The sequence below is a fragment of the Eutrema salsugineum genome, unplaced genomic scaffold (assembly GCF_000478725.1).
Source record: "Eutrema salsugineum unplaced genomic scaffold, Eutsalg1_0 scaffold_10, whole genome shotgun sequence".
Lineage (NCBI taxonomy): Eukaryota > Viridiplantae > Streptophyta > Magnoliopsida > Brassicales > Brassicaceae > Eutrema > Eutrema salsugineum.
The window spans coordinates 2,472,295-2,532,107 of NW_006256908.1; the positions used below are offsets into that span (position 1 = coordinate 2,472,295).

General features: G+C 39.4%; 6 protein-coding genes, 2 long non-coding RNA genes and 1 pseudogene across 10 annotated transcripts; 5 read left to right on the forward strand and 4 right to left on the reverse strand.

The window, feature by feature from the left end:
• Window positions 1-6,261: 6,261 nt before the first annotated feature.
• LOC18026640 lies at window positions 6,262-9,027 on the forward strand. Of its 2 annotated transcripts, XR_002896526.1 has the most exons (8): window positions 6,262-6,471; window positions 6,901-6,980; window positions 7,097-7,191; window positions 7,296-7,445; window positions 7,613-7,694; window positions 7,979-8,161; window positions 8,379-8,469; window positions 8,625-9,027. It is a non-coding gene; the product is annotated as an uncharacterized LOC18026640 (long non-coding RNA). The 2 variants fall into 2 exon arrangements; XR_002896525.1 differs by having other exon boundaries at window positions 6,262-6,980.
• A 328-nt stretch (window positions 9,028-9,355) lies between these two features.
• On the forward strand, window positions 9,356-17,339 carry LOC18026641. Of its 2 annotated transcripts, none has more exons than XM_006409702.2 (5): window positions 9,356-9,573; window positions 9,655-9,813; window positions 9,897-10,108; window positions 10,431-10,695; window positions 16,378-17,339. In XM_006409702.2, the coding sequence occupies exons 1-5, from the start codon at window positions 9,373-9,375 to the stop codon at window positions 16,693-16,695; spliced, it is 1,155 nt and encodes a 384-aa protein (XP_006409765.2). In that variant the 5' UTR covers window positions 9,356-9,372; the 3' UTR covers window positions 16,696-17,339. The 2 variants fall into 2 exon arrangements, with proteins under 2 accessions (XP_006409765.2, XP_024003995.1); XM_024148227.1 differs by having other exon boundaries at window positions 10,431-10,656.
• Window positions 17,340-26,016: 8,677 nt separating this feature from the next.
• LOC18026642 (60S ribosomal protein L10a-2) lies at window positions 26,017-27,661 on the forward strand. The gene is made up of 6 exons (XM_006409703.2): window positions 26,017-26,086; window positions 26,282-26,319; window positions 26,518-26,737; window positions 26,851-27,016; window positions 27,125-27,330; window positions 27,421-27,661. The coding sequence occupies exons 2-6, from the start codon at window positions 26,315-26,317 to the stop codon at window positions 27,472-27,474; spliced, it is 651 nt and encodes a 216-aa protein (XP_006409766.1). The 5' UTR covers window positions 26,017-26,086; window positions 26,282-26,314; the 3' UTR covers window positions 27,475-27,661.
• Window positions 27,662-29,457: 1,796 nt separating this feature from the next.
• Window positions 29,458-30,178, reverse strand: LOC112081635 (uncharacterized protein At1g43920, Chloroplastic-like). The gene is made up of 2 exons (XM_024148455.1): window positions 29,880-30,178; window positions 29,458-29,779 (listed from the first exon to the last, which is right to left on the reverse strand). The coding sequence occupies exons 1-2, from the start codon at window positions 30,039-30,041 to the stop codon at window positions 29,534-29,536; spliced, it is 408 nt and encodes a 135-aa protein (XP_024004223.1). The 5' UTR covers window positions 30,042-30,178; the 3' UTR covers window positions 29,458-29,533.
• Window positions 30,179-32,681: 2,503 nt separating this feature from the next.
• LOC18026643 (ferredoxin, root R-B2) lies at window positions 32,682-34,340 on the forward strand. Its single transcript, XM_006409704.2, has 2 exons — window positions 32,682-32,804; window positions 33,628-34,340. Exon 2 carries the CDS (start codon window positions 33,646-33,648, stop codon window positions 34,108-34,110), a length of 465 nt encoding a protein of 154 aa, XP_006409767.1. The 5' UTR covers window positions 32,682-32,804; window positions 33,628-33,645; the 3' UTR covers window positions 34,111-34,340.
• Window positions 34,341-43,275: 8,935 nt separating this feature from the next.
• LOC18026644 lies at window positions 43,276-44,142 on the reverse strand. The gene is made up of 3 exons (XR_002896559.1): window positions 44,030-44,142; window positions 43,535-43,912; window positions 43,276-43,455 (listed from the first exon to the last, which is right to left on the reverse strand). It is a non-coding gene; the product is annotated as an uncharacterized LOC18026644 (long non-coding RNA).
• A 1,477-nt stretch (window positions 44,143-45,619) lies between these two features.
• Window positions 45,620-49,309, reverse strand: LOC112081493. The gene is made up of 2 exons (XM_024148252.1): window positions 48,152-49,309; window positions 45,620-47,992 (listed from the first exon to the last, which is right to left on the reverse strand). Exons 1-2 carry the CDS (start codon window positions 49,307-49,309, stop codon window positions 45,620-45,622), a joined length of 3,531 nt encoding a protein of 1,176 aa, XP_024004020.1.
• A 481-nt stretch (window positions 49,310-49,790) lies between these two features.
• Window positions 49,791-52,034, forward strand: LOC112081494. The gene is made up of 4 exons (XM_024148253.1): window positions 49,791-50,322; window positions 50,395-50,601; window positions 50,687-51,234; window positions 51,309-52,034. The coding sequence occupies exons 1-4, from the start codon at window positions 49,791-49,793 to the stop codon at window positions 52,032-52,034; spliced, it is 2,013 nt and encodes a 670-aa protein (XP_024004021.1).
• Window positions 52,035-52,788: 754 nt separating this feature from the next.
• On the reverse strand, window positions 52,789-56,014 carry LOC112090213 (annotated as a pseudogene).
• Window positions 56,015-59,813: the final 3,799 nt, after the last annotated feature.

The window sequence follows — 59,813 nt, forward strand, 5'->3', positions numbered from 1 at the left end:
GAGCTTGCTATATTCGTGGCAAGGATAAACGAAAGGTCTCTTGGCACAAAGAAAAGAAATCCTAGTTGCAGAAGAAAAAAGACCGAATCGAGTCCGGAAAAGCGCAAATCAGATCAAGATGGTGACTAGAACGCGCAAGGGAGTGATTGGAGTGAGATCAAAGCCCAAGAAGATGCATGCAACAGGAGAAAGCTCGAAGCCACATCTGATTGATAAATCAAGTGGAGATGAAGCAAATCTAATGGTTCCACGCGTTGGAGAGGATATTGACGTTCCCGGCAGGGATAGGAGTGACAGCGAATCTTTTGCTATAGGGGATGAAGGGGAAGGGTCCTCGGTTAAGCCACCTAGTGGATCTGGGAACGTGATTTCGAATCAAGATGAGGCCCCAGTCGAGTCTACTGAGGTGCAAGGTGTCGATGGTGAAGATCCAAAAGAGACAGAGGAGGTTGAAATTCCAAAGGAAAATGCACGGCAGGAAGCTGAGAGCCCTCGAGTGAACCAAGGTGAATAGGCTCACGAAGCTAATTCGGGAACCAGCGGTCTACCCGAGGATGTATCTGTTTAGGAACAGTTTGAGCATCAGGAGAGGAAGAGGATCAGGAACTGAGAACTCTTCCATCAGCAAAGTGAGCTCGAAGAGAATCATCGAACCCATCTTCGAGATCTCCGAAGCCACCAGCAGACATCCCCAAAAGCTGCTGAGAGAGATCCTGAACCATCGAGCAAGAGCAAAAAGAATAAGAAGAGCAAGACTCAATCCAAGAAGGAGTCTCCTGCTCAGCAAAGGTACAACTCTTTCCTGTCTCGTCATATCTGGGCTGAGAGAGTTGTAGACATAGATGATACAGATGAGTGGGAATATAACACGGTGATCATTGAAAATGGGATGCGATCGACTGTGACAGAGTTAGAACCGTATGTGAGCAAGGTTGTCAATGAGTTCTATGCAGGTTTACCGTCTGAGATACCCAGTGATCTGTCTCAAAGTTGCTCAGTCAACATCAGAGGCGTGGAAATTCAGGTCTCGCTAGGACTAATCAATGAGTCTCTTTGACGTGAGCCACTCACTGAGACAGAGAAGAAACAAGAAGCAGCAGCTCGTCTAATTCCTTTGACAGAAATTGCGAGTTTCCTGTCAAAGGGAAGACAGACTGTCTGGAATGAGTTAACTTCGTGAGAATTTCCTCCTAAGATTACTGCTCTAATGGTGATTGCCTCTTATAACTGGATTTCATCCACTAACAAACACTATATCTCAGAGGAACGTGCCATATTGATCTACAAATTGACTCATGAAATCAAGGTGGATGTTGGCGTACTCATCTTTCAACAGATTCTGAGTCTGAGAAAGGTCATAAAAGGAGACCATCGTTGGTTGAAGTTTCCGTGTCTGATCAGCAAAGTCATCAAACGACAACATGTGCTACAACTGGAAGATGGAGAAGCCTGGGTATTCCCAACCAAGTACAAGAAGATCCTCGGAGTGGAGCAACTTTTCTGGAAAAGGAGGCAGCTGCTGCAGCAACTGAGAAAGCCAAGGGTAAGAAGAAGAAGGATACCAGGAGGAAGCCTCAGACAGGGTCTACTTCTCAGTCAGCTCGTGAACCTGAACATCACCCATCTGCTGCTTTTGAACCATCCGCATCAACTGGTCTATCTCTTGAAGTAAACCTTGGAATATTCCGTTGAACCAGAAGCTCCAGAAAGTGCATAGAGTCTTAGAACAGCACTCGAGGTTGTATCCACAGCACTGCAGAGTCTTGGAGTGATCACGACGATGCTTCACCAGGCAATTACAAGTAAGTGTGCCTAACTCTTTCAATCGACTATCTGTATGTGGATTGATGTTTTTTTTAATTAACATGTGTGCTCGCAACAGGAGGAAAAATCTGAATGTCGAAGGATGCAAGACTTATGGGGAGTAGTAGTTTTTTTAAGGGGATTCATGTCATTTCTTTTGATTCTGGGGGAGTAAAGAGAGAGTGTCAAAGGCTTTTTTGTTTTACTGTTTATCTCCTTGAACTCATTTTTTGCTTAAGACATGGTACTCCATTTTTAAGATTTTTTATCTGGAATTATTTCAGAATGCTTGGTGTTTGCGTATATTGGCTTGTTTGTGGTTGTGTCTTTGTTGCACTTGTGAGCAGGTACTTGTGAGGCACACATGCTAAAAAAAAGAGAGATTAAAGCTGCAAATAAAGCCGTATCAGCATGTGTACCAGTCAAGCTGGCTCAAGGGATAATACAGAGAAGACTTGCGGAGCAAAACATACATGGAAGGAAGCTTATAGTTGAGTTGGAGCTATTGGACACGCTAGATTCTTCAAGAGACAAGAAGCTGATTTGGACAAGGAGATTGGAGTATCTTGTAGACATGTTGAAGAATTGTAAAGTTTCTTTATTCTTAGGAGAAGATAAGGGAACAGAAGATTCACTCGAAGATTTGGAAAAATCGACAAGGGGAGTCATGACTAGGGTTAGTCGCAAGTCTTATTGAATATAAATAGGCGTGTTGAAGCTTCGTATGAGCTTAACACAACTGAGATTATTCTTAGCAAATGGTGAGCGATTATCTTGTAAGAGATTGTGAGCTAGAGTGCTAAAAGATTTGAATGACAGGATCTTGAATCACGTATAGATTCGAAAACAGGGCGAAGCTAGAACAGCAAATCAAGGTGTGTCATGAGTTTGTTTTATGTCGATTGACTAAAAAAACACAAGAGTTTATAAAACATGTGTCATCAATGATCAATCATAATCCTATGCATGATGCATCTAAGTCTTAATATAATGAGGTAAACTAGATCTTATAAAAAAAAAAAAAAAAAAAAAAAGAAAAGAGTAACTAGATACTAAATGATATTGTATTGAATATTGAGCTATTTTTCTCTGATTATTAAAGTAAGTGCATTGTGTAAATATCAGGACACACTAATCCAAAACATCTCCCATACTCGTAGATTTTTGAAAGTTTACGGAGATTCAAGGTAAATCCATAAATATTTATTCCTGACATTTGATCGTAGTACTCTTTGAACTACTTTGTCCTATACATAACCTGATTTAAAGCAAACTCATGTATTAGGATTATTAATCAAAACTATGATCTTTTTATATATTTACAAGATTATGATATGTTTCTGCTTACTGAAAGTCTGAAAGAGAGAATTAAGGAAAAAAAAATCATTTTCTAATGTTAATATTCTGATTTTTGTTTCTTAATTCAGAATATTAATAAACAAAGTAGGAATGTATATTAATAGTAAATCTGCATCAATAAAATAGTTATGTAAAATATCTTTTTGGAACAATCTTGAATATAAATTTAAAAGATCAATACCTGAAAATGAGTACTAGATTCTATTTTGTGCGTCCGCAAAGAAATTTTTTTTATCTATCAAATTTTGTAATATATTTTGTGTTTTTGTTTTTACTTAGATATAATTTTCTAATAAGTGAAAAAGATATTTTTTGTTTAGATATAAAATTTGTTTTTATTAATTTATTTTTTTTTAGTATTATATATGACTGTGATCAGAAAAATATTATTCTAATCCGTCTGTTCATATTAACCGAAAAATACCATGATTATAAAAACCTCATTATAACATGTCAATTTATATTAATCTGAAAAAACAGTGATTATTAAAAACATAATACTAATTCGTCGATTCCTATTAGTTATATATTTTAAATTTTTATTAAGTTTGAATATTTAAATTTTAGACGTATTTATGAAAATACATAATAATATATTATTTGCATCTCTGTCATTGTGAAATATTATTAAAATTTGAATATTTAAATTAAATCTAAATTAATATCTAATTTATTATTTTTGGAAAAATATAATAATAATTTATTTAATAATTTTTAATAAATAATATAACATATATTTAAAGAAATCTATAATAAATCTAAATTTAAATTTAAATTTTCAGATTTATATTAAAATATAAATTAAAATATATTATTTTATTAATATTAAACTAAATTGACTTGGTTAGTAGTATAAATAGGAATTATCTAAAAACAGAATAGCTTAAAATGTAAAACAATTATGTTTAGACACAAAAAAAAAAGTTTTTGTTTTAATAGAATAGAAGTTAAAATATCAAAACCAAATGAGTAAGTATTTATGATAAAATAAAGAATAACAAAATATTAAAATTTCATTTAAAAGTATATGAGAAAGTTAAAAATTTGAAGTGTTAGATCATAGAGTGGCACATTGCATTATAAACTCATCAAGTTATCACATTTTGACACACACTGGCTAATTTATTTGATTCGAGTTTATATGGTCACTACAAGAAAACAGTCGTTTTACGTCGGCCGAAATCGATGTAAAATCATCGCAAATAGGCAGTTGCATCGAATTACTGTCAATTTCTGGTTCTTTCGTAAATCAAGCATCATAAACCGAGGATCATTGTAAATTTAACGTAAAATTAGCAACGATTTAAAATCATCATAAATTCGACGCGTTATAATCATCGTAATTTTAATGCAATGTTTACGTCGAGTTTACGACGGTTATAACTCTATCAAAAAATTGATGTAATTTCGATGTAAATTTACATTGATTTTACATCGATATCTCAATAAATAAAAAAAAATAAAAATTTATAAAATTCATAAGGATGTAAGATTGTCGTAAAATATCGACGGGAATTGGATGCAAACAAAGATAACGTAAATTCAACGCAAATGATTCGACGCAAATGGTTCGACGTAAAACTGTCATAAATAATTCAATGTAAATTGGTTGATAAATTACGTCGATTTTACATCAATTTTCAAAAATATAATTAAAAAGTCACAAAGAATAAAATTATAAAAGTCAAATAAATTCAAAAATATTTACAAAAATATAAAATAAAAAAATTAGGTTTCATTTAAATTATTACTAATTCGTCTATACTAATATTCTCGTCAGCATTGACGGTAGACGGTGGCTGGTCCTCGCCGGTACCACTCTGTGGAGCCGAAGTGGACCCCTGATGCTATCGATGTGGCTCCTGCTCCTCCTGCTCCTACCACTCCTCCTACTGACGCCTTTCCTTCTCCTTCAATGCGGCTTCTAGCATCGGGTTGCTGGCCGTAATAATATCGAATAAGTTGTTCATCTTGAGGATCTACCGGCGTTTCACGACTTGCTCAGCCCGCAAAGTTGTGATCTCCGTGTTGGCGACCTCTAGCTGTTGCGACCGAATAATCCCGGATCCTCGTGAATCCGTCCAGAATATGCGTCTGAATAATCCCGGATTGAGTCCATCCCTAAAATCTGACCCGTTTTTCTCAGATCAACCTACAAATATTTGTAATTATAATGTTATAGAATTCAAAAACTTGAATAATAAAAAATATTAACGAAAAGTTAAAAAAAAAAAGAATCAATTACCTCTTTGAAGATCTGATCTTGTTCGAAGAATGTTATAGAAATATAAATCAACTTAAAATTTTGATGGAAATCGGTTGTTTTCTTGTAGTGGATATTTTTTTTTTAGATTTTAATATACAACAATAGGACCATAGGTGGTTAAACCAAATCCTTTAACTCCACCATATGGGAAAATATATAGTACCGTACCCATAGTAAGTGTTTTGACATTTGAAACATTAGTTTAGGGCCTAATTTAAAAAAAACATTTTGAAGAGTCTATTTTAACAAAACATATTAAATTGTAATTTAAAAAGCACATTTATATTTTTAAGCTTAGAAGACATATTTTTTGTTCAAATCCCTACGAAGTTTCTAAATTTTTTCTCACGTATCTAAAATTCACGGTGTAGTTTCAATAGGAAAATATTTGTTTTTATTAATTGTTGTCACATATTCATCCCCAGAAAAATTTTACAATTGCAATCCAAGAAAATGAGGGTAGTAATTGATTACACTCAGACGGGGTCGAAGAACTTAAAAAAAAAAAAAAAAAAAGAATTCTAACAAAGGAATATCCGGATATCCTAAATGAAAAACAAAAAGAACTGGGAAAATGTAAATCTTATATATAAAAATGAATTTTCTCTGACACGTCATCACCTGTGAAGATGACACGTGTCCTTTAGTTTTAATTAAAAAAAACTTAAACAGTTTTCCTTAATCTCCCTTTTATGTCGTGTCGTTTTATTAATCCTAAGTTTAAACTTCATCGGATTTCAAAATCAAAAATCGGACGACTCATTCTCCCCCAGCGGAAGAGTTACAAAATCCATGGCCTCAGTAAAACTTTGCATATTTCTCTTTCTCTTTCCATAAAATTTTTGTGCTTAGAAAAGGAAAAAAATAACAAACCTTCAAACCCTTGATTATCTCTTCTATCCGCTTCACTCCTTGAAAGCGATCATCAAAGTTTTTATCTGGGTATTACTAATTTACTATGCGCGGATCTGATCGGCGGAGACATCCCTCAGCTTCTCGACATTACACAATGGCTAAAGGAAAAAAGTGGAGACATCCTTCAGGTCTGATCTGATCGAATTGGAGACATATTTCAGCGATGGGATAAGATTAAGCCTCTGGTCTTTGACAAATTTAGGAATCTGAGAGCTTATTCTCCTTACTGTTTCTTCAAAAGTGATTTTCTTAAAAGCATTTTCACATTGTTTAATGGAAAATTCTGTGTTAGTTTCAGCTACTCCGTATTATGAGCAATGGGAATAAGATGGGGTAAAGCTCTTTCTGGGTTAACTGAAAGGCAAAAAATTTCCAAATAGATGGGCTGGGATTTGAAATTATCTTGCAAGAGGGAGAGGGTCTTGATTTTTAATTGATCATGCAATTGGTTTCTGCATTCTCCGTTAGGCCATCCAGCGAACTCAAGGGGTTTATACGTGTCGTATATCAGTTCATAATGTTAAGGCAAACAACATTTGACAATAATCAACTTTTAGGTATACACATCACTGGCTGATGTTGTCGGCTCCTATTCAAGATGGACCTCTGTTTTCCCAAGTAATGCCAGACCCTTGCTGTAAGTCTACTTTCGTCAGTACCAGTTCACCTCCGATTGGTATTTTTCAGTCTTCTGTTAGGATATGGGTATGCTTATAACATCAATTGGTCTAATAATCTGTATGGTGCTTTCAGGTTATTTCTTGAAGCCTCTGTGTAGACTTTGTGAAGATGCCCCAGCTGTATTCCAGGAATCATCAAATTTAGACATCTTAATGTGGATAGGAGAGGTATCAGCTTCATGCTCCCCTTTCGTAACTGTTAAAACAAGTTTCAAGTTACACTGATACATATATTTTATCTCCTGAATCATGATGCTTTTATCATTTCTTAGTGTTTGGAGCAGTAGAATTTGGCGTTGGAAGATGAAGAGGAAGTCATTAGCGCTATCACTGTGATCCTTCGCTCTGTTGCTAACATAGAGCTACAAAATAAATTAATAACGCAATTGCTTTCGTCAAGTTATGGAGTTCTCTCGAAACTTGTAAGTGTTTATATGCTCAAGAGTTATTCTTCAGAGTTCTTCATCATCCTTTTTTGTGTGCAAGTAACATGTTTGTTAATTCTCTGCATTTATGGAAAAGCAATCAGCTAATTCTTCACAGATAATTCCCTCTGAGTTTGACTAATACCTTTTATGGTTTTACGTAGATGATGACGTCGAGTCTTCTGGTAGACAGAGTCCAGGCACTTACACACGTATGTTGAGCTCTGTTACAAGAGGCCTCTACAGGTATACTTTTGTGACTGCTGTATTTACTATTTTTGTTTAGATGCCTTAGAATTTAGTAGCTTTTGATGAATTGTGGCGTTGGAACTTCAATTCATTAATGAAAGCATTGCCATAATTTTGCATTACATATATTTTTCTGATAACCTGCATTATTAAGTAGGGTTGAAAACTGCGTACCAAAATCTTTAGTAGCTTGCACTTTCTGGTAGTTTTCTTATAAGGTGAGAAAGCTGGGTAAGAGTATCATATTGACGATGTTTCTCTTCACTTATTCTATGATTCAGGATTGGAACTGTATTCAGCCACCTTTCGACGTTTCTGTCATCTGTCTATGTGGCAGATGGTCCAATTCTTTCTTTGTTGACTGTATTCTGTCCCATTTTGGAGAAGCTTTTTAGGTCTGAACACATGGAGAATGGCAGTTTAGCTGCAGCAGTATGCCGTACTCTTTCAGTGGCAGTTCAATGGTCAGGTTCCAAACTTCTTATCTCCTTATTTTATTCAGTTACATCCATAGAATACAAAGCTATACCTTTTAGAGACTGAAACACTTCTCTATTTTCAAGAATCATTTACCGTAAGACTCTGACTATGCATATGATTTTGGAGTATTATGGCTCCAAATTAAGCCTCTCGATCTTAGTTACTGGACACTTTCACACCATTTATTTGCTTTATTTACAGGTGATCACTTTATGCTACTACTACCCAGTGTACTGGACTGTATCAAAAAACTTTCTGTCATTTCAAAGCCAAGAATGTTACATAAGAACAGGTAAGACTTCCTAATTCAGGTACTAGCTGCACTGTTGGAAAAAACTTATTGAGATGATAGCTTTGATTCATTACCCGTGATTTTTACTGGCTAGCTTATATACATTATACCCAAGGTCAGTTATTGATCACCTTTCCACGCACTTTCAATTTCAGTTTGTGTAATTGCTGATGAATTTTGTCACAAGGAGGAATACTGGTCCTTGTTTACCACTACGTTTGAGAGATTTCCCCAGGCCTCATCACTGATGGGAATAAATTTGTCATATATGTGCGACCAAGAACCTGATTTGGTGGAAGCATATGTGAATTTTGCATCAGCATTAATCCGCGGTTGTCATATGTTGTAGGAGACTTGCTTTGTTTTTTAATATGTAGTTATCCTAAATAAAATTGGGTGACTCAGTGTGATTCAATGATTTCACACGACAAACATTAGAATGGTTTTGCTTGCTGGGTATACATATGTCTAGGAAACACGATTTCTGTTATTTTTAATACCATAATATATTTGTTAAGCAATACACGAGTGTCAAAATAACGTCTTCATCGATTGTTGTACATACCCTTGAATACAACGGTTAAAAATAGGTTTTCATGTTCCTATAATTCCATCACTTTTTCTTTTTTAAAATTGTCAAAAAAAAAATACTTACCAAAACCATTAAATACATAAAAATTTGATGGCATATATAAAGTTTTCATTCAGTAGGTTTCACCAAAATATAACACCTAAAATTTGTGAATAAAAACGAATAAAAAAACAAATTATTATAAAGAAAACCCGCGCGTATGCGCTGGTATTATCCTAGTCCAACTTAAAGCGTGCTGTTAAAAAAAAAAAAAAAAAACTTAAAGCTTGTTGGGATCAAATGAAATTTCAACTTTCACAAATCATACAAGAATGAGGCGTCTTGGATTGCACAACTTGAATCAACGAAGAACAAGGAGGATAATTACTTCTTCTTCTTCTTCAACACTTCTTCCTCATCTTGCATCATCACTTCAAGAAACCATTATCTCATCCCAAAGTCCAAAACCCAAAAGAGATCTTCCAACCAGTTTTAGCTTCCTCCGAGAATCAAAGTCATCGATGTCTTGCCCGGTACGTTTTCTTTCACTTCCTTCAGAAAACTGTTTTGGTCTACAAGTTTTTTTTTACAGTGTACTCATGTTGTGAAAACAGAGGAATCAACTTTCAGATTCAATGAACAGAATTAAGCTACGTGATGGGAGATTCCTAGCTTATAAAGAGAGAGGTGTTCCAAAGGATGAAGCCAAATACAAGATCATTCTTATTCATGGGTTTGGAAGCTCCAAAGAAATGAACTTCTCTGCTTCAAAAGTAGGTTATTTTGGTCTTTTGTGGGTTTTTAGGTTTTGGTGAAGCTGACTATCTTATCTCACCGGGATTTAGTTTCTTTTTAGGAGTTGATAGAGAAGCTAGGCGTATATTTTCTGCTCTACGACCCTGCTGGATATGGAGATTCAGATCCAAACCCGAAACGATCTTTGGAAAGCGAAGCACTGGACATAGACGAACTTGCTCATCAGTTGCAGATAGGACCCAAGTTTTACTTAATTGGAGTTTCCATGGGATCATATCCTACTTGGAGTTGCCTTAAACACATACCTCACAGGTAAAAATTATCCACCAACTCCCTCAAAAAGAAGATGCGCTTGAATCTTGATCATAACATTAATTAATAACATAAAACTTTGATCGTTTCAAAATTTAACTTATGTGTTTGATCTTGAAATTTGTTCACCTTTTTAAATAGTAAAACATTTAAATTTAAACGTATATGCAAATGGAATTAAAAAAAAAAACTTATTACAGAATTGTCTATCATATAATCGTCCATGTAACTGTTGTCAAAATTTGTTATAGATAATAACACAACAAAAAAAACATGTACACACAAACAAATTATCGAGGCTTAAGTACCAGATTTCTTCCAGGTTAGCGGGAGTGGCGTTTGTAGCTCCGGTAGTGAATTACCGATGGCCGTCACTTTCTAAGAAGCTTATAAAGAAAGATTACAGGAGAGAACTTATAAAATGGTGTTTTCGGATATCAAAATATGCACCTGGGCTGTTACATTGGTGGATCAGTCAGAAACTCTTCCCATCAACTAGTTCGGTCCTTGAAAGCAATCAACTCTATTTCAATAGCAATGACATTGAGGTACTCAAGAGAATTACAGGCTTTCCTATGCTTACTAAGGGGGAAGTTGGCTTTTTCAGGCTGGAACTTTCAGAAAATGTTAAATATATACTTAAACTTATACATGGTGCTTTAACATACTTCATCTATGTTAATATTTGAATTTCATTCTTAAACATTGTTTTAGTTTGAATTTCATCCTTAATCTTTGCTTGTTGTGCTAAAACCAATTTTCATCCTAATTCTGTTAACTCTCCGTCAGATGACGCTTACGTGGCCGCCACATAAGTAACATGTCGTATTTGGTTTTCGAAGATTTTGTAAAAAAAATCCAGACAACGCCGTTTTGTCTCATCTTTGTCTTCAACCCCTCGACGACATTAATCTGAGATGAATTAGGGATTTGAAAATCCAGTTCTTAAATCTCTTAATTCTTGTTAGAGCTTGATGTCTTCCTCTAGCAGTTCAGGTAAGTTCATACCAATTTTTCCTTTTATGTTTTGGGTGTTTAAATTTTTGAGGAATTGACAATTTTTTATATCTGATGACTAAGAAATCCTGTCTTTTAACACTGTATTTTGTGAAGGAATAACGTTAAAGCGGCAGGAGACTGAGCAAGGAAGAGGCATACCGAAGAAATGTCGATATGGTGCAGGATCAATTATCAGAACCTCAGAGACATATCAAAATCCTGGGAGACTCTTCTACTGTTGTCCGTATGGATCGAAGGAGGTATTTTATAGTCTCCTTTCATTAATTTGTGCGTTATTTTGATTGCAGTGACCCATATAAATCGATTTTTTGTACTGTTGTTAGGATAACAAACATTTGTTCAAGTGGACAGATGTTTCTATTGTAGAAGAGGTTGAAAAACTGCAAATGGATGTGAAGAGATTAGAGAAAGAGTTTCAAGATGTTCAAAGCAAGAAGAGTAGTTGTGAGGCGGTAGCAGACAGCTTTCTTTCTGAAATTGAAGCATTGAAAGTTAAAGCCACTGGATTTGAAAAAGAGATTGCAGAGCTTAAAGCTGATGTCAGTTGCTGCAAAAATGAGATTGAGAATCTTAATGCACGCCTTAGTTCGATGAAAAATGTGATGTTTTGTGGGTTGGTGATGCTTGTAATCGTGTTTTTCATTTACCATTAGGATTATATGTTGTGTTGTGTTGAGTTGGTTTAGTGGAAGTGGTCATCGTTTCATGTATAGTGTTTGGCATTTTCTTATTTCAGGTTCGATTATATTTTGGTGATGAGAATACAAGCCTTCATCATTTTTCAAGTTTGTTCAATTTTAATTTGTGGTCATTTTTGTTCAATTCACATAACGAACACTAAAACCAAAATCAGGGACAATGACAAACGTATATCAAACAATATCATGTATCATGTATGGTGTACATGTCGTATGTGTGTGTTGGCATGTCCTCTGTTTCGGTCATGTATGGTTTGGGTTCAGTTTTACCTTCAACGACAAAGTTCTCCTCACACGTCTAAGCTGGAAAAATCTACACAATTCCAATTTCTCTCTCTCTCTCTCTAGCTCTCTCTCTCTCTAGCTCTCTCTCTCTCTCTCTCTAGCTCTCTCTCTCTCTCGTATTGATATTATCTCTAAAATTGTCAATATCAAATTCCAGAGTAATCTAGTCTGTTTTAGACTCTCCACGCCCAGAAATAGAAACACAAAATCAAAAAAGAGTGAGAAAGATCTCATGATCTCTGTTTTTTGGTTGATCTTTTTGACCAAGTTGATCTCACATGATTATTCAATTGCTGTGTTTCCTCTTGTTCTTGTTTCTGCTTTTACAAGCCACCATGTCTAAACGCTCTTTCAAGAATTTCGTGGAACAAGAGCTCGGAATTCACATAACGAGAACTAAAACCAAAATCAGGGACAATGACAAACAATGTAGAACAAAGTACCAACCAATGTCATTATGAGAACCAGAGATTTGAAAACAAGAAGTAATAGCATGAGTCTCAAAATCCAAAAAACAAACACAGAAGCCATGAACATGGGCTTTTAAAAGCAATAGTCTGATCTCAGGATAAAAAACCAAACTCCATCTCGAAATATCAATGAAAAACACGACAGTTTCATAAAATCAAAGAAAACAGACTCCGTAACCCCACCACTCTTCTCCATGAACTCAATGCCACCTGATGAACATTTAACCCACTGCAAAATCATCGGAGAAAAAAAAACATGTTAAGCACCAAAACAAGTTTCAAAATACGTTTGTAAACAGAATTTAAACACCACCTTCACTCTCCATTTTGTGATGGCTGTGTTTGACTTGGTCCATCACCGCACTCAACGACATCTGGTTTGCGTGTCACCTTCGGCTTTGGAACATACACAGTGGTTGGACATTTTCTGATGTTATGTCCGACTGAACCACAACCTCGACAGTGAGAGATTCTTCCTTCTCTAGTAAGCTTCACAATCTTCTCTGGAGCCTCTTCCACAACTTCTTTTCCCTTGTTCTTTTTCTTTGGGGATTCATTCTTTCCTTTTATCCTCTTCTGCTTCTTATTAGGACCATGGGACTCTTCTCTTGGTGGTGGTTGGATCTTTGTCTCACCAGACTTCCTCCACAGATCGATGCCATTCACAGACCGGATCGGATTACTATACTGGTTTCTCCATTTTGAAGTCAAGTACCAATTCGAAACATAATCTTGGGGATCAAGCTTCCTATACAGAAGCACTCTAAGGACATGACGACAAGGGATGCCAGTCATATTCCACCGCCTACAAGCACAAGTTTTGGCAACCATGTCAACAGTATAACTCACGGTATGTTCCTTCACCTCATACTCACCATTTCCACTCGGGATAACTCTGCAATACATGCGTTGCTTCTCTTCAGCTTTTATAGTCGATGCCACTTTGGGACTGTATTTCCCTTGATGCTTCATTGCTTTCTTCCTTCTTACATCCATACGGATCATAGCCTGTCTTCTAATAGTCTCTAACATCTCTACTAGTGGCATCGATCTGGCCTTGTTAATTGAGTTGTTGTATGACTCAGAGAAGTTGTTGGAGACATCCTCACACACTGATGTGCAACTGAAGAAAGCACGACTGCAGTTACGGGGATTCCTCTTCATCATTTCTTCATAAATACCAAAATCAAACTCCTTGAACTCTTTGATTGCTTTGTCATACTCTCCAATATTGTAGCTCTTCGCAACAGCCCAAAACAAAGCTTTAGGCAACTCTTTGCCTGGATAGATTCTTCTCAGGTTGCCATAGATGTGGCGTGCACACATCCGATGCTCCACTTTAGGCAGTTCTTGATCCACAGCATTAATCAAACCCTTTAAAAAAAAGAATGTGAGAAACAGAGAAAACTGAGTTTATAAAAGACAAAGACGAATGTGAAGCTACTAACCTTCTGTCTGTCAGAGATAATAGTGAAACCAGAACCATCTTGTAGGTTTAAATCATTCTTCAACAGCTTTATAAACCAGAGCCAGCTGTCTGTGTTTTCCTTCTTCACAACACCCCAAGCGACAGGAAAAAACTGGTTATTTGCGTCGCGTCCGATAGCAGCAAGAAGTTGGCCTTCTACATTGTTTTTCAGGAAGCAACCGTCTAATCCAATAATTGGACGACAGTAAGTACGCCATGTCTTTCGGAGATTGGCAAAGCACACGTAGAAACAATCAAATATCTCTTTGCCCTCACCGTTTTTCACCGTTCGTACCTCTACGGTTGAATTCGAGTTGGAGCTGCATAAGAAAAAACAAATTTAAAAGTTAGATTGGGACACTTAGAAATCGAACACTGTACTGGTACGAATAAGAAACTTACTCAATCAAGGCGAGTCTATAGTCTTTAAGTCTCGCAAACTGTTCATCGTGTTCAGCTTGAATAATGTCTAAAGCTTTTCTCTTAGCTTTCCTACATTGGTCATTGGAGACAGCAATGTTGTATTTCTCCTCAAATGCATCTTGCATATCCGAAGGTCTGTAATCCGGATTTTTTTTTATGTCATTCAGGAACAATTTAGCGATGACACCATCTTTTATTACCTTGCTATGCCCATCTTTCATACATGTGTGCTCCTTGACAAAGGTTTTAATCATGTACCTCTCAATTGGTTTCTCAAAAGCACAGTAGATTACGAATGGACAATCTCCACCAAGTGCACACTTCACCCGAGACTGCTCTGATCCCCATTTTGTGTACTTGACGTTGTATCCTTCCTTGAGGACATAATCGACAACTGCTTCCTTGAACTCTGCAATACTGTCGAACACTTGAGCCAATTGAAGTTCTCCACTCCCTTTTTTGCAAGCCAGAAATCGTCTTTGAACACCACCATCCTCATCATCTGAATTCGGAGGAGTATCCTCAGAATTATCAGGCTGTTGCTCTTCTTCCTCAGTTATACCATCCTCATCAACCCTCTCATCGTCACCATTGTTTTCACCGGCTTCAGAATCTTCCTCGGACACAGATTCTTCCGCAGGGATTTCATCATGCAAAGCAGCTCTGTTTTCAGCACCATTGTCTTTGTTTTGATCCACAACAGCATCAACTCCTTCAAGAAAATCTTCACGTTCCAAGAAAACATCTGCAGCTTTCGTCCAAAACACAGCATCACACATTTTTTTAAAGTTTGCAGTCCCATCCTCGAGCACCTTCAGATCCGCAAGTTCTTCAAACGGAAGTTTGTACCAAATTCTTTGTCCACTCAAAGAAATGATCAATGATTCCATCAGATTAACAAACAGTGATGCCGGGTTGCTTATGAGTGTGTGGACTTCGCCTCCGACATATGATGTTCCGTTGTCAATGGAGATCTTAAATTTACCATTGTGATAAACTTGAAACACAGCCTCGTTCTCACTAAAACAACAGAGTTAGAACAAAGTAAGAATAGAACATCATATACAGGCCTTGTCCAAGTCAACTGAGATATTGACTTAGAACAAAAAACGTATCTACGTTGTGTAAACTCTTAAACCGATCTGATCGAAGCCAAATATAGAAAGAAAAAATCACTATTTGAAAGTTTACCTCATGTCTCCAAGCTGTAAGTGATGATAACCAAAAGCTTATACCACTTAAACACTGAACTCAATATTTAGGGTTTTTAAACACTTGATCGCTCTGTTACTTTAGCTTGACGAAGAAGACGAGCATATAAAAGGTTATATCGATGTTTAAGTATTTTCCAAGTAATATCTTTTTATCAATTTTTAAAGACTACACGACTACGTATTGGGTTTTATAAAAATCGATAACTTGATGGGTTAACCGATGTCGTTTGTGTATTCTAAAACTGAGAAAGAATAATATGATCTCCTCACTTACGTGGATGCCACATAGACCAAGGCTGACAGAATAATTAACAGAGTTAGGATAAAAATTGGTTTTAGCACAACAAGCAAAGATTAAGGATGAAATTCAAACTAAAACAATGTTTAAGGATGAAATTTAAATGTTAACATAGATGAAGTATGTTAAAGCACCATGTATAAGTTTAAGTATATATTTAACATTTTCTGAAAGTTCCAGCCTGAAAAAGCCAACTTCCCCTTACTATGGTAACAAATAACTTAATTATAATATAAACTTTTATTACATTAGGACTAATTAAGCCTGATTATGTTCTGCTTATTCGGTATAAGAACAAAGTTGGTTTGGCTTTTGTTGTAAGAAATTTTGGTTGGTTCGATTTAGTTTTCAGGTTTAGTAGTAACAATAATGTCTAACTTTTTGCCTATTTAGAATAAACTACGGGAAAGGAATGTGTTTGATACTCTAAGAGATGATTTCTTGGCGGGGTTTGGGCAATGGGACTTTGATCCGGCTGATGTAAGAATTACTGAAGAGAGCTCAGTTCATATATGGTACGGAAGGGAAGACAAAGTGGTTCCGTTTCAACTTCATAGATGCATCTTGAAGAAATTACCATGGATCAAATATCATGAGATACCACAAGGTGGACATTTAATCGTCCACTATGATGGTACTTGCGATGCGGTTCTAAGAGCGCTATTGGTCGGGGAAGATCAAAAGGTGTATCAACCCAAACACAATTTTTAGAACTTATCTCTTGTGTGTTTGAGTCTCTTACAGTTTTAAATTGTTAGCTAGCAATATTTCAAATAAGAACTATCATTTTTTTTTTGTTCAAACTTAGATTATATTAATTTAAACCGGGATTACGAAAGCCACAAACAGAATACTCTTTGCCAGGGAGTAGAAACCACTTGTTACAAAGTTGAAAGACAATACAATAAGGAGATAGGTTAGACAGGTTAAATCATAGATAAAAACCGGAAGCTTCTTCAAAAGGGCTTCTAATTTGATCGATCTTCAGTTCTTCTGCCGTTAAAGGCGAAGGAACAACACTTATAGCTCGTGATACCATCGGGCCTGAGCGTTTAAAGACGTTCTCTATAACAAAGAAGGTTGCTGGAAAAGTACCTCTCATAAAGAGGGAAATTGGTGGAAAGGTTCTGTCTTCCGAGGAAGATGAGGTGAAAATAGATCTCTCCTGGCCCAACAGGAGGAAATTTGGTTAGATTTACCCCACTTGGATAAACCTAAAGGACCAAAAGTAGATGATTTGAGCATCTTCATCAAAACTCAAGGATTTGTCAAAAAGAACTGGTTCTTCAAAGATGTGACCGAAAAAGTAGACACTGGATTTCGAGGTTCGCCGTACCGGACGGCTCGGAGCTGCTAGGACTGAGACTTAGCCGGAGGTGGAAGCAATCCTGTCTTCAAATCGCAGAAGAAAACAATTGCAATTTTGGACCTTGTTGTGGTGGGAAATGGGCCTAAGGCAACAAAGCATAATGGGCTACGGCCCACTAAAATCATATTAGGCCAGGCTTACATTGCAAAACAGCAGGTAGGGGACAAATTGATGAGAGATTGTAAGGTCGGCGGAGGAGGCTCGGAGAACCGGTAGGTTGCTCGCCAGAGCAGAGAGTTGAGCCGGCAGAGAGTAGAGGCGGATCTGGGAGACGGAGGCTGGCTAAGCCGCTAAGGCGGATGATACGAATTCCCAAAGAACGGCACACACTTGGTCGGTATCAGATTGATAAATCCTTGACTCCAGCTGGATCTCGGAGCAGATGCTAAGGCGTGAGAATAAATCCTGAATATCCTTAGGCCCAAACTCGCGGAGAATAACTTGGAACAAGGGGATGGAGCAAAGAGAAAGAAATCGCCGGTAAAAGGATGTTAGGGCGTGGGAAATGAGTTCCTGAAAATCCCTAAGCTCCGATTACTACAAACGGAAACTTAAACTTTGCAGGCGAAGGCTGCGTCAAGTTCTATGGATTGAACTTGATAAACCAAAATGATTCAAGAGGCTAACCACCTAAGGAGTTGAAAAGTTCAAAAGAACAAAGGAGAAAATCTCAGATTTATTTGATAAGTGAATGGCGAAAATGAGAAGGGGTACAAGCCTTTATATAGCAGGCGGAGTAGTCCAAGAGATAAACTCGAAAATGACAGAAAAATTAATAAAGTCTTTGACTGAAATAAATAAGCTATGGACTGACTCTTCGGCTGGTCTTTGACTGACTCTTGAATTGCCAAGCCGAAAAATGACTCTTGTGCTGCCGACCCATGAACCAGACCGCAAACAAACCTGGGTCGAGAGATGGGCAATGGACTTAACCTCATTAAAACCCCACCCGGTAAACCCATTGGGACAAACCCGGGTGTAAGGAAAATGAGTATTAAGCCATTACCCGGACCAGATTAGTTACAGCCGGCGTTCATGAGCACGGTCACAATCTTGGGTGATGCTGGGTCGCCTGTTCCGATCTTGATCCCATTAAGTACAGCCTGAACCGTCCCTGCCAGCTTCTTAGCTCTGAATCGCGTCATAGGTCCATCCGGTACGGCCAAATGTGCATCCGGAACCTCGATTCCCTTGTCTGGGTCGTCCTCCGGGTCCATGATGGTATCATCCTCCCCCTCTTGAAAAGGACTTGTCCTCAAGTCTGGTCCATCTGCGACAAAGGGAATAAGGTCAGAAATGTTGAAGCTGATACTGATTAAGTACTTATCTCGTAAATCAATCTTGTAGGCGTTGTCATTGATCCGCTCAAGGACCGTAAAAGGACCATCCACACGAGGCAATAACTTGGACTTTCTTTCCTCCGGAAACCTGTCCTTCCTCAAATAGACCCATACTAGATCGCCTGGTTCGAACACATTTTGGCTCTGGCCCTTGTTAGCATGCTTCTTGTAAAGCTCGGTCTTCCTTTCAATGTTCTGCTTGGCCTTCTAATGAATCTGCTTGACAAGCTCGGCCTTTTTCTTCCCATCCATACTTACACGCTCAGACAAAGGTAAAGGCGTAAGATCAAGAGGAGTAAGAGGGTTAAACCATAAACCATTTAAAACGGGGAGAACAATGTAATAGAATGAACCGCATGGTTATAAGCAAATTCTACATGTGGTAGACAATCTTCCCACGTCCTAAGGTTCTTTTTAATAACAGAACGAAGTAGTGCAGACAAGGTTCTATTAACGACCTCGGTTTGGCTGTCGGTCTGTGGGTGGCAAGTGGTGGAAAAGCATAACTTAGTACCTAGTTTTGACCAAAGCGTTTTCCAAAAATAACTGAGGAACTTAACATCGCGGTCAGAAACTATAGTCCTAGGCATTCCGTGCAACCTAACCACTTCTCTAAAGAACAAATCAGCCACATTAGACGCATCATCAGTCTTATGACAAGGTATAAAGTGCGCCATTTTTGAGAACCTATCGACCACAACAGATACAGAATCCCGACCTGTCCTAGTTCTTGGCAATCCTAACACAAAATCCATAGAAATGTCCGTCCAAGGAGAGCTAGGAATGGGTAAGGGAGTGTACATACCTGGGGACTGACTTTTGGATTTCGCATACTTACAGGTGATGCATCGGCCGCAAATTCTTTCCACATCTCTTTTCATATGCGGCCAGAAGAAATGATCCTGGACCACACTAAGAGTCTTGGCCACTCCAAAGTGTCCCATCAAACCGCCGCCATGAGCTTCCCTAACTAGCAGATCACGAAGGGAGACATTAGGTCTACAAAGGCGGTTTTCATAAAACAAGAAGTCATCACTCCGAAAATATTTTCCAGTGGCAAATTTAGAACAAGATTGATAAACTTCCTGGAAATCTGGATCGGAGGTGTAGGCTTCTTTGATCATTTCAAAACCGAGGACCTTGGCGTCTAAGGTCGAGATCAGGGTATATTTGCGGGACAAGGCGTCGGCCACAACGTTTCCCTTTCCCTGTTTGTACTGGATCACGTACGGAAACGTTTCAATAAACTCCACCCATCTGGCATGCCGCTTATTCAGTTTCTGCTGACCCTTGAGGTGTTTAAGAGATTGATGATCCGTATGAATCACAAACTCCTTTGGCCAGAGGTAGTGTTGCCAGGTTTGGAGTGCACGGACTAAGGCATAAAGCTCCTTGTCGTTAGGTGGGATAGTTCAAGGTCGCGCCACCAAGCTTCTCACTGAAGTAGGCAATAGGCCGTTTCTCCTGCATTAAGACCGCACCAATACCTACACCAGAGGCATCGCACTCAATTTCAAAGTTTTCATAAATCAGGCAAAGAAAGGAGAGGTGCATGAGTTAGCCTGTTTTTAAGGAGTTGGAATGCCTCTTCTTGTGTCGTGCCCCATTTAAAACCAACGTCCTTTTTGATTACTTCGGTGAGAGGCGCTACTATGGTGAAGTCCTTTACAAACCGTCGGTAGAAACCGGCCAGGCCGTGAAAGCTTCAGACCTCTCCAACCGTCTTGGGACTAGGCCAGTCTCTGATCGCCTTGATCTTCTCTTCGTCGACCTGGATCCCATTGGCACCTACAACAAAGCCTAGGAACACAACACTATCCGCGCAAAAAGTACACTTTTTCAAGTTCCCAAACAATTGCTCCTTCCTAAGCACTTCTAATACTAACTGCAAATGCTCTAAGTGCTCGGCCAAGTTCTTGCTATAGACTAAGATATCATCAAAGTACACAACGACAAAAACGCCTATGAACGACCGCAAGACATGGTTCATAAGTCTCATGAAAGTGCTAGGGGCGTTGGTTAAGCTAAACGGCATTACCAACCATTCATAAAGCCCATACTTTGTCTTAAAGGCTGTTTTTTATTCGTCCCCCTCTTTCATCCTTATTTGGTGATAGCCGCTTTTCAAATATATCTTAGAAAAAAGATAAGATCCGTGAAGTTCATCAAGCATATCATCCAAACGAGGAATGGGATGTCTGTATTTTACCGTGATATTGTTGATTGCATGAAAATCAACACACATACGCCAAGTGTCGTCCTTCTTTGGCACAAGTAAGACCGGGACCGCGCAAGGACTCATACTCTCTCGTATATGTCCTTTCTCCATCAGCTCTCCGACCTGCCGCTGTAGTTCCATTGTTTCAATAGGGTTGGTTCGATACGTGGGTCGGTTTGACAAGGACGCACCAGGAACAAAATCAATCTGATGTTCTATTTCCCGGATGGGAGGTAAACCACTTGGGCTTTCTTCTGGAAAGACGTCCTTGTATTCCTGCAAGAGAGGCAAAACGCTGCTTGGAAGATCCGGCTCACGGTCAGTAAGGCTAGCCAAAGCATTTTAAACATTAACAAGACAAAAGATTGTCTCGTAAGCACGGCGTGCTTAAGTTCACTTGGCCTCACAAAAAGAGTTTCTTTTCTCACGGGTAAACTCTCTAAGGCCGTTTCTGGGGTTTTTCTCAGACTCTCAGATTTAGTGGAAGTGTTTAGATGGTCACTCACAACGCTTTTTCCTTTGTGGCTTTGCTCGAGTTTGATCTGGTCTAGGTAGACCTCTTGCGGGGACAAAGACGCTAGGGTGATCTTGCGGCCTTGGTGTTCGAACATGTGTTTGTTGGAGAAGCCATCGTGAATGGCCTTGCGGTCATACTGCCAAGATCGGCCCAAAAGGATATGACCAGCTTCCATTGGTAACACATCACACATGATCTCATCCTCGTACCGTCCGATAGATAATGGAACCGAGACCTGCTTGGTGACCTTCAGCTGCCTTTGGTTGTTTAGCCACCTGAGACTATAAGGCTGCGGATGCTTGTGTGCGTCTCCAGGCCAAGTTTCTCCACCATTGTAGTGCTTGCCACGTTCGTACAGCTGCCTCCATTGATGATCAGGCTGCAGACCTTACCCTTTACCAAGCACCGGGTATGAAATAGGTTCTCGCGCTGATCTTCTTCTTTTACGGGTTCCTGAGCTAGTAGGACTCTCCGGGCAACGAGCAATTCACCTTCTGCTGCTCATTCCTCATCCTCCTCATCGTCATAAATCGGTCCAGTATCCTCTCCATCGGACACGATTTCATCTGAGTCAAGAAGCAACATGGTTTGTTGGTTCAGACATTTATTAGCATAATGACCTTTACCTCGACACTTAAAACATTCAATGTCGCGGTGTCTAGCCGGTGTAGCCTCGGCTTTTCCTTTGAAGTCGGGTGCAGAGGAGCTGGGTTTGGAATCCGACCTGGGCTTAGCGTCGGATCGAGATGGATAACTCGGCTTATATGTAGGTCGCGAACTGGAACCATATGCGGGTCGGTTGGTGCCTTTGCGTTTCAGCTGCTGTTCCACTAGTACCGCCTTGTGGTACATCTCACCAATGTCCCGATAGTCCTGCAGCTCTATATGGTCTTGTATATCACGGTTTAGGCCACTCAGGAACCGGGCCATTGTCGCATCCTCCGGTTCTACCGTATCGGCTTTCAGCATTAGCCGATCCATCTCTTAGTAATACTCCTCAACATTCTTGGATCCCTGGGTTAAACGTCTGAGTCGAGTGTGTAACTCCCGCTGGTAGTGGCTTGGTACGAATCTGCGTCTCATCATTCGTGCCATCTCGTCTCACGTTTCGACCGGTCGGTCACCGTTCCTTCTCCGGTTGGTAACAACTTGGTCCCACCAGTCTACCGCGTACCCATGGAACTTGGTGGCGGCCAGGTTGATCTTCTTTCTTTCTGAGAAGTTCTGACAACCAAACAAAATGTCGATCTTCTTTTCCCACTCAAGGAACGCATCTGGATCGGTTGTACCATAGAAAGATGGGACCCTTAGCTTCATGCCTCCAAGGTCATTGTCGTTTTGGGCTTGGACTGGTTCAGGTTCGTATTGTCCCCGGCCTTGATCATTACGGTCTCATCGAGCCTCGTCCCGGTTACGGCCGCGGGTTGGATCTGGGTTATATCGCTCACGACCGTGACCACGTCTATCTTCTCGGCCGCGTCTGGGTCGTACCTGAATACCACCCGAGGTATGACCGTCAGTGTAAAATGGGTTGTCTACGACAAACTCATTCCAGTTATGATTTCTCTCCCTCCGGGTTGGGTCCTCCTGGTCACTGCGATCAGTTCCTCTGTCCCGTCTAGGCTGATTCACTTCCAACTGTTCCAAACGCTGGTTCATGTGACCCAGCAGCCGAGTAATCTGGTCCAGCCTATGGTTCATAGTGGCTTTTCTCACTTCTTTTGACCGAATAGTGGATGGATCGTCGCTAGAAGACATATAATACCTCGCAAAACAAACAAACAAGTTAGCAAAAAGTCTCGCAAAGTGTTTCACTCGGTGTTTCACTTAACTCTCTTAAGGATCTCACAAACACTCAAGAGACTCTCCTCGGTTCTAAGGGAACTAAATCAAAAACTCGATGTAGATCTCTAAACCAATTCAGAATATCAAGCGATTATGAAGAAAGAGAAGATAGATAGTAAAGATTTTTGGTTTCCACAGATCTTTTTTTTTTGAATAGATCTGGAATTACAAAAGAAAGAAAGGATAAGACGGAATTTGAAAGGACGAAAGATAGATAATACCGCTTTCTTCAAGTGTGTGGCTCTGATACCACTTGATACGAATTCCCAAAGAACGCCACACACTTGGTCGGTATCAGATGGATAGATCCTTGACTCCAGCTGGATCTCAGAGCAGATGAGAAGGCGTGAGAATAAATCCCGAAAATCCTTAGGCCCAAACTCGCGGAGAATAACTTGGAACAAGGGGGTGGAGTAAAGAGAAAGAGATCGTCGGTAAAAGGATGTTAGGGCGTGGGAAATGAGTTCCCAAAAATCCCTAAGCCCCAATTACTACAAACGGAAACTTAAACTTTGCAGGCGAAGACTGCGTCAAGTTCTATGGATTGAACTTGATAAACCAAAATGATTCAAGAGGCTAACCACCTAAGGAATCGAAAAGTTCAAAAAGAACAAAGGAGAAAATCTCAGATTTATTTGATAAGTGAATGGCGAAAATGAGAAGGGGTACAAGCCTTTATATAGCAGGCGGAGTAGTTCAAGAGACAAACTCGAAAATGACAGAAAAATTAATAAAGTCTTTGACTGAAATAAATAAGCTATGGACTGACTCTTCGGCTGGCCTTTGACTGACTCTTGAATTGCCAAGCCGAAAAATGACTTTTGCGCTGCCGACCCATGAACCAGACCGCAAACAAACCTGGGTCGAGAGATGGGCAATGGATTTAACCTCATTAAAACCCCACCCGGTAAACCCATTGGGAAAAACCCGGGTGTAAGGAAAAAGAGTATTAAGCCATTACCCGGACCAGATTAGTTACAGCCGGCGTTCATGAGCACGGTCACAATCTCGGGTGATGCTGGGTCGCCTGTTCCGATCTTGATCCCATTAAGTACAGCCTAAACCGTCCCTGCCAGCTTCTTATCTCTGGATCGCGTCATAGGTCCATCCGGTACGGCCAAATGTGCTTCCGGAACCTTGATTCCCTTGTCTGGGTCGTCCTCCGGGTCTATGATCGTATCAGCGGAGGGATAAATTTCCAGAAGGGAAGACGACATTTGGGAGGGAGTAGAGCACCATCCATGAAAGTGGAGGCCACAAGTCACAAGTACTCATCAAACACAGACAAAAGATCCGGAGATGTATGCAATAGAAGCAAGCGTGTGGAAAGCTCTGGAACAATGGGTAGAAGCGGAAGAGGATATCGTAAATCCAGCGGATCCGGTGGTTCTGGTGGCTCCTGCTGAAGAGTAGGGTTTGGCTGTGCCGAAAAGTTCACCACGCGGAGGTGGGAGAGCAGATCTGCTGACCACGACAGAGCAGGAGATGAATGCTGAAACGTGAACAAAGACTCGACCTTATGTGCCATGGAAAAAAATGAGGATGAAAAGGTCGGAAAATATCTCGTCGGAGAGGGAACAGCCGGCGGAGGGAGTTGACGGTTCTTCAGAGAAGCCCGAGAAGGTGGAGATTCGCGCTACTTAGATAGAGGACATGACAGTTGAGGAACACCGGATGCGGAGGATCATTTTGAAATCTTCGATGGTCGGTGCTACTCACATGTGTATTCTTAATAAGAACTATCATATTTCCAACATTTTAGCGGTTTATGATTATTTTGTGAAAATATTATTTAATTTAAATATTTATTTTTTTAATCATTCGACTGTTTTATTTATCTGACATACTAGTCAATTTTTTTTTTGAAGTCTGTCATGATCAAGAGAATGGAAACGTTGATTTTAAACCCGCTTGTACTGAGTAATAAGCTAACCCAAAACAAATTTGTTGGTTTATTACCCAGCATAATATGAAATCAAGTCTCTATCCAATTTAAACCAAACCCATACCCGACTAAGATCAATTCTAATCTCGGATGTGATCACGCTAGAACTAACCTTAAAATCCTCCAAGTTTATGTCGAAACAGTTTGTATCTAATTTTTGTGTCATCTTGTGAATGGTTGAAGCCTTCACTTTTGTGCAATGGTCGCAAAGCCGTCGTCGAGGTTGTGGTAGTCGTGAATCTCAAATCTAAAATTTTATTTGGTTTTATCATTTCTTATTTTCTCTCAGCTTTTGCTCTTTACGAGCTTCTGGTAGATTAAGCTAAATCTTAATCTTTTTTCTTCTAGTATTTTTTCTTCTGTTATGATACAATGTTCTCTTATATAATTAATGAAAACCCTTAAACAAAAAAAGAAAAAGCCTTCACTTTTGCTTGTAAATTTAGAGACTCAAGAGTCTTCAAGTTATTGTGTCTTTGTTTGTGTTTCATTGGATTACTAACATATCTAGAATAAGCGATGTTATGTATGGGTAATTATCAAACTAAAAATCAGAGCAATCGCGCAACTAAAACATCAAACTCCTAATATGAATCATTCATACATTTCCAAATTACTGAAATGAAGTATATTACAACAAAAAAAATATATATATATATATATTTATATATATATAAAGATGGGCTAATTGAGACATAATTTCGGCCGAAAATGTAACAAATGGCCCAACAATGTACCAAAGGCCCATGTGACGAGATCAATCTAGTTAGGGTTTAGTCTCTTCCTTCCAATTTTTTTCCTCTTTCCTCATATAAAATCTTCAGCCGCCTCGAAAGCAAAATAGGGCTTCAGCTGCTTCACCTTTCAGGTTCGTTTCTCTCCGACCTCTTCACTTCTCCTTTCGTTTTTTTTTCCCGTTTACTGTCTTCACTGTGATTACGTAACCTATGATATGAAAGATTTTGATTTCTGCTGAATACAAATTACTAAATCATGGTGTAAAATGAGGGTTTCATCTCCAAAATTGATCCCTTTTTTTGTTTGTTTGCTTTGTTGTTTCCAGGGTCAGAGATTCGTGAACTGAGAGAAACCCAAGATGAGGTACTCTTCTCCCAATTATCATCTAGATCTCTAATCGCTATATCATCAAGTGATCTCCAAATTTGTCTATGTTCAATTAGATTGATGGATTAGAGAATGTAATCGTAGAAGTCTTGCTGTTCATTAGATTACTATAGTACATTGCTTTTGTTTTGTTTTGTTGATCTAATTCTGTGAAATGTGATTGTGAATATACAGTAAGCTTCAGAGTGAGGCTCTTAGAGAAGCCATCACAACTGTCAAGAGCAAATCTGAGGATAAGAAACGTAACTTTGTGGAGACAGTGGAGCTTCAGATTGGTCTGAAGAACTATGACCCACAAAAGGACAAGCGTTTCAGTGGTTCTGTCAAGCTCCCACACATTCCTCGCCCGAAAATGAAGATCTGTATGCTTGGAGATGCCCAGCATGTTGAAGAGGTGATTTAAAATCTCTCTCTGAATTTGTGTATCAAGGAAGAACTTGGTTGTTCTTGAAATGTTGATGTTTGGGTTTAACTGGAGCTTGATACAAAGTGAATTGGTTTTGATAGGCTGAGAAGATGGGACTAGACTATATGGATGTTGAGGCTTTGAAGAAGCTCAACAAAAACAAGAAGCTTGTTAAGAAGCTTGCTAAGAAGTACCATGCTTTCTTGGCTTCTGAATCCGTCATTAAGCAGATTCCCCGTCTTCTTGGTCCTGGTCTTAACAAGGCAGGCAAGTTTCTTCGATAACTCATTCCTGTTCTGTTCTTACGTCTCACGTTTAGATGTAGTTTCAGTTTTTCTTGTTCTAAGCTTTCTTGATATGGGTTTTGATACGCAGGAAAGTTCCCAACTCTGGTGAGCCATCAAGAGTCGTTGGAATCAAAGGTGAATGAGACGAAAGCAACTGTGAAGTTCCAGTTGAAGAAAGTTCTGTGTATGGGTGTTGCTGTTGGTAACCTTTCCATGGAAGAGAAGCAGCTCTTTCAGAACGTGCAGATGAGCGTCAACTTTCTTGTCTCGCTATTGAAGAAGAATTGGCAAAACGTAATGATTGCGTCTTGTTTCTCTGTAAACTTCGTTAATACATCTCTCTAAAGCTCTTTCTAATCTCTTCTTGATTTGAATGTTTTGCAGGTAAGGTGTTTGTACTTGAAGAGCACCATGGGACCACCACAAAGGATCTTTTGAGCTATCTACTCCATCAGTCCAACTTCGAGTTTTGCTTTGTGTTTTTTTTTTTCAGAGATCTTGTGCTTCTTGAGATATGGTTTGGAATGATATTATTAGCAGAATTCAAGTGCTAGTTTGCTTTTTGGTAGACGATATATGCAATGTCCTACAATATTTACAATTCAATTTTATCCATCTACTATCTCATGACTGCTTTATCTATTGTTTAGGATAGGAAACTTTCTACGGTATATAGATCGAAATTTAAGGAATTTCCAAGAGGTAAAAGATTCAGTTGAATAACCGGGAGCTTAGCCATTTTACTTTGGTAATAAATTTTGGTATAAAGAAAATAGGCTAATATTATGGGAAAATTGTCAAAAAAAGCATGAACTTTCAAAAACTGGCAAAAAAAACATGAACTATGACGAAAGCCATTTAATTCATCATATATCATATTGTGTTGACTGAAAATTTAAAACCTGAACTTATATTGACTTGGCCAAAACATACATGTCGTTAAATCCTTAAACGGATTGATTAAACAGAGTTTAACAACCGTTAAAAACCACGTTTAATTGATACAATGTCGTTTTACTTCTCTTTCCTTAAACCCAAAATCGATAAAAAAAAATTTCAATTTCTGCTTCTAACCCTAAATCCCCAAATCAATTTTCAAACTCTCCACATCGATTTCTTTCAAAATCTCGATTTCTCTCTTAGAGATGACCAAAAAAAGGAAGAACAAGCAGCTGCCAACCCGATGGAGTAAGCGTGCTACAACGAGCAGAGCAGAAGAAGAGCCGCATGATATTGGAGCTGAAGAAGAAGAATTCATCACAGTACGAATTCGAGAGCACCCTCAAGCTCCTGAACATCTCGAGCCTGTCAATACTGAAGAGAGTCGAAGTAAAACGGTTAATGATGAAGAAGATCAAAGTGCAGAAGAAGATCAAAATGATGGAGATAAAGGAATCCAACACGAAGGAGAGGTCGATAGTGAAGATGATTGCAGGGTTACTGGTGATGAGGATTGTGATGCAATTGATGATGCAGGTGATGAAGAAGCCGCTGCAGACGATGATGAAGAAGCTGCTGCAAACGATGATGAAGAAGCTGCTGCAAACGATGACCACGGATTAGGCGTCGAAGAAGAAGGAGAGTTAGAAGAAGACTTTCGAGAGGTTGTGAGAGATGAACCAGAGAGTGATGCGGACAGTGGAGATGATATATGGGATGATGAGAAGATTCCTGATCCTAAGTCTGATGATGAAGACGAAGAAGAAGATCCTGAAGAGGCAGAGCGTAGAGCAGAGCGTAGAGCTAATGAAGATGCAGATGAGTTGCTAGTATTGGGGAAAACTTTCAATTCTCCAGAAGATTTCAAGCTTACAGTTCTAAGGTACTCTCTTAAGCCCAGATACGACATTAAATTATACAGATCTCAATCAAAGAGGATCGGTGCAAAGTGTTCTGACACTGATATGGACTGTCCGTGGAGAGTTTATTGTTCATACGAGAGGAGAAGACATAAATTTCAAATTAAGGTGTATGTGGATGAGCATATATGCGTTAGATCAGGTTACTCCAAGATGTTGAAGCGATCAACAATCGCTTGGTTATATTCAGAAAGGCTGAGATTGAATCCAAAGTTTACAAAACAGGAGATGGTTGCTGATATTAAGATTCAGTACAATTTAGAAGTGACTGAAGACCAGTGTGCAAAGGCAAAGACAAAAGTAATGAGAGAAAGGAAGGCTAGTCATGAGAAACATTTTTCTCGTATATGGGACTATCAAGCTGAGGTTTTTCAGCGGAATGAGGGAACTAAGTTTGAGATGTTACTTTTTGAGTTTAGAATTGTTGTCTCACTTTCAGGTTTTATGTTATGACTATTTGATGATGCGTGTGTTGAATTGTTCTCTACAGATCCTATTTTTTTAGAAAAACTTACTTGCAGGGTTATAAACAAACCAAATATAGAACATGACGTTGATTAGATTACAAAAGTTTCATTGCATAAGACAATACATAAACAAACCACGAAAAGCTACGACACTAACTCAAAGCAAAGATACTAGTAACCAAGAACAATATTCATGTCTTTTGGTTTACCAATCATCAAGTAGACAACAGCAATGAACATCAAAAATAGACACACAAAACACAATCTGATCAAGAGTTTGCCATTCTGGATTTCCTTTTTATTGCACATCACATTTTCCTCCAATTCTTTGATTGTATCCTTTAGCTCTACAACCACCGTTTTCACATCTTCAACCTCCTCATACACAGAATCTTCCACCCACTTGAACAAATGTCCCTAGTTTGACAACAAAACAACACAAGAACACAACAACTGTCGTTATCGATTCTATGTCGATAAAGCTTGGGAAAGTTGACCCACATTATCAACTTCATACCAAATTAAGACATACCTTTCGTTTTGTTATGCAGCGGAAGAAAGGTCGTCCTGGATTTTCTTGAGTTTTAGATGTGTATATTGTCACCTCCGATCCACACATACATTTCGACGGAAACCCACGGTCGACACAAACAATACATTGCTCAGAACTGGTACTCATTGAGATAGGAGAAGGAAAATTCAGAGAAGAAATCGATGTGTGTGTGTGGAGATTTAGAGCTTGAGAATGTTTGAAAATTGATTTGGGGATTTAGGGTTAAAAACAGAATTGGGGATTTTTGGTCGATTTTGGAGTTAAAGAAGAAGAAGGTCGATTTTGGGTTTAAAGAAGGAGAAGTAAAACGACGATGTATCAATTAAACGTGGTTTTTTAACGGTTGTTAAACTCTGTTTAATCAATCCGTTTAAGGATTTAACGACATGTCTGTTTTGGCCAAGTCAACATAAGTTCAGGTTTTAAATTTTCAGTCAACATAATATGATGATTTAAATGGCCTTCATCATAGTTCATGTTTTTTTTGGCCAGTTTTTGAAAGTTCATGCTTTTTTTGACAATTTTCCCTAATAATTATTGGCTAATTATTAATTCTCAATTGGTTAATCGATGCAGCAAAAGTGTTCAAACAATCAAATGAATAAAGTGTGTAACGAATTTTCAATTATGATCTAAAAACAATTTGGCTTGACGACCGGATCGAAAAGTAGTCGGTTAAGTTACTAGACATTAGCTCTTCGCTGTGGCATTTTAAAGCCACAGATTGGGAGTTTTTCTCTTGTTAGGAGGTAGCCGATTTTGAGTCTGTATCTATCTTTTATGCCTAGTTCTTTTTGAATGCATCAGTTTCTAGAAGGGTTTTAATGGTTTTGTTTATGTGCTTTGTACTTTTTCGGGTTTGCGTTTTTCATTGTCTATTTTGTTGTCAATTTTTGTTTCGATTTAGTGCCTTCCTTGAGTTTTCAAGTATTTTGAAAGCTTTTATCAGTTTGGTTTTTTCCGAAGATCATGGTTTTCGGTTTAGTTTCAACATGTCTTTTTTGGCGTCCAATTTTAATGCTAATGGTTCTTTTTTTTTCCATCGATCCTTAGTTTTTATTGTTGGGTCTAAATTACTTGTGTAATTCTAGTTTTGTTTCCTTTCATATGGCTTTGTCTCCGGAAAATTATAGTAATCTTTGTTTCTGTTTTAAAACATATTAATTTTTGTGTTATTTTTTAATTCCACCTTAATATTTTAAATAAATTTAGACGATAAATAGTTACTAGAGATTAGAATAAGAGAGGATTTACCAAAAACAATGTTGAGTTTCGTCGATTTCTGTTGACATAATTGTTTGAAGAGAAATCAAACTAATGATTAAAATATAAAAAGTACCTCTCTAGGGTTTAAGTGTTGCATACGGCCAATGGCCTGAGTCAAGGGGCGCTAGTTCGTAAGTTTGTAATGCCAACTTCCCACTTTGACCTTTGATCTCACTAATCCACCAACAAAAGGCCATTACGCAACTTAAGTATTCAATAATTATACTACTTTATTATTTTCATAACTTATTGTTTTTACATATTTAACGTATTTTTTTCTCATTAACAAGGTTATCGCGCTGGTTAAGAGCCCGTTGTTGATTTTTATTGCCAAACAAACATTCTATCAAGAGGTTAGCAGCTTAATCACGAATATTCAACTTAATTTAAGAAGTTTTAATTTTTTTATCACTACACAATACTCCTGTTCTGAAATAAGTGATGTTTTAAGAGTTTTTTTTTTCTCAAATAAGTGATGTTTTCAATTTTCAATACACAAATCAATAATTTTTTATTATTTTTTGACTATTTGTATTCTGCAGATTATTTTTTTAATTGTTAAATTATGTTTTAACAAACAATAAATAATAGTTTTAGTATGGAAAAATTAAAAATTAAAAAAAATTTTAAATCTGTATGCAAAAATCTTAAACATCACTTATATTAGAACAAAATAAGTATTACAGTTTGGAAAAAGATGGTTTACACTTTTCTTCAAGCTTTCCAAATATCCAAACTTTTCTAGTTTTAGTTTAAAAGTTCACTAAACAGAAGTATAATCTAACATGTTTAGGGTACACTTATATTTTGATGTTTAGAGATTTTTTTTTTTAATCAATTTTATAGAGTTTTTTGTATTCTTTTTTTAGACTCTTTTTAAAACATATCTTACTATATAACGTTAAACTGTTTCATTTCACTTGTTCGGGTTTACTTTCATGATATATTTTATGTAAACTCAGTACTATCAAATTGGATTTCTGAGTTTTTCAAGATTACATCACTTGTTCAAAAATACTTTTCAATCTAAACACATATCATTTGTTTATATTTTCTATGACTAATTATATTCATAAAACCTTGATTATCTAACAGTATATATTTCCAGGACAATAATTTTATCACATAAAAAAAAACAGAAAACTGAATAGATTATATGATTTGTGTCATAACCTGATTAGTATTAATGAAAAAAAATATATACATGACAGATATCATGAAATAAAAGTTGTATCAATCAACAATTTTAAACTAGTCAAAAAAGTCTTGTTCTTTTTATAAACAAGTTTCAAAAACAATTAATCTTGATATAATCGGATTTAACATGAAACATATCTTGCAAAATATGATTTTTTTTTCTTCGCTATGTTTTTAATTTTCTATATAAAATATTTTCACTTTGTAATTAAAAGAAGATAATTTGTTTTTTAAAAATGAAACAACAGAAAAAAATAAAAACAAAATAGAAAAAATTAGCCGTCGAAGGTAGCAAGTTGGGCCGTCACGGCCTTCCAAAAGCCACACTGCCCTTCCTTCCCCTTTTATATTTCCTTCTCCTCTCTTCTTCACCAACCGCTCTCGTAGTCTCCGCCTCCTCCTTCTTCCTCATTCTCTGTCTTTTCTGTAAGTTTCAGATTCCCAGATTCGATTTGATTCTATTTTATTTTTGCTGTTTCTCTGATAATTGTTTTCGTTTTTCTCAAGTTTGTTTTGAATGAAACGATGTTTGTAGATAAAATCATGGAATCTACTTGTATGTTGTTTTTATTTGAGTTCTTTGTGGGGACAAAAAAAATCTTCTTTACCAAAATATCTTCCGATTGGATTTTTCCTCTCTATATCGTTATCTGATAGTGACCGATCGCAAATCGAACTTATTAATTGCAAATTAATCGTTTAATTCAACATTCAATCGATTTGATGAACTTTTGTTATTTGTTGATGGCGTCGATCTTTGTTGCTGTTGTATAGTTAATCTTGGTTCAAGCAATTGATTTGATTAAACAAAAACATGTTTAGGGTTTTAGTATTATTTCATTAGTCTTTGTGTTTTTGGAGCATCGAGTGAAGATCTATATAAGTTTTCAAGCTTGAATCTTCTCATTACGCTCCATAGAGTAAACTTAACACATCAGTTTTGCAATTTGGAACAGATTCTCTTCTGATTCTAGCTTCCAGTTGCTACTTGTGATGCACATTCTCTCGATTGTTTTGGCTCGCATTTGTTTGGTTTATGTCTAAAACTGTCTACTAATGTTGAGATCAATGCATCAACTGTTAATAAGTTCGTCCTGTGAATGCAATTATGTGTGATTGCAATTATGTGTGGTGTGTATTAGTGAAGCTTGTTCTCCTTTGTGTAAAGATGAGTTGAAGTTTATATTGATATGTTTATTAATGATTGATGTTTTAAGAAACCCTAAATCTTAAGCTTGTGTAACCGCAGGTGAAAACAAAAAACAAAATGGCGACCGTGCGACTCTCTTCCACTAGCATGACCAAGGCGGTTCTTAGAAGCCAGCCTACCAACAAGCTCAACGTTACCAAGAGCCAGCAATTCTCAATTGGATCAGTCAATAAAGTCTCAAGATCCTTTGGCTTGAAATGCTCAGCGAACTCTGGTGCCACGATGTCGGCTGTATACAAGGTCAAGCTCATAGGACCCGAAGGCCAAGAAAACGAGTTCGAGGTCCAAGACGACCAGTACATATTGGACGCAGCTGAAGAGGCAGGAGTTGACTTGCCTTATTCTTGCAGAGCCGGTGCGTGTTCCACTTGTGCTGGTCAGATCAAGGAAGGCCAAGTTGACCAGTCTGATGGTTCGTTTCTTGAGGATGATCACTTGGAGAAAGGTTTTGTCTTGACTTGTGTGGCTTACCCACAGTCAGACTGTGTGATCTATACACACAAGGAAACTGAACTCTTCTAAGTCTGGTCTGTGTTTGGTATGATGCAAATTGGTTATTCGGTCATCGAAAATTTGTGTGTTTTTAAGGTCAACTTGTATGGAAACGTTTCAGGATATGCCTTTTAGTGTTCATCAAACCGGGTTGCAACTGGTTAATAAAGTGGTTTAAGTGTTAACCAATAATTCTGGTTTTTTTTGTAAGTTTATTTCTTAAAATATATCATATTCTGGTATTCAGATTGAATTTAAGATTTATTTGTAACCTATCCCAAAATTGAATTGGTAAGGTTTATTGGTCGGTAATCTATTATATAAAGACTCATCCTTAAAACACGTCATTTGCCATATCAATTTAAAGAATTTGTATAACATTTGTTAGAAAAATACCCAAATTTGTTTGACTCCTTTAAAAATACCTGAACTATTAATCATTTCTTTTAAAAACACAAACTATTAATTACTCTCTTTTTAATACTTAAACAATTAAATTTGATAATTTTACAAAACAATAATTTCAGAAACCCAGTTTTACCCTCAGTTATTTCTTAGATTTAATTTATTTTTATTACAAAAACAAAAATATAATTTATTAACCTAAAAAAATTTATCTTCCTTCTCCGACCTTTTCTCTGCAATTTAATATCATGTCCCTGCAAATGAAATTCTCAACCATATGAATCAATGTGTTGATCGATCCAAGAAATCAAGAATATGTTCAATAGAAGCAAACTATTTTTGTAATCGATCCAAGCAGTGACCAATTTCTTAGATTTTAGATTCATTTAAGGCTAGATCGATGGATCTGAGGTCGAGATTGAGATTAAGTTATTCATTTGATGAATTTAAATAGGGATCCAATTTGGTGTCAAATTTGATGAATTTGGTTCAGATAATTGAAATATGGATCCAATTTGGTGTCAAATTTGATGAATTTAATCTTCAACTCCATGAGAGAAATTGACTAAGATGTCGTTGTCGTGAGAGAGGAAGAAAGAAAGGTGTGTCACCGAAAGAATCTTGGTATACATCTCTGATAATCTAAATTTGCTGGAAAGATGAAATCGAGAATTGTTAAAGTCTGCAGAAGGTCCATCGACAAGGAACTCACCAGAAAATGCAGAGATTAGATCGGAGTCCAACGGGGTTGATTTCATGATCAGGAAAAGGAGTCATTGACAAAAAATCTTGAAGATAATCGCAGTCCAAGATGAATATAGCTTTTGAAGCCGGCGGAGGAGAAAATTGCATTGAGTCTCGTCAAGATGTTCGAATGCGGAGAGTCGGAGACGGTTTGAATCGAAGGCGGAGAGTTGGAGACGGTCTCGTCAAGAATTTTTTTCAGGTTTTTAAATTATAGTTTTGTTTTTCTAATAAAATAAATTGAATCTAAGAACTAATTGAGGGTAAAACTGGGTTTTTGAAATTATTGATTTGTAAAATTATCAAATTTAATTGTTTGAGTATTAAAAAGAGAATGATTAATAGTTTGTGTATTAAAGTGAAATGATTAATAATTCAGGTATTTTTGAGACAAAAAAATTTAGGTATTTTTCTAACAAATGTTATACAACGTGGGTATTTTAAAAGTTTTTCCAATCTTCTTTTTCCTTTCTCTCTTTCGTCATCCTCACTCACATGAGAAGAAAAAAAAAATGTGGTGCGTTTTATTTACAGGATCGAGTTATAACTTGAAAATTTGTCAACTATAAGAAGAATAATACGAAGAAGTTCTTATATTCGTGTTTTACAACACATCTTTGTTTCATTCAGATATTCTGTATCTATTAAAACACATTCTATCTTTCTATTTTATTTTATAATAATTCCCAAAAATTATGTGAACGTTATCTCATTTTCAAATAATCTATTCTATTTAAAGGAATTTTCAAACATTCTCATCAATTATATGGTCTACTACCTATCAGAAGTTAGAAGTTATATGTTTTCACTTTTGTATATTATAATCAATTTTAAATAACCCAAATAGTAATGAGTAGTAGGCAGTAATGAAATTTGATTCAAACTATATAGTTTGACGAACAATTCAAAGCCAAACTCGTTTAAATGACAGCAATCTTTTTATGTTATTTGAATTCTTCTTATGCTGTGTAATTTGTTTACAACTCATGTGTTAGAAGATTTTGAACTTTTAATATTTCACCACTGAACTTGCATTTGAATTTTTCCATATTAAAAAAATCCCCAACTGACATAAGTTAAACATCTGTCATTGGCATAAAATTAATTAAAGTCAAAATACCTTAAAAACTCTACAACAAAATTTTTTCATGCACGTTCTACCTTCTACAAATATTATCAAGAAATTGTTTCAAACTTACTTACAATAATTACTCATTCTAAATAATTTATTCAGTGTAGGACCACGAAAATCCGATTGAAATCAAGAATAGAAAATAGCAATATTATAAACAATATGTTAAGGTAAGAGATTAAAACGGGAGTTAAAAAACCGATTGAAAAAGACGAAAACACGGAGTCGAGATATAATCTCTTTCCTTAACTCAATAAATCGCCCGTAATGTGTGACGTTTTGTTGCGATTTTTGAATCCCAGGATACAACCGTGATGAGACTATTACGCAACACCCGTAATGGAATCTGCGAACTGAATTATTTGCGATACTTACGATATTAAGACGAGAGGGATATGCTGGAAAGAATTATTTGCTGTGTGTTTGGTGTGTTCGAGAATTCGATTGTTTAGAATGAGAGAAGAAGGCGTCTATTTATATTGGAAGGTTCAGCTTGATCCGCAAGGAATAAGCTTTGGCAAAAAAGAATATTCACGAGATATTCTCCTTTTTCTGCAAGCAAAAGGATTCGAAAATCTTCCGTTATTATCTGGACGCAATCTTTTATTTCCTAAGATTTATCCTTTCAAAATGCAAAAAATATTTCGTAGGAACTAAGAAGTCCACGACCCACACCCAGCTATATAGAGCCCAAGAGCCCAAGAGCCCTAAGAGCCAACTAAAAAATGCAACGTGCAACGTGCAACGTGCAACGTGCAATGAGCAACGAGCCCGGCACCGGCACCGGCACCGGCGGCGGCGCGCGTAGGTGTTTTTGCATAATGCCTTTTTACTTCCACAATGCTGTTGACCCTTATTGTGAAAAGGCCATATATATACAAGAGATTTTTCTCCTTGGTGAGCAATGTGGGACAAATACACTTCCACTAAACTTCCACTTTTAGTTATAGCCAATAGGAACATCTCATTTCCATAGGCGGCCCATTTGCTTATTAAACTTCATTTTTTACTCACACACAAACACAATGTTACAAATCCAAATGCTTATTAATATTGGGTTCCAACATTCAGATGATCAATTATAAAAATTTTAAACTACTTTTTTTTGGTTAAAGAATTTTTAAACTACTTTTCAGATCAATTTACGGTGTGTCTGTATATGACACAGAGTCGGACATCTATATATTAGCCATGGGACCGACGTCAATGTTGTTAATTTTCTTAACTTATGTTCAGAATATGTTCCCTATTTAATAACCAGTAAAATACTTGAACCTTTAGACGAAATTAATTGGTAATAGCTTTAGTGGTGTTATATGCGAATATACAAACGTTAAGAAAAACAAAAAACGTGACTACCACAAAAATTAGAGCGAGTTATTAATATTTTTTTGACTGCTAAAAGAGGGAATTATTCAAAATAATTTAAACATGTCAAAATCTAAATCTGATCGTTTAATCGTTTAACTTGACATACGTGATACTAATTTCGAATCATTCTCTTTTACTAATTACCTTACGTGTGTTGATCACATTGAACGCCTTCAACTTTATAATACTTATGTTTCTAAATGAGCCAAAAATATATTTCTACTTTAGGCAAAATATTATATTGGACAGTTTCTGAAGATACTTATCAAACTTTTTTTTGGCAGCAAGGACTCCATAGACTAATGATCTGGTGGGAAGAGGCTCACCTCAATAAGGGGCCAATCTGACTCCAAGTTGTTTACATGGAAAACATGAGTTCTTGTAATCTTACCCTTTTCAGGAAATTAAGCAATCATCACAAACATCATTACAGTTAACGTGGAATTAAACCAATTGAAAATCAAGAAACTTCTCCTTAAGGGAAGAAAAACTATCTAGCTCCGTTGAAAAGAAGAAAATGTAGGAAACCTGGAGAAGAAGACAATGTAAGAAACATGGAGAAGAAGACAATGTAGGAAATATGGAGGGATCTTTGATTATAGATTCTTAAACTTTATCGAAATTCTTTTTGGCGAGATTATTCGGCAAACTCTTGCTTCAAGCACGGATCTATAACTTCATTTAGTATGGGCATACATTATTGATATATTCATCAATTACATCTACATATTTAATTCCAAATCATGTCTCATTTGCATACATTTTAGGTATTGTTTTAGGACTTAAGAGATTGCATTAGGTCCAAGAGAGTTTTGCATGGTTTGGAGTGTTAAACAGGTGCTTATGGGGGCCTATTTGGAGTGGAGACTGTGAACCAGATGAAAAAATGGACTTGAAATGATCAAAAATGGTGAAAATGGGCGTTATGGAGCTTCTCGGCAAAAGAATGTACTGATGGTCGGAGATTCTCGGCTAAAATCAATACCGCAGGTAGGATTCTCGGCCAAAACACGTACTGGTCGCTTAAGCTTCTCGGCCAAAACTTTCGGGTGCAGATACATCTCAGAAATCGCGTTACCGAAAGATCTTGCCGGAAGATTCAGCTTCCGGATTATTCAGCAAAGATCAAGATAATTGAATCTAGATTCCAGAACATTTAGAATCAAGGCATTTGGAGCAATGAGACGAAAGATATGGCTACCGGAAAACAAACATGTCTCACACTCATTCTGGAGAAATCCGATACACCTCAAAGACATCGTTACCGGGAAGCCTTCCCCTCCGATCTGGTTTACAGGGTCTTCATTAAAGTTGGAGAGAACTGAGTCTAGTTTCTAGACCGCTTGGAATCATGAGATTTGGAGTCGTGAGCATATTGCAACCGGAAGGAAGACATGTCTAAAAGCAGATTTGGACCCGTGCAATGCACCTCAGAGATTAGCCCTCCGGGAACCATTGCACTCCCCGGATGAAATTGAGTTCTTCATCAAAGTTGGAGCTTAATGAATCACCTTTCATGTGAAATTGGTTTGGTAGCATTTAGAGTTGTGAGCTGTGAGTTCTAGAAGGCGAGAGACAGACATATCAGCCAGACGTCTAAGAGTGGATAAGGTGCTAAGTGTCATGGTTTGACACGGTGATAATGCCACGGCCTGGGCTTGGTCGTAGCATAATATGACAACTCTCGGGATTTGACACGGTTACCATGCCACGGCCATGCATTAGGCCGTGGCAACATCTGAAACTTGCTAAAGAGTTAAAGGAGCATGACACGGCCTTAATGCCACGGTATAACCTGACCATGGCAATGTTCTGCCAACCTTCGGTGATTTACACGGTGAGAATACCACAGTCTACACCAGACCGTGGCAAGGTACTACTGATGAAGCCAACCTTCAGGATTTGACATGGTCTTGAGGCACGACCTTGAACCTGACCACGACAAGCAATGAAGATCTTTGATACGCCCATAATGCCACGGCCAAACATCAGGCCGTGGCAATCACCGAATGTCCACGCCTTGACACGAACATATTGACACGGGATGACACAAGACCGTGGAAATCCAAGAAGTTCATCACCCTAACTCAGAAAAGAAGAGACACGACAACTAGACATGGTTTAATTCAAGCCATGGCAACCTTGATCATGAAGAATCTGTCCAAGAACTTTGACACTGTCAGTTTGCCACGGTCTGGCCAAGCATCATCTGACCGTGGCAAACCACACCACTATCCATCAAAGCCGGGTCAGGACCCAGATTGTCCTGGGCTTACCCGGCCCATTAGGACTTAGTGTATATATGTTCTTTTAATCTTTTCTTTTCTTTCTTTTTATGGATCTTTTGATGTTTTTGTGAGGTGTTCTCAGGTCCCAGGTAACTTTTGGAGGCTATGGCTCAAGAAAAAATGAAATGAAGCGTATGAGAAGGCTGAGAAAGGGAGTTCAGGCCAAGCAAAACCCATCTCCAGTGATGTCTAGCCTCACCTGGTGCAGCTACTCACTCCACCTTTGCATAAAAACCACACCAGGTATCACTCCAAACACTTGTAAATGAGCATTCAGCATTTTTCATTTGTCATTTGCATTTTTGAGTTTGCTTTTTCCTCTTTCTCATGCTTTTATAACACAGGGGACTGTGTTATTTAAGTGTGAGGGAGGGGTTTTGTGTTTACTAACCATGTTTTTTCTTGTTCTTATTTTGATTTGCATTTTGAGTCTGCATCTAAGTGCATATAAAAACCAAAAAAATCGAAAAATCAAAAATTTTCACAAAAAATGTTCATTCTAGTTGCATTTCACATTTTTAGGATTGAGTCTAGTTGCATCATATAGGTTGCATTGTGCATGGGAGTAATGATAGGTTCTTTCCTTGAGAGTACATCATTTTGAGAATTTGGATTAAATATGCTTGTGAATGACTTCTGTGCTTGCAAGGCTTGAAATGATTTGAATCTGAGAAGCAAGTTTGAATTGAACTCAACTCTAATAAGTGAAAACATTGAAATTGACTTGAAATTATCCTTTGATGCATTGTTTGAATAAGTTTGTGGATACCGATATACATATTTGAGCTAGAATCCTGTTTTTACCACCCTCTTCCTTAGCTCAAATAGCTGAGTCCACATCTGGATCAGTTTTCCTCACCCTGAACCCATCCTTTCTTCAAGCCAAATGTTTGTGTGTGATTGAAAGGCCACCTTGGATCAAACTTAGCAGAAAGTGTTAGGTTTAGCATTCATGGATGTATCATTCACAATATTGATGAATAGCATCTATAGAGATTTTTCAAAAAATTCAAAGAATTTGTTTGGAATAGTGTGGCTATCGATTACTTCAATGGTGTCTTACCTCGATGTGGAAAAACTGAGAAGAGATTTGGAGTAGATGTGAATGATGTTTATGTAGTTTTAAACGTAAACAACAATCATTGGATTGCTCTTGCTATTTCGATCCCTCACCGGCAGATTGATGTGTATGATAGCAGTGTTGTGCATACTGATGATAAAGCTTTATATCAGTTTGTGAAGCCGTATGCGAAACTATTTCCACATTTGATGAGATTGTTAAGTCTTCCACTTAATCAAAGTGCAAGTGTTGTCCAGTATACGATTAAGATGCAAAACAGAATTCCTCGAAACATACAATCAGGTGATTGTGGAATATATGCATTGAAATATATTGAATGTCTTGCCTTGAATTGCGACATGGAAGCTGGTCTCTGTGATGCAAATATGAAGAACATTCGGAAGAAAATGGCAGCAGAAGATTTTTTGGGAGCAGATCATTGTGGAAAAACGTTTTTTGTTTTTCTAGCATTTTTTTGTTCTTTTTAATTTGAGATTTTTAGGATTTTAAAAGGTTGTCTTTTAGGATAGTTACGAGCTCTAAAACTGTCTCAATTTAGTTTTTCTATTATAGTTCTTTTTAGTTTGAAATTTTTAGGATTTTCATTTTTTTTGGGCTAGGTACGAGCTCTAAAACTTTTGTCTCAGTTCAGTTGTTCTTCAATTTGTTTTTCAAAAACCAGTTTTGGTATGGTGATTGGATGCTATGAATTTCAATTCTTATAATAGTTCATTAGTAGTATCTGAATTTTAATTTGAATTTGAATCCACAAAAATATCTTAAGACTTAAGACCATTAACCTAAACTGAAGAAGGATGCGTTGCAGAGGAAGAATAATCTATGTACAAAGACAGAGCACCATAAGAAGCGTTTTGATAAAATATTGTGAGATCTATCAATAAGAAGATAAAGGTAGGATGAGAAAAGAAATGAATAAATAGAGTGAGATAGAAGATTTCAGAAGAGAAACGAAGAGTAGTAAAAGAAGCGAGGAGGAAGAAGACGAGAGATAAAATGAGGAGAGTTATGAAATGTTTTGGATTAGTTCTTTGATAATTGTTTGCAAGGTCGGTCTAATAATTCAACCAAAAACAAAGACAAAAGAGGCTTAACGTAAATACGTACTCATGGCCCAGCTCAGACCCATTATTCTAAATAAAACGGTGGTTCGCCCTAACGTATCTTCTCCCCCATACTTTACGAGGTAGCCGCACATAAATGAATTCGTACGGTATATATTTGGACTAAATCTTCTCTCTGTACGAAGAAAGGAAAAATCCTTTATCTTCTTTTTTTTTTTATATAACGACATTTTATTGAAGATTAAGTGCTTGATACATAGTCTTTATGTAACAACATACAGTAAAACCTCTATAAATTAATAATATTGGGACCATAATATTTTATTAATTTATCGTGATATTAATTTATCTATAAATTAATAATTTATAGAGAAAATTTATTTTCCGCATATAATTTTTTTAAAAATTTTTTTGGAATAATGTTATATTTTAAAATTTTTACAAATCTGATAATATAAATTATAATTAACAATTATAACTATCACAATAAAATAGTTTTTAACACCATATTAGATTGTCCATGTTAAAATATACATGTTCATAAATTAAAAATTTATAAAAAAATCATGGCTATTATCAGTATTATTGATAATAAAATTGAAAATAATAATACAATACATTTAAAAAAATTTACAAGTAAGATAATCAATTATCACATCAAAAAATCATAATAAATTTTAAATGTATGTAGTAAAACAGCATTAAGAACTATTGATATAATAATTAGAGAATTGAGAACCAATGAGATTTCAACTTTAAGTAAAACCAAATACATTAATCATATTTTAGAATATTATGTTTATATATATTTGCATAAATTTATATAATTATTAATTATGTTTTTGTTGGGACTATATATTTACATAAGAATTTTTCAAAAAATATTATCTTATTATCTTATTTAATTTGATGAATTTTTACATTTGCCCGATTTGGGACCAGCAAAATTTATTAATTTATAGTGATTATTAATTTATCGTGTTTTGCCAGAGTAATATCAGCGTGGATGTTGTGGCATCTTTTTATCCAAGATAAGTTGACTTCCTCAAATTTTCTTTTCCATTTCATATCAGAGAATATGATTCGGTTTAAAATGGTAAAGATAAAGACGGTTTAGTTGAAACGGGTTGTGCTTTTGATAGAAGTGAAATCAAGGCGTTATAGTGGAGATCATTAGTGATGATTACTTGGAGTTTTGTATAAACGATAGAAGTGACGATTTCGACGGAGATGCTTGCTTTCGTCAAGTCCACTCCTGAATTCTCCAGTGCTTATCTTAGTGTTTTCACTAACCTGAAGCAAAACAAAACATTTTTACATTTTTAATTTTAACTGTTACAAGATCAATAGAGCAAAGAGATTTTAGTTTTACCCTTGTGATTAAACACTTGATATACTGATGTTACCCTCATGAACTTCGTCATCATCTTCTTCTCCTTCTTCTTTCAATGGCTGAGTCAGACTCCGAGAACTCGGGCTTGGCTCTACGGTTTCTGATGATGCGTCTCTTGTGTGGAACTGAGTTACGGGGTTACCCGCAATTACAGGAGAGAATAAACTGTTGCGCGCTTTGAAGTGACAAAGGAAATGGAGTGGTCGTTGGCATTGCTCGGTTCAATGTTTCTGATAGATCAATAGCACCGCCTTGTTCTGTTGCAAGGGCTGGAACCGGAATGTTGTTCTTCTCTTCTTCCAACTTAGGAGCAAAAGCAACGGTTCCTTCAGGTACTAGCTGTTAATTGTTTCTCTGCTGTAATGTAAATTGATCAAACATATATTAACATTACAAGATTTGTTTTTTTTTTTCAGTTTCAAACCAGGAAGAAAAAGAACCACGTATGGTTGAGAAATTTGAGATTATAATTACCCAATTCAATAGCTTCGCAGGTTCGTGATTCCATCCTTGGTAAGGGGTCTCATACTTATTTGCTTTCTCCTGTAAGAATTGAATATACTCGATAACCTGAAATGTGGTTCAAGAAGAATATTTTGGATGTTAGGAAAAGATGAGACTGAATCTACCGTTACAGAAAGTTTGGCGAAAAAATGATAGTTATACTTCTAGTAAGAAGGAGGCCTTGTCCAGCTTTTGGTCGCTGTTAGGTATTAGTTGTCTTAACATTTGAAATCTGCAGAGAGATCCATTTACAATGTTTGTTGGTTGTGAATATCGCTACTTTGAGGGTCATAATTCTGATCCTGTCAACATTGACGGTCATAATTCTAACGCGGTTGACATTAATGGTCTTTGGTCTGATGCAGTCGATGTTGAGGGGAACAGTTCAGATGAGAGTCATGGTTTTGAAGCTGACAGGAAAAACTTCTCTGATAATAACTGGAAAATGGAAGCCATTTAGGAGGACTTCAGAAGCCATTTATTGAAAAGTCGAATAGACTGTAGACTAAGCTTGTATTATGCTGTTTCCATTTGCTATATGTAACGAGAAAACACTATTGTAAAGGTTAACAATGAATTAATCAAATATACTTCTTAAACTCTTCTCTCTCTCTCTCTCTCGTATTCTTACACTTCTCATCTTCTACTGCTCTTCTCTCTCATTTCTTTTTTTTTTGTTAAAAGATCCTCTTCTCATTTCTTCTCCTCTTATCTATTCTTCCCTGATGGAAAAAAAAAAATCTATTCTTCTCTGATATTGGGGCTTATCACAGAACCCAAATACTCAATTGCAGAGAACAATTGCAGAGATTTACATAAACAACAAAATTCCACATAAAAGAGAAAAGTAAAAACATACCAAATCCCAAAAGCTAAATTCACTTACGTTGAAATAAAGAAGTTCAAATTCACAAAACAAAAGAAAAATCAGAAAAGAAGAATAATACCAAAATCCAAACTCGCACCCTAAAACCAAATTGAAGAATACCTAAAAGACTAAAACAGAGTAAACAAATGAAAATTCAAATGCCCCAGAACGCCAAAACTCTCATGAAATAACGTAATCACAGGTCGCACGATTATGGTTTGGACGATTACATCTTGAACAAGCATGTTCTTTTCTTGGACGTTTCATTATCGTTTCTTCAATTCCTTGGTATCTCCTCTTTTTTGGTCTTCCTGGAGTCTGACATCCCTTGGGAGGCAAACATATCTGACTAGTAATATCGGGAAGCTCCTCTGCAGGTCTTATACTCTCTGAGTATGCCGAAAACCAGTATGATTTTGTGTAGTAAGGATCTACTATCTCTTGTGGATCCACTTGTCGTCTCTTACAAACCGCAATCGCATGTTCACATGGTATCTTGTCAACATTAAACACACGACAAGTACATGAGTATTTTATCAGCCAATGGCTTGAGTAAAGTTTTTTTTTTTTGATAAAATGTGAATATATTACCAAAAGGAAAGTTTAATACATAAGCTAATTAGCAGGGCCCAAAAAAAGATAAAAAAGCCGAAGGAAGCAAGCAATAATTACACGATAGTTAGAGAGCTAATCTAGCTATAAGTGAACCAAAGGGAGAGAAGACCGCTGCAGCCTTTGCGGAAGCGACGGGCAAGTAGGGTATCTCTGATGGTTCTGTCAATTTGAAGAAAAATCCTATTGTGAGGTAGGGAGGTGTCGTTATGGATTCTGTTATTTCTCTCCTTCCAGAGATAGAAGATAACCGTCTGAACAGAGAGACGTTTAAGCATAGTTGCTTGCCTATTACTTGAACGAGCCAGGAGCCATTCCATCATCGAATTCCAAGTGTCAAATGTATCATGAGGGAGGCCTAGTCGATTTAGGACCTGTTGCCAAACTTGCATTGAGAAATCACATTGAAGGAACAAATGATCCCGAGATTCATGATGGAGAGAGCAGAAGGTACACTTTGGATCGACATTCAAACCCCAACCTGCAAGTCTCGCTTTTACAGGAAGTCTATCAAGATTTGCCACCCAAAAAGTGAAACAGTGCTTCGGAACACCAAATTTCAACCAGACAATTTTAAACCAAGGCCTATGCACATCAGAAGGCCGGAGAATGTCCCATGTTTTCTTTGAGGAGAACTCTGGATTCGCATTAGAGATTGGACCCCATAGAAAAGTATCTGGTCCAAGATTACTGTCAGGAATAGAAGAATATCTAAGAAGCTCCCGCACCTTACACACCGACTCATTTCTTGATCTTGAGATGACATTCCAGTCTCTCATAGTGAAGGCGTGATTTACAGAACTCTCAGCCGAAATTCCCATTAACATTGGGCCATGAGTGCCCACAAACTCCATAAGGGGACCAAATTCACACCAGTTATCAAACCAGAAACTAGCCAATCTACCATTTCCAACTTTGCAACTGAGAAGGTGTTTCGCCAATTGTCTCAAAGACAAGAGAAATTTCCAAACCCATGAGTCAGTGCTTTTAACGACATAAGACCAAAAGCATGATCGTTTCAGTCTATGTTCTCTTATCCAAGTCACCCATAGGGAATCTGAATTTGTGAAAATGAGCCAAACAAGTCTCAGATTTAAAACTTTGTTCCAAGACAAAAAATCCCTAAGGCCGAGACCTCCTTCCTTCTTAGGTAAACACACCTGCTTCCAACCAACCTTCACCATTGCTTTGTTCTCCAGAACACCCGACCACAAAAAACGATTACAGAGCTTCTCGATAACTTTAAGACAGCCTTTCGGTAATGAGAAGGCGGAGAACCAAAAATTCACAAGACTGTATATAACAGAGGTGATTAGCTGCAAACGACAAGCAAAGGAGAGAGATCTTACCGTCCAAACCTTGAATTTTGCAGCTATTTTATCAGTTAAGGGAGAGTAATCGGATTTCCTGAGTTTCCGGTGAAGCAGAGGAAGGCCAAGATAACGGATGGGGAGAGAACCCTTTCGGAAGCCAAACATGTTGAGAGATTCGGCTTCATCAGGGTTCAAACCCGCTGAGAATAAATCCGTTTTATCCTTGTTCATACCTAAACCTGAGAGACTTTGGAACTGATCCAGAGAAGACGAGATACCCTGAAGCGAATTAGCTGATCCGTCAAAGAGAATGATGATGTCGTCCGCAAAAGCCAGATGGGAGATCTTCGGGTTCCTAGCAAGAGGGTGGTAACCAATGCTTCCCGAATCAAATCTTGCATTTAAAATGTTTGAATAAACCTCCATAGCAATAACAAAAAGGGAGGGAGATAAGGGATCCCCCTGCCTCAGGCCTCTGGTCCCTTTGAAGAACCCACAAAGCTCCCCGTTGACATTTATAGAAAAGGAGGTTGTTGTTATGCACTCCGCAATCCACGATGTGTATGTAGGCGGAAATTCAGCAGCTTTAAGAATCTGGATGATGAAATCCCAATTTACGGAGTCAAATGCTTTTCTTAAATCCACTTTTAACAAACCTCTCCTTGAAACGTTTGCATTCCCAAACCCATGGACCATTTCAGTTGCAAGCAAAACGTTTTCAACCAGGAGTCTGCCTTTGACAAAAGCGGATTGGGAGTTGGAAACCATACCTGGCGTAATAGCCTGGAGCCTCCTTGCCAAAATCTTTGAAATAACCTTGTAAACAACATTGCAGAGCGAGATGGGTCTGAAATCCACAAGTTTATCGGCTCCAACTCTTTTAGGAATCAGAGAAATAGCCGTACAGTTCCATTGTTTAAGCAACTTCCCGGATTCGAAGAATTCACGAACTGCCTTTGTTAGATCCTCACCGATGATATCCCATGTGCATCTATAAAATTCCCCAGTGAAACCGTCAGGGCCTGGCGTTTTGTTACGAGGCAGAGAGAAAACCTCCCTTTTAACATCCTCGGCGGATACCGGAGCCTGCAAGCTTTGTTTCTCCTCATCACTACATCTGAATTTGGTGAAGGTACGGATCTGGTCATGTTCAGAAGCAGATAGGGGTCGAGAGTTACGTCCGAACAGGTCAGTGAAATAAGTCACTCAATGATCCTTCACTTCCACAAGGTCCGTAAGTCTGGATCCCTCACCATTTAAAAGATAGTGGATTTGATTTGCTGAGCGTCTGGCAGCTACCACTCTATGGAAAAAAGCCGTGTTACTATCCCCACATTCAATCCACTTAACTCTAGACCTCTGAATCAAAATTTTTTCTTCTGCGAGAGCCAGAGTCATCCAACGCTTGTGAGCCTGTTTTTCTTGACTAGCCAGCAGAGGAGAAGGAGAAGTCAGTAGCCTGTTCTGACAATCAATAAGCTCGCTGTGTGCCTCTTTGACTCTAAGTTCCAGATCAGAAAAGTGTTCTCTGTTGATGTCTTTGATGACCTGCTTCAGGGACTTTAGCTTTTTGGACAAGGAAAACATTGCCGATCCAGGGAAAAAAGTCACATGCCAATGAATAGCAACCCGAGCAAAGAAATCTGGGTGGTGAAGAAGGAAATAAGAGATCATGAAGGGCTTTTTACCGGCTTGATGATTACCAATAACAATAGCAGCAGGACTATGATCTGAGAAGTCTGGTTCCCCAAAGTAAGCGAAGGAGAGAGGGAATTCCATTTGCCAAGAGTCATTGATAAGGATTCGGTCCAACTTCTTGGCAATTGGGTTTACCTCTTGGTTATTCCACCAAGTAAATTCTGATCCTCTGATAGAGAGATCAAAGAGACCGGCTGAAGAAGCACAGTTCCTGAAATCCTGCATTCCCCTAGAAATCCTGGTTCCGCCATTTGATTTTTCCGAGGGATTTAGGATTTGATTAAAATCACCCATCACAGCCCAAGGTAAGAAAGAGATTGCGGGGTTAACAGAAAGCGAATGAAGATCATCCCACATCTGTTGACGACCTGATTTACTATTAACACCATAAACATAAGAAATACAGACCTCAGAGGTGGTATGAGGGAGCTGAATCACGCAAGTAATGATCTGACTGGATTTAAAGAAGACAGTTAAGGTCACCGAAGGATCCCAACCAACCCAGATTCGTCCCAGCTCCGCAAACTCATAGTTAGAAACAAAATTCCATCCAGGAAATGTGCTTTGGAAATAGCGAAGAGGCTTGAGTAAAGTTGTAGGCTTTGCTGCATTTTCTCGCCGCTCACAAAACCATCGTGTAAGTCGTTCTCTTATCACCTCAATCATCTGCACTTCTTTAAACACAGCATTGAGCGACTCCGCTATGTTACTTGTAGTTACATTATAACGATCTCCTCGAAAGTGAGCTCGAGACCACATCTGTAAACCAGCCTCCTCCAGATACGTGCTTAGACTGGGATTTTGATAATGAATCTCACGAAATAGATCACTGTGGATCCTAAAATCCACACTCAAGAGTTTAGTGTTTGGTTTAGTGGAAGAAGAATTGGGGCAAGAATTCTGGTGAGAGTGATGTACAGTAAAAGACTAAGATCGACGAATTTGGATTGTATTGATGAGATTATGAGTTTACAAGTATGTTTCTAGTTAAAAATTGAATGGCTTTTTACATAGAAGCGATCTCAATAGCAATAATAATTGCTACTTTATAAGGATCAAATTCCCACGTCTTTTCACCATAACTGCACGCCTCCACTTTCTACAAGGTAACTTCTCGTCTCCCTTTTTTTTTATTTTGGTTTTCAGTTTTCCTTGATTTCCTTTGCTCGAGGAAAACAATTTTCTATTTTTCGCAAAAATTTTGCTTCGAGAAAAACTCTGTTCCCCGAAACATTCTCCGATGGAGCATCCCGATATCCCGACAATCTCGGTTGTTTCACAGTCCGAGCTTACTCGCCTCCGCCGAGTCCACGACATTCCCTTGGCGATTGAACTCATCGTTCCTGACAGAGGGGAGACGCCGAAGACTGTGCGCGCGGGCTATTGCGTCGCATACACCCCATTCTTCGATGCATGCGGGCTCTCCTTCTCGATTCCATCGGGGCTTCCTGCTATCTTGGCGGATCTGCAGCTGGCGTTCCTGCAGATGAACCCTAACTTCGTCCGCCACGCCTTAGCGCTGCTGGTTAGGGCGGCGGAGTCTCGGATTCCTTTTGGAATCAACGAGCTCCATCGAGTTTGTTCTATTAAGAGAAATTCTTCCTTTCCGGGGTCATTCTATCTGTCTCCCTGGAAGAATCAAAGTATCTTTGAAGATATCCCCGCCCGCGATGATCGCTGGAAAGAGAAGTACTTTTTTTTTCGGATCAACGAGCACTCCGTCGGATCCTTCGATTTTAGTCGGCTGCCTACTGTTTGGTCTCCGAGAGTTGGTTAGCATTAGGGGAGTAAATTTTATTCTCGCTTTAAGCTTTTTGCTAACTGTTACTTCTTTCATGCTGCAGTTGTCCCGACGAATACAGGCTTGGAAAAACCGCTGCTCGCTGCTTTGAAAAAAGGTGATTGTTCGTGGCTCAATTTCACAAGGGAGAGAATTCGCCGCGTGCTAGGAACTGACATCCCACAGCCCGCTGCTGCTCTAAATTTCGAGATCAATCTGTTGAACCCACCTTCCATCAACCGTCCGGCTAATTTCCACCAGATCCCGATTGGTTAGTTCGAGCATTTTTTAGTTCGTCCGAACTATGCTCTTTGATTTGGCGAGCTGTTATATAGTTCGTGCTTTTTCGTTTTCAGGTACCAGCCGTCGGGAAATTCCAGACGCTACTTCTTCAAGCACCTCGCACCAGCCTCTGATTCGTAAGCCATCCAAGGGAAAAATGACTCGAAGACCATCAGCTCGTGAGGCCGAAAAGGCGAGGAAAAGCAGGGCTCAGGCTGGGAGCTCCGTAGCTGTCCGCACCGGTGAGATCCGCCGAGCTGTGAGTGACGCGCTCGAACAAGCCTCTGGGGCTTACGAGACACCGGCCGGAGGTCTTTCCGCCGACCCAACATCCAGGGCTATCTCGCTTAGTTCGCGAGATTCTGAGAGGACTTCTCGTCCAAAGAAGCAAAGGGTGGAGGATCCGGCTCCAGACAGGAGGTCGAATTCCTCAAACGGGTCAGGGGGAACGATCCCGTATGGTTGGACTTTCAACCATACTAAAGGGTGCCCCATCGCTGATGATCCGGAGGGGGTAGCTTTCATCTTTCGGCACTTCAAGCCTCCGGGTTGCGTGCTTCCTCCAGTTCGGGAGATGGCGGAGCATGCCGCCTACGTGAAGATGATGGCTGCTCACGGACGGGTATGTTTTTGTACTTGTTGGCTTATTTTTGTTTTCGGTTTGTGCTCGTATTAACGGGCGTTCTTTTTGGTCAGGCTCTTGAGGCTGTCAACGAGTACTCTGCTGTACTTGAGGAAGAGTCTCTGACCATGCCCACCTCCGACGAGCTCGAGGAGATGAAGAAGACCGTGTTTGACCTTTTTTCGAAGGTCAAGAACGCGGAAGACAAGGAGAAGCGTCAGGAAGCCCAGCTTCGATCTGCGAAGACGGTGGCGGACTCTGCGAGCCGGCGTGCTGATGATCTAACCGAACAGGTGCGTGGCCTCAAAGAGGAGGTCGATGTGAGGGTCAGGCGGGCTGTTAGGGAGGCGAAGCAAGAGTTCGCTGAGAAGTACCTGGCCATCTTCCACCCTCTTAAAGACAAGTGGGAGAAGAAGAAGGTCGAAGCTGCGTGCGAGGCCGAGCTCCAAGAGGTGGAATCCAACTTGGATCTCATCAAGGATCTGATCAGCGGGGCTATCACGGCTCCGGATGAGAAAGCTCGCCTCGAAGAGAAGATTCCTGAGCTTGTCCAAAAGCACGCTGATGCTGAAGTGTCTGATTTCTCTCTCGCCAAGCTCGAACTCCCGCAGATCTCGGAGGCGTCGGTGAGGCCGATGGAGGTTGATCCCAGGGCGCAAGTTCCGGTTGGCCTTAATCAGTTTGGTAGTAACGCCGCTGCTGCAGGTGGAGATGAGCTCGTGGATGACTCGGCGATCCCAATAGATGACTCGGCGATCCCAATGGAGAAAGGTGGTGGCGAGAACGAGCCTAAGGAGTAATCCTCCTTTTTCCTTAGCCCCTCCTCTTTTTCTTTTTTTATGAACTTAGTTGCCTGCAAGGCTTTTCATTTTGTTTCATCGCACTTTTAGTACTTTTGTTACCCGGGAGGGTTTTAATCCGTACTTGGTTGTTTTGCCTGGAGGAGGCTAATTTGTTTTCACTCTTCGATTTCGTCTAAGTTATTAATTTGCTTGAATGTCTTCTAAGACTTTAGAAAAAGGTTTCGAAAAGACTTTTTGTTTAGAGAGTGCCGAAGTGATTACTATGTGATCGTTTATGGAGATCGCGTCATAGTATTAAGTTGCGAGTAACGAATTGTGATAGTAAGCGCTAAGTTACTCAGCGAGCTACGAACTTTGCGATTGTTTGAACAAATCGTTTATTGATAACTTACTGCGAGTATTGGAGTTGCCGTAATTTTGTTTAGTGTTTGTTAGCAAACCGCAATCTATAAGTTATGCGACCATTTTTTGGGGGGTCGTTTGGAAGCTACCTAAAGTTAGCAGCGAACTAAGTTGAGATTGTTCGGCTCAATCGATACTTAGCGGGCTATGAGCCTCGAGCTGTGAGATCGTTTGAAGAGATCGAAAGAGAAAGTGTTTTGAAATAACAGTTTTTATTCACAAAACTTTGATTACATACGTTTTTACAAAGTATTTGAGTATGTAAAGATAGTGGCTGAACTCAATGGCGAGCTGCCTACGTACTCCGTCAAGGGATCAAGCCTGGACGTAGTTCGATTATTATTGATGCTCAGAGATGGTAACGTTTGAGATTCATAACGTTCCATGGTCTTGCCTCTGGCACTCCGGTTTTGTTGTTTGCGAGCTTATATACGCCGCTACGCACTACTTCGGTGACTCTATACGGGCCTTCCCAGTTTGTGCCTAGCTTGCCGGCGCCTCGCTCCTTAGTGTTGTCAAATACCTTGCGTAGCACGAGGTCGCCAATACTGAAGCTCTGGTGTTTGACTCCGGAATTGTAATAGCAAGCTGCGGCCTGCTGGTAATTCTGGATGCGGACTAGGGCTCGATCTCGTTGTTCCTCGATCATATCTAGCCGATCTCTTGCATTTCTTCATTAAGTTCTCCGTTATCCGGACAAAAGGTCCGATGGATGCTTGGTACCGATGCTTCGGCCGGGATAACAGCTTCCATGCCGTAGGCTAGAGAGAAAGGTGTTTCTCCCGTAGCTCGGTGGGGCGTAGTCCTACATGCCCAGAGTACCCCGGGTAGCTCGTCGCTCCACCAAGATTTCTTTGAATCCAACCTCTTCTTGAGGTTGCTTAGGACTGTTTTGTTAGCGGTTTCCGCCTATCCGTTACCTTGTGGGTATCGGGGTGTGGAGGATGTGAGCTTGATTTTCCAGGTGTTACAGAATCTTGCGAACTTCCTCGATGTTAAGTTCGTCCCGTTGTCCGTTACGATCTTGTAAGGGAGGCCGTGTCTGCAGACAATGTTTTTCCAGATGAAATTTTCGACTTCCGATCCGGTGATTTGTTGGTAAGTTCGGGCCTCTATCCATTTGGTGAAATAGTCAGTTAGGACGAGTAGGAAGCGGACTCTAGCGCTTCCTGAGACCACTAGTGGTCCCACTACATCCATCGACCATCTCATGAATGGGTAGGGTGCGGATATTAAGGATAGCTTTTCAGCTTGTTGATGGATCATTGGTGCGTGTCTTTGGCATTTGTCGCACTTCGTGGCATAATTTTCGCAGTCTGCAATGATAGTAGGCCAAAAATAGCCTTGTCTTTTGATGCGAACTGCCATAGCTCGTCCTCCGGAGTGGCTTCCCACATTCCTTCGTGCATTTCGGCCATAATTGTTAGGGCCTCGATACCGTGTACGCACAGGAGGTAGGGTTCTATCAAGCTACGCTTGTATAGTTTACCTTCCATTATGCAGTATCGGGCACTTTGAGCTTTTAACTTTCTTGCTGCCCATTTGTCGGTGGGAGCCATACCGTCCTGGATATACTCCATTATCGGAGTTCTCCAATCTGGTCTGTCTAAGAACTCTTTGCAGTCATCCAGTTCGTCATCGGGCTTTGGATGAGCGGATTGGTTCTCGGGGTTAGGCGGTGCATTGACCGGGTTGTCGGGTTGGTTGGTCGTAACCCCTGGTCCGGGTCTGTTGGATGGTCCGGTCTCGTCGGAGGCGGTTACTATGCTGACTGCCTTGGGGGCTAGATCGATGCTTGGTTTTTCGATTCCTTCTACGGGAATCACCCTTTTGACGATTGGGTCGGAGGTGGATGCTAGGGCTCCCAGGACATCGGCGGAGGTATTCTCCTCCCAGGAAATTCTGGTTAGCTCGAACGAACTAAATTGATTTGCTATTTGGCGGACGACGTTTAAGTATGCTTCCATTCGTTCATCTTTTGCTACATAGTCGCCATGAAATTGGCTGGTTACGAGCTGCGAGTCGCGGAATGCGCTTATTTCTCGGACTCCGATCCCGAGAGCTAGCCTGAGACCGGCTATGAGGGCTTCGTATTCGGCCTCATTGTTGGAGGCCTGGAATCCTAGTCGGAAAGATTGTTCGAGGACTTTGTTTTTTGGGGAGACTAGTTTGATTCCGACTCCTGAGCCTTGTTTTGATGACGCGCCATCCACGTGGAGTGTCCACTTTTATCTGGATGGTGATGCATCTTCGGGATCTGGGGTAAGCTCGATGACAAAGTCCGCTAAGACTTGGGCTTTTGCACATGTCCGGATTTTGTATTCTATATCGTACTCGCTTAGTTCGATAGCCCACTTCGCGAGCCGTCTGGATTGGCTCGGACTGTGCAATATAGTGCGAAGGGGTTGGGAGGTCATTACTACTATGGAGTATGATTGAAAGTATGGTCGCAACTTCCTGGCAGACATTACGACTGCTAGGGCTAGCTTTTCCATAGCGGGGTACCTAGTTTCGGCGTCTACTAGTGTTTTGCTCACATAGTAGATTGGTTTCTGCTCGTTCTGTTCTTCGCGAACAAGCACACCGCTTACTGCGGCGGGAGATACAGCTACGTAGAGATATAAAGGTTCTCCCTCGACTGGCTTGGCTAGTATGGGCGGTTCACTCAAGTATGCCTTGAGCTGTTTGAACGCCGTTTCGCACTCATCATTCCATTGAAACTTTTTGTTCTCTTTTAGGAGTTGGTAAAAGGGTAAACATTTGTCAGTCGATCTCGAAATGAAACGGTTAAGGGCTGCTATTCGCCCTGTTAACCTCTGGACCTCCCTAGTAGTTTTAGGGGACGGCATTTCGAGAAAGGTTGCGATCTGTTTAGGATTTGCTTCTATCCCTTTTTCGGTCACCATGTAACCAAGGAATTCTCTGGATGGTACTCCGAATGAGCATTTTGTCGGATTGAGTTTCATTCCGTACTGATTTAATATTGCGAAGCATTCTTTAAGCTGCGCAATATGGTCCTCTTCTTTTGAAGATTTAACGAGCATGTCGTCGATATAGACCTCCATGGTCTTACCGAGCTGTTTGGCAAACATTTTGTTGACTAGGCGCTGGTAAGTAGCTCCCGCGTTCTTTAGACCGAACGGCATTACTTTGTAGCAGTATGTGCCGTGGTCTGTTATGAACGCGGTTTTTTCTTGGTCTTCAGAGTTCATGAGTATTTGGTTGTACCCTAAGAAGGCGTCTATGAAAGACAATGGTTCGTGTCCTGCTGTAGCTTCTACCAATCGATCTATGTGAGGGAGTGGGAAGCTATCCTTCGGGCATGCTTTGTTTAGGTCGGTGAAGTCTACACAGACTCTCCACTTCCCGTTTTTCTTTTTAACCACTACCGGATTGGCTAGCCAATCTGGGTACTTAACTTCCCTAATTGAGCCGACTTTAAGTAGTCGGTCCACCTCGTCATTCACTGCTTTGGCTCGGTCTGGGCCGAGCTTGCGGCGTTTTTGTTTGACGGGTTTGAAGGTCGGGTTGACATTCAGTTCGTGGGAAGTTATTTGCAAGTCAATCCCAGGCATGTCCTCTGTGGACCATGCGAATGTTGCAATATTATCTTTGAGGAACTTTACGAGCTTGTCGCGGACAGAACTCGAGAGTTCTGATCCGATATTGACTACTCGGTCGGGGTGTTTTTCGTCGATACAGACTAGGATGACGAGGTCCTTGCGTGGACCGCGAGTCGTGGGGTTGTTTCCCTGTTTAGCCCGCTGCTCGGCGAGCTCTTCTTGTTTCTGTAGTTGCTACAAGGGGGATTGTTCGATCTGCTTATGTCCGGTCATGTAGCACATTCTGGAAGCTCGTACGCTTCCGCGGACTGTCTTGACTCCCTCAGCGGTTGGGAACTTCACGCATTGATGGTATGTGGAAGGTACTGCTCTCATGTTGTAGAGCCATGGCCTCCCTAGTATGGCAATGTAGGGGGCAGAGCGATCTACAACCTCGAATACTGTCAGTTGTTGGACTCCGCCAGCTACTACCGGAAGCGTGATTGTACCCATCGAATAGGTGGTTTCGCCCGCGAAGTCCGTTAACGGCGATCTGGTGCCGCAAAGTATGTCGTCACCGAAGCCCATTTGCTTGTATGCGTTGTAGAATAACACATCGACCGAGCTCCCGGTGTCAATCATAATCCTGGATAGCTCGCACCCCTGTACATCGAGACGAACTACTAGAGCATCGTCGTGTGGTTTGTCTAAATCGAGTGTTTCGCTTTCCAGGAAAACTACTTTGTGGTTGGGACCCTGTAAGGGAGCACGCTCCCGCATATCGGTCTCAACCCTTCTTTGGTAGGCTTTTTTTCGAGTTTACTGAATTTCGGCAGTATTTGGAGCCCCCAGATATGAAATTTATTTGCTTAGGCTTGGGTCACTCGAAGAGTTCCAGGATTCCCTGGGATTTGGGAAGTTCCGATTTTGCGGACTTGCGAGCTTCCACTAGCTGATTGCTAGTTTGCGGCTTTGCATCCTTTTTGGGAGCGGGTGGAGGTGAGATCACCGACTTCATAGATCCTCCGCACCGAGTTATTCCCCTAAATATGAGGTCTATTCTCTTTTTAGGGCCCGGAGGGGGAGAGCTCGGATTTTCATCCGTGGGAGCTCGATCTCTCTTCTTATTTGAAGTCTTTGAGTTTTCCGGTTCCTCGTTTTTTCCTGTGGGCTCCCCCTCTTGTTATGCGGCCTTCGTGGCGAGTTTAGCCTTTTCGGCTAAGACTGTGCGGCATTCTTCTGTAGAATGTCCCTTCTTATTATGATGAGTGCAGAATTTGCTCGCATCATAGGTTGATTTTTTATCCTTCTTCGACTCTTTTTTCGATGAGCTACCTATTGTGAAGGCATGTATCCCTTTGCCGCCGGGCTCCTTTTTGGTTGCCTTTTTGGTAGCGGCGGGACTGGGCACTAATAAGCCTGCCTCGTATTGTTCTCGGAGGATATTCTGTTCCTCCTCGTACTGGGCAAAGCTCGCGGCCCTATGGAGTGCATCGTTTATTGTTTCAGGACAACGTACTGATAGTTCTTGTCGGAAGGGTGAGTCAAACCATAGCCCTTGTTTGAGCGCAGAGAGTGCTACTCCCTCATTCAAATCGGCTATCGTGGACTTAATTTATTTGAACCTGGCCAAGTAAGCCCGCAGGGGTTCCTGGTGGTTCTGTCTGCATGTCCAGAGGTCGGCCTCCGTGGCCTTGGAAGCTATAAACACCGAGTAGTGTTTGGGGAAAGCTGAACCGAGCTCTTGGAAATTGTCTATGGATCCTTCCTCTGGTCCGGCGAACCATTCTAGGGCGGATCCGACTAAATTTTCGGCAAAGATTCGGCAGTAGCCTGCTTCCTTCTCCTCGTCATTGAGATGAGCTCGGGCTACGGAGAGCCTGAAAGCTCTGAGGTGAGCTAGGGGATCTGCCGTTCCATTATATTCTGGAAACCGCATTTTCACAGTGTCCTTCATCTTAGCGTTAGCTATGCGATCTGTGAAGGGAGTCCTTCTACTTTCGTCCAGCACGCGATCTATATCAGGAGCCACGCTCGTTGCTTTATGTACTGCGGCGTACATACGTTTCAGCTCGGCGTTGTTTGCTTCGATGTATCGCTGGAGCGCGTCAAAGTTGTTTATAGATCGCGGATCTATGATCTTTGGAGGATCCTCCGCGCGCTTCTTATTGCGCGCGTTTCCTTGTTGCTGACTTCCGGTTTGGAAAGTGTCGTTAGCAGTCCGTTCTTCGTTAGATCGCCTGTCAGTCGGCGGGTTAGTACGGTTCGTACTATGACCTTGTGATCCGCGGAAGAGCGGGGGTGTTAATAGCGGATCGTGGCGATCATCAGCTGCCGGGGTTTCGCGCTCCGCTTGTCCGGATCCGAACACAGGCAGATGGTTGGTCACTTCGCTAAACAAAGGAGCGTTGTTGTTCCGTGGTGGAGTAACGAACTGCGTGGACGGGTCACCACGCGTGAGGTGTTCGAACTCCATGCGAGTTATTGGGAGCGGACTTGGCGTCGGATACAGATCTTCCTCTTCGGATAGATCATCTGTGAAATTCCAGATCTTGTCTAGGTCCGCGAGTACGTGTGTAGCGGAGGTGGTCTGGGATCCGAGCGAGACACCGCGGTTGTTCCGACAGTACGTGTCACGCTTGTGGTAGCAGTGTGAGTCAAGCTGGGTGTCGGATTTACGACGCTCGATTCACCTGTTTGCTTCTGGCCGGGTGGGCTCTGCGCTCCAGTGATTTCTCGACATTTCCAGATCGGAGAGTTGACGTGCTAGGGTTTAGCGCGGGGCCAGAGCTTGTCCTTGGACCAGATGTCTCAGTGTTTTTGGGATCCATTTTGTTCTTACTTTTCTTTGAGATTGGTCTCAGGTGTAAGAATTTCTTTGTTTCCTCCCAACAGACGGCGCCAAAATGTGGATCCTAAAATCCACACTCAAGAGTTTAGTGTTTGGTTTAGTGGAAGAAGAATTGGGACAAGAATTCTGGTGAGAGAGATGTATAGGAAAAGACTAAGATCGACGAATTTGGATTGTATTGATGGGATTATGAGTTTACAAGTATGTTTCTAGCTAAAAATTAGATGCCTTTTTACATAGAAGTGATCTCCTATTTATACTAAATAGATCGATTCGAACTACTTCGAGATCTGCGGGATGTTGCGATCTCCAGTCTTCCGGGATCTTCGGGATCTTCGCTTATCCACGTTACTTCATCCTTAAAGCTCGTCACGTCCTATCGAATATCCTTCCAAGATCCTTTCTCCTCTTGTTTATGGGCCTTGGGGCCCAGAAAGCTGATGTGATAATCAATTCGAAGTATGGGCCGGACTTGTGTCAAGTCCAACACCAACAATCACTGAACTCTGTTTTCTTATAAGCCTTTGCTGCTTTCTTAACAAGTCGAACAAGATATTTCCTTCTTGAATTTTTTAACGCTGTTTCCTCATTGTTAACCTTTAAGTCTATCGTCAAGTTTTTTTTTTTTGTTTAACTTCTTGAATTTATTTATATGGTCGAACAAAGGTAGTCAGAGTTTAATACATCAGTTATAACATAACGAACATAGTAATGAAAAACATAAGAACAGTTAGCCGGTAAAGGTAGTAAATTTGCAGCCTGATTGTTCTCTCGGTTCGTCCAAATAAAATCGATTCTTTCAAATCTTTTTTCATGAAAGAACATAGTAATGAAAAACATAAGAACAGTTAGCCGGTGAAGTCGATCGTCAAGTCTTATTTTTCCATGAAGCATATATGAGCTTGCTACTTTAAATAATATTGATCCGGGTAAACATTTAGTTGAAAATTCCTCAGACTAGCCTTTAAGGTTAATGAAATG

Excerpts from the sequence above, each read along its gene's own strand:
- LOC18026643 (XM_006409704.2), top strand. The coding sequence starts at position 33,646 with ATGGCGACCGTGCGACTCTCTTCCACTAGCATGACCAAGGCGGTTCTT.
- LOC112081635 (XM_024148455.1), bottom strand. The coding sequence starts at position 30,041 with ATGAGTACCAGTTCTGAGCAATGTATTGTTTGTGTCGACCGTGGGTTT. Across the intron at positions 29,780-29,879 it reads GAAAGGTATGTCTTAATTTG|GGACATTTGTTCAAGTGGGT; the intron begins GTATGAAGTTGA and ends TTGTCAAACTAG.
- LOC112081494 (XM_024148253.1), top strand. The coding sequence starts at position 49,791 with ATGGAGCATCCCGATATCCCGACAATCTCGGTTGTTTCACAGTCCGAG. Across the intron at positions 50,323-50,394 it reads TGTTTGGTCTCCGAGAGTTG|TTGTCCCGACGAATACAGGC; the intron begins GTTAGCATTAGG and ends TTCATGCTGCAG. Across the intron at positions 50,602-50,686 it reads TTTCCACCAGATCCCGATTG|GTACCAGCCGTCGGGAAATT; the intron begins GTTAGTTCGAGC and ends TTTCGTTTTCAG.
- LOC112081493 (XM_024148252.1), bottom strand. The coding sequence starts at position 49,309 with ATGTGGTCTCGAGCTCACTTTCGAGGAGATCGTTATAATGTAACTACA. Across the intron at positions 47,993-48,151 it reads CGGCTTTTTTCCATAGAGTG|ATCCGTACCTTCACCAAATT; the intron begins GTAGCTGCCAGA and ends GAACATGACCAG.
- LOC18026642 (XM_006409703.2), top strand. Across the intron at positions 27,017-27,124 it reads TCCTGGTCTTAACAAGGCAG|GAAAGTTCCCAACTCTGGTG; the intron begins GCAAGTTTCTTC and ends TTTGATACGCAG. Across the intron at positions 27,331-27,420 it reads TGAAGAAGAATTGGCAAAAC|GTAAGGTGTTTGTACTTGAA; the intron begins GTAATGATTGCG and ends AATGTTTTGCAG.
- LOC18026641 (XM_006409702.2), top strand. The coding sequence starts at position 9,373 with ATGAGGCGTCTTGGATTGCACAACTTGAATCAACGAAGAACAAGGAGG. Across the intron at positions 9,814-9,896 it reads TGAACTTCTCTGCTTCAAAA|GAGTTGATAGAGAAGCTAGG; the intron begins GTAGGTTATTTT and ends GTTTCTTTTTAG. Across the intron at positions 10,696-16,377 it reads GCTTTCCTATGCTTACTAAG|AATAAACTACGGGAAAGGAA; the intron begins GGGGAAGTTGGC and ends TTGCCTATTTAG.